We start from the raw sequence: 72,089 nt of genomic DNA, 5'->3' as shown, positions 1-72,089 counted from the left end.
TACCTTTGACCTTGAAGGATGACCTTGACCTTGACCTTTCACCACTCAAAATGTGCAGCTCCATGAGATACACATGCATGCCAAATATCAAGTTGCTATGTTCAATATTTCAAAAGTTATTCCAAAACTTTAATGTAAGGTTAAAGTTTTGATGACAGAATGACAGAATGGCAGAATGACGGAATGACGGAATGACAGACAGACAGGCCAAACAATATACTCTCGATTTTTCGATCCGGGGGCATAAAAATGAAATAAAAACATAGGGTCACCGGCCTTGTTTTGATTTTATTCACCTTAATAGTACATGTACTTTTTCAATAAAACTAAAAAATCACTCATTGCGTAAAAATAACTAATAACTTATGAAATTGGAAACATGTAGATATCATATAAGCTAAGATACATCATAAACCATTTAATTAAACCACACACTACCAATAAAATGGAGTACACAAGTTAAATTTAAAGAAATTTGATTTTTAAAATGTTTATGTCACCAAAAAAACGTCATTTTTTTACTATAGTCACCACATACATGGAAATTTTTTTCTGTCAAATATAATACTTCGAATCTGCTCAAAGATGTTTTGTCATCATAAAACTCAAATAAAAAAGGGGGTCACCGCACTTATAACAGAGATTTTTTGGTTTAACAATCCTTACCCTCTACGTCAAACTTCATAAAATATAGCAATTAGGCAAAACCCAAGTAACGGTACATAGATTGTTAGAAATATGCATAAACATTAGAAATTGTTTACAATCAAAACTCAAAACAGCTTACCAAAAGACATTAATAAAAAAACAATATTTAATCACAAACATAAGCCCATACAGTATCAAACTCGACCTTAATCATTAATAACTTACATGTATTTGTTCACATATTTCGGCATGTTTTGAAGTTTGTGATTTAATGCTTTACATTGATAAATTTAAACAAAAGGACTTAAGAGCTCCAGAATAAAACAAAACTGAAATTAAAGAAAGAAAAGAAAAGTAAAAAAAAAGGTTAACCCCACCTGGGATCGAACTACTGGCAATTGTATTATGAACCAACTCGGTCATTTCTGATGTTACTGATAACAAAAAAAATTGAGTTGTGATAAAAGCATCATCGGTGTTGCTATAAATATATCCTCGGTTAAATAAACTGCCGCAACACCCCTTAATATATACTTTTATTATCACGAGTGAATTAAAATCGGTATTTCCACCGAATCCCACAAATTCAGCACGCCACGGGAGAAAGGGTAACCTTTCGGCGAAAGGGAAACAGCTGTTAATTATTTTCTTGAAAAAAGGGCATAAAAGAAACAGAAAATGTGTTCATGTCAGTGTAAGCTCGTTTGTTTTTTCACTCGTGATAATAGAAAAATAATATTTTTCTGCGCCACTCGTGAACGTATATTTTCTATGATCACTCGTGTTATAACAAACGATCTTACTCTGACATGAATTTATATCCTCTATGTATTTAAAAGTATGTTTTGTATAAAATTACAATCGTGTCATATCAGTTGGTTATGTTATTATTGTGGTGCGGTTCTTAAGCATTGAAATTTACTGTTCGAAAATTATTAAAATGTTTATCGAAACCCTTTTCCATTTAAAATGTGTGTTTTATGCTTATGTTTAATAAACATATTGCCTCTTGTGCACCGTATATGTGAGGGTGATGTTGAACCAGATACTTTGTTTGAGAACGCACTAGAAGACACCGATGTTCGGAATTTTCAAGGATTTTATCAACCAATTACATAGTGTAACATATGTGACACTTAATGCGATATTATACCACATTGTTGTAGAAACTAATCGGTTTTCTTTAACTGGTGTTTTTGCAAATCTTTGATCATAGTATAGGACTGTTTGTACTGTCATTTGCGCCCTGCAGACAATAATGAGGTATCAATACAAAACTGTTTCCATATCTTTTGTCAGAAATTCAAGAGACAAAACATTCTGCTGGCAGATTGTATTATTGCCAATTTTCTTCACCCTATTTTAACAATTTGAACTTGGCATTAGAAATCTTACAAGTAACTAGATGTACTTTACTCGGTTCCTTTTAGTGCATTGAAACAATAGTTGAAATGTCTTTTTGTCATACATATATGCAAAAAGAGGAAACATGTTTGAGTTTATTATGTAAATATGCATATAAATATAATCCAGTAGATAAAATGTTAATTATAAATAAGAACTGTTAATGTGTTTCTTCAACGTTTTTTGTTCATCCGTTCATATTATCGGGGCGTCGCATCTAAAACTCTTGTTTTGCATTGTCTGTTTGCGTTCTCACATTAAAAGCGTCATTCTTCCGAATGACGATGCAAATTTGCGAGATAAAGATTACTACAACCATCGAGCAATTGTGTACTGAGTAAACCAGAGCTTTTTCATAATATAGCAACCCGACATCGCATTCCTGTCTGTCTGTCTGTCTGTCTGTCTGGCTGCCTACCTGCCTGTGCCTGTGCCTGCCTGTATGCTGTCTGCCTGTCTGTGCACGCCTGCCTGTCTGTCTGTCTGTGCCTACCTGTGCCTGCCTGCCTGCTGCCTGCCTGCTGCCTGCCTGCTGCCTGCCTGTGCCTGCCTGCCTGTCTGCCTGCCTGTCTGGATGTCTGTCTGTCTCTTATCTGTATGGTTGTCTCTCCGTCTGTCTGTCTGAACGTCCGTCCGTTTGTCTGTACGTCCGTCCGTTTGTGTGTAGGTCTGTCTGTCTGTCTGTTGTCTGTCTGTTTGTCTATTTGTCGGTCTGTCTGTCTCTCGTTTGTGTGTCTGTCGTTTGTCTGTCTGTCTGTCTGTCTGTCTGTCTGTCTGTCTGTCTGTCTGTCTGTTTGCCTGCCTGCCTGTCTGTCTGTCTGTCTGTCTGTCTGTCTGTCTGTGTGTCTGACTGTCTGTCTGTCTGTCTGTGTGTCTGTGTGTCTGTCTGTCTGTTGTCTGTCTGTCTCTCCGTCTGTCTGTCTGTCTGTCTGTCTGTCCGTCCGTCCGTTCGTCTGTCAGTCTGTTGGTCGGTCGGTCGGTCTTTTTAGCGTCTGTATAAATCAACAAACCTGTTCGAATGCATTTTTCTTCTCATTTCAACATACAACATATAAATATAAATTCATTTTTCCCTCTGATGCATTAAAGGGGCCTTTCACGTTGAGTGTTATTGACAAAATTAAAAAAATATTGTTTCAGAATAGAAAACTTTCGTTTTTGTTATGATATTTGTAAGGAAACAGTTAAACTGAACATTTACCATTCTCTAAAATATCCAATATATGCATCTTTTGACGATTTAAAAACCTATAAATTATAAAGCGTTGAAACGCGAAACGATTGAATAATTTTGAGAAATCCGTTGTTGTCGTTATATGTTGTGACACTGCGATAGTTGGGCATATTAAGTATAAAACGCATCACGATTAGTATGAGCACGGATGGCCGAGTTGCCTAAGCGTTAGACTTTTACTCCAAAAATCAGTGGTTTTCGAACCCAGTTGCGGGTTATATTTTTCTCTTGCTTTAATTTAATTCTTGTTTTTACTGGAGCTTATTGGATCTATTGTTTACATGTATCAATATAAAGAATTTAATGACAAACTTCAATACATGCCAAAATCTGTAAAAAGTTCCCTTTAAACAGGCGATTGGGTTTCTCTTTTCCAACTCGGACACACTATAGCTTCAGAATGATAAATTTACACAATAAGCAAAAGTATCTCACAAGAGATTACAAGGTTCTCTAGTGTTATACTTGTGTTATTTTTTTAAGTTTTCTCAATTAATGTACACATACCACGAACTAACGGTCACAAGGTTTACGTAGACTTATCTAGCACAATTCCTTAAACATATGCTTCTTCTGAAACCGCAATGCAAAGATGTTTTATAGTCCGCACGTAAAACTGAATTGCTTTCTTCAACAAGATTGTTCATATCGTGTCCCTACGGTCAAAATTAGCCACATCCAGGAGGTCATGTATAAAGATTTGTATATACGTGTATATCAAAATAACTTACAGCAAATATTTTTCTCAGTGAAAAACTTGTTGAAATGCAAGCTAAAATATAATCATTAGATTATGACAAACAAAATCTCAAAGACAAGATACAAATTCTAGAAGATAAAACAAGTACCAACGACAAATCAATTCATGAACAAATAGAAAAATCTTATGAACTTGCTGGCCCACATGAAAGCAAATTATAATGAACAATATTCAAGGAAAAATAACATTAAAATATTAAATATACAAGAAAATAGAGAAGAAACTGAAGACTCAATCACAAAATCAGTAACCTCAATCCTGAAGAATCATGCAGGGGTCGACCTCCTGCTTACAGATATAGTTGCCATCCACCGTATCCCTACAAAAATAGGACAAACCAGGCCTGTTCTCGTTAAGATGAGGAACAATTCGGCAAAGTCCACCATAATGCGAAAAAGGGCCCCCATGAAGAACGGCGGCTATAAACTAGTTGATGACGTGACCAAGCCAAACCAGGGGCTGATCAACAGGCTTCATCTACACCCTGACATTAGTAGCGCCTGGTATTTCAATGGATCCGTGTATGGACAAACTGTTGCGGACGAACGAATCAAATTCGACATTTATGATAATGTGAACAATGTCATTGAGAAGTTCAGACGATACAGAAGAACGGGTGTGAGTGGAAAATAGAGAAAATATTAACATTAATTGCTATGAACAATAAACACTGTGATATAGAAACATGGTATGTCCCTATTTACATATGAATCATTCGAGTATATTATACACTTTTATTTTATTAAAATTACGTTATGTCTCCTTATGTTATTTACCAGAGCAATTTGAATGTTTTGAACAATATTTTTGCATACAGAAATTAACCTCTGAAAAAATAAATCTTTGAAAAAAACAACATTTTGGGAGAACTATTCAGTACAGTTTAAACCAAAGCAGTATCCTAAATGTGAACTACCTTATAAACTAACGGTAAATAATGACAAGTATTAACCTTGAAAACAGACTATACAGTTAAAAGTAGGCTTTAGAAAACCAGTATAGATCTAAATTTAGCCTTAAGAAATAATCTTCGGTCAGTCAGAATGATATAGTCCTTATCTTGTTTAACTTAGGTCAATATGTGTAATGAATAATTACATGTGAAGAATACAATTATACCTGTGTACAATTGTCAATAATAGCTAAAAATAATACAGGTAAACTATTTTGCACCTTTTTAGTAACTGGTACGCTGTTGTTTATATACCAGTCTTTCTTGTCATGTATGTCATTCTTACTACTTAAATAGTAAGTCTGTATTTAATTCGGAAGTAGTGAATATAGTCTGTACCTTTTGAGAATGCTCACAACCATCCAAGACCACTATAGTCACTATCTAATCTAATTTAAGCCATCATTTGTTAAGAATTTGTAAATGCGAAGAATGAAAATATACCAATGTCATAAAAACATGAACAATAATTTAAGAAAAAATGCAATCTTGTAAACAATGTTGTAATTAATATGTAAAAATATATCATACATAGCATTGAAAAGATGGTTATATTTATAAAAGTATCACCATAAAACATACTTATTTTTTCTTTACATAATATAAAACATGGACTAATCATTTCCAAGATGTGATAAAGATTAGAAAGTTATTGTTTAAAAAAAAAATATATATCCAAACATTTTAGAAATAAAAAATAAATTTGAAGTCTTTGCATGAATATTTATTCACCTCAGAAAATTCAGGCTGAATAACTGTTTTTCATATACATACATATGTAGGACAATTATCAAGACTGTAGTGCTCTTACTCACTTTATGTTGTTGCACACTATAATTGATATGTACATTACTTTACTGCTGTTCTTATAATATTGAAAACTTATCATCCTTAGTATAATTATGTGATTAAGGAATTTACATACCTGTTGAACTTGTATATTTGACATATGTATGCTTGACAATTAGCCTGTATATATATCTTTTGTTAGGATATGAATATATTTGATAGCCGCAAAACGTGAACATTGATGTAAATTCGTATTGTATATGCGGATGTATTGTTCTTTCTTATTGTATATGTTTGACACATATGTGTTGTAAAAAGCCTGTATGTTTTACATTTTAGAAAAAAATGTTCTGATACATCAAGGCTCCTTATCCAAGATAAGTGAGTAGTGTGTTAAGCACTGAAGTTGACTCGAAAAAACAAACTGTTCGGGGGGTTTTTCGGCTGATATTTCAGTTTTATTTAATAAAGATCTAATACATAGAGAATACTAGGTTAGCGTTGAATACAGAGAAGTTTATGTTGCGAGGCTTAGAACGCCGGAAGCGCGAGCCTTGGCGAGCGCTTTCGGTGTTCGAGCCGAGCAACATAAACTTCTCTGTATTCAACGCTAATCCTAGTATTCTATTTATCCCATTTGATTTTTTCAACGTGACATTTAACATAAATAGATCTAATAATCTTAACAATAATTTTAATTCAGTCATAAAAGCGCTTAAAATCTAACAAATGTAACCATGCGTAGTGATATACATGTATTTGATCTGGTACGCAAAATAGTCTTTAAAAAATTCACACACAAACTGTAAAACAAGTAAAAATATCACAATATGCCTACATTCAATTTTACGCAGTATGCGAATTTTAACACATTACGACCGCGAAAAGAAGATTTTACTTTACTATAATTTATTTTATTTTCGAAAGAAAATGATCAAAATCCAATATGGCGGCGATTGCTCCTGACAAAATGCTGTCGATGTCAACATACATGTAAACCATCGACGACCTAGTTCTGGCTACCATAACTTTAAATGTCGCTTTTTTATGATTTTTGACTGGCGCGACTTTGTACAGGTCTGTCAATACTAAATAAACTGTACGCTGAAGTTTCTTTAGCTATCGAAGACCTTGACAATTTTGACGAGTAAACAGACAATTGCATCGACTGACACTTTATTTGACAAAATATACAGGGCAATACGTTTTCCGACTTCGGACGACGAATTTAAGGACGCGCAGAACGTGTTTTTTATATAATGTTATGGGTATGCCGTGTGTGATCCGATGCATCAATGGCGCCCATGTTATAATCATTTCCCCAAGAACAGGGAACGACAAAAGTACAAACAAAAATCAAAACATTTAAGAACTAGTATCTTACCTTTAATTATCCTTTAAAATCCATCTAAAAACCCATTTCACTCAATAATTGACGATTTTGCATCTAGGGTCTTTAATAATTATTTTAGCATAGTTTAAGAAAGACCCTTATGCCACTCTATCACTTTATTCAAATGAGTTTATGAACGCGATAAACTTTCTTCTCCGTCACACGCTACGTCATGTACTCTACATTACTGCTGTTCAAATGAACCGGAGCAGTTTATCTAATAATAGCCGTTGGTAAACTCGGTTTCATTTGCAGATTTCTGCATACAAACATAATTATGTTTAAACTTGCACAATGTTTTATTTATCTATGGTAAATGCCCTTATTATACGAGAAAATAATTTAATATATAAATACACAAAGAATGGAAAACATTCCAGTACACAACAGATAAATGAGTAGAAAATACCCGTGTACAAAATGGGACGTTCCCAATTCCAGTGTGGTGCTATTTTTACCATCTTATACTTTACACAGCTCTATGCCTAACGTGAATTAAATAGGAAAGCAAACATAGCAGATTATTCATGAACTGTGCGATATGTGTATGGCTTGTTGTACATTCTTAATATTTAAGTTAAATGTCAAAAGTATATGCTTTGGTTATAAACAATGCACATTACACGAAATAAGGAAAATGTGATCAATTGACAATTCAGATATGTCGACATACAATACATGTAGAAAACATGTGAAAAAAGTCGCGTGTATAATAAATCGTCAAAAAAATGGGGAAAATGACGCAATAAGTATGTCATTTTATGACGCCATCAATCAGCTGATTCATTATACGGATGGCGAAAAATTATGTCATATGACTAGATTTATAGGTTGAAGGTCGTATAATTTTAAAGCTTGAGTTTTGTCGACTTTGTTTCTTATGAAAAATCATTCAGTGGCAAAGTAAATATAAATAAAAAATAACAAAACAAAAATCGTGTAATTTTATATTTTATTTCAACATTTCTTTTGGCGAATATGTCATATATATATTTTTCTGCAAAATATGCACATTTTCTTCTAATGGGTGACCTTAAAATTCGATCAATGAACCAAACAATATCGACCTAATTTTAGCGCATATCGCATGACGTCATTTAAAAAGTAGTCCGTGCACGCGACAGGTATATTCCACAGTGTTGAATACAAGCAAGTATATTCCACAACGTGTTATACCGTCAATGTCGCGGTGAAAATGGGATAAAATACCATATACTTATAAGCATTTATATGTTACAATAAAATGGCTTGCCTTGCCTCATGAACTTAATTGTATGTAAACTCTAGTATTTGAGAAATTGATACACCCCAAATTCAATAATATGTAAAATGTATGTTGTAAAGTCACGTATTTAGATGTAAATTAGACTATGTATATGATTGTTGCCACAATCAATCCTCATTTGTTAAAACCCCTTTTGTACATTTTGTTTCTTTTACATTGTAAGTTAATGTTTAGTTTGCTGAATTGCTTGCATCATAACATGCAGATGTTAAAAGATAGAAATATTGTATATTATCTACCTAGATACCTGTTTAGTATTATATATGTTAAAGCACATTTTTCACCATGCCTTTATATAAATGGATAATCTTAAATTCATTTCTTACAACTGTATGGGTCTCAATAACAGTAAAAAACGTAGAGATGTACTTGATTTTTTTAAAGAAAAACAAGGTCATATTTATTGTCTCCAAGACTGTCATTTTACGTCTGATATGAAAACTAAAATATACTCAGAATGGGACGGTGAATGTTACTTTAATTTCGGGCTATCAAATTCAAGAGGTATTTGCATGTTGTTAAGAAAAAACTTACCAATCACAGTAAATAAAATTGAACATGACTCACTTGGTATATATCTTTTATTGCATTTGACATATATGACAAACCAGTTTACATTATGCTCACTATACGGGCCTAATAAAGATACGCCCATCTTTTATACAGACCTATTTAAAAATATAACAGATTTTCAAACTGATGATTTCATTATATGCGGGGACTTTAATTGTGTACTAGATGTTAACTTGGACTATCAAAATTACACATCCATTAATAATAATGAAAATGCAAGAAAAACACTGCAGTCTATTATTAGAGATAATAATATAACTGATACATTTAGATATCTAAATGGCACTACCCAACAATATACATGGAGACGATTAACACCATTGCAAAAGGCTAGACTTGATTTTTTTTCTTAACTCTAATAGTTTGTCATCAAACATTAGAAAATCTACAATTGATTCAAGTTATAAATCAGATCATTCCATTATTGACCTAGAAATAAGTTTTGAGGATATACCACATGGAAAAAGGCTATGGAAATTCAATAATTCCCTGTTAAAGGATATTGAATATTTAAACTGCATAAATACTTTAATTGAAAATGTTAAACAACAATATTGTTTTCCAATATACAACATAGAAAATATTGAAAACATCGACAACAGTAACATACAGTTTGTTATCAATGACCAGTTATTTCTAGAAACACTACTTATGGAAATAAGAGGAAAAACTATTTCATTCTCATCATATAAAACAAAACTAAACAAAAACAATGAATCTAATTTAATTCATGAAATTGATAGACTTCAAAAATCATTAAATGAAACTAATGCAGACCAACTTCTTGCCTTACAAAATGAATTAGAAAATGTTCGGGAAAATAAACTTAAAGGGGCACTTATTCGTTCAAGAGCTAAATGGATCGAAAATGGTGAAAAACCCTCAAAATACTTTTGCTCACTTGAATCAAATCATTATACAAACAAGTCGATACCTTTTATTGAATTAGAAAATGGTGCTAAGTTGAATGAGCAAAATGATATTTTAAATGAAGCTGTTTCATTTTATAAAACACTATACAAAAAAAGTGACAACGAAATTGAATATGATATAAAATCTGATTTATCAAATGTAAATATACCAAAATTGAATAAAGTTCAATCTGATTCATTAGAAGGACTCCTTAATATTGAAGAAATATTAATAACACTTAAAATTATGAAACATGACAAAAGTCCAGGCTCAGATGGATTCACTGCTGAATTCTTTAAGGTGTTTTGGAATAAGTTAGGTCATTTTATAGTAAGAAGTATAAACTATGCTTTTATTACAAACTCCTTGTCCATAACACAAAAGCATGGTATTATAACTTGCATTCCAAAAGAAAACAAACCAAGATGTCATTTAAAAAACCTTCGACTATTAACATTATTAAATTTAGTGTACAAACTAGCATCAGGCTCCATTGCTAATAGATTAAAAACAGTCCTTGATATTTTAATCTCTAAAGATCAAACTGGTTTCATAAAAGATCGATTTATTGGTGAAAACACTAGATTACTTCTTGAATTCATGAATATCGAAATAGAAGTCGGATGTTGCACATTTCGGACGTTGCTATGCAAGTTAGTTCTCGATAGAATATACTGTTTCAGTTGTGCAGCTGTTTTCCATATAATGATGCAATGTTTTACGTCTGGAATACCCCCCTCGATGATTATAAATCATAAACTTCTCAAATCTAAGCATCGTCAACTTGACAAGGTTCTGTCAAGATTTAATTAGCAGAATATGTAAAGCTGAGTAACATTAGTTTCAGACTGATGATGTATTGAAATATGCTGAGGATAATAAATTACCTGGATTACTAATGACAATCGATTTTGAGAATGCATTCGATACCTTGTCTTTTAAGTTTATTGAAACAGCCATTTGCTTTTTTAATTTCGGACCAATGTTTCAAAAATGGATATCTATGTTCTTGCATAATACTATGGCCTAAATACAAATAAACGGTTTTTTTGTCAAACACTTTCTGTATAGAGAGGGGCTGTCGTCAAGGAGACCCAATCAGTGCTTATATTTTCATTATATGTGCAGAAATTCTTGCTATTAAAATAAGAGAAGACAAGGAAATAAAGGGCATAACAATAAAAGACATTGAATATAAAATATCTCAATTTGCAGATGATACATCTCTACTTCTTGACGGGTCAGAATCATCCCTTAAGTGTACGTTAAATATGCTTTATGAATTTTCAAGATATTCTGGACTTAACATTAACTATAAAAAAACTAATTTAGTTTGGATAGGTTCTATGAAATATAGTACTCGATCGATAAAAACCAAATACAAACTCGATCAATAAAAACCAAATACAAACTGACATGGGGAGCTTCTACTTTTAAAGTTCTTGGAATTGTGTTTGATGTTAACATGATAATGATAAATTTCGAGAACAAAATTGAAAGTATTAAAAGAACAATAAGTCATTGGAACCGTAGAAATATAACACCGCTTGGAAAGATAACTATTGTCAAATCATTGCTTCTCCCTTTACTAACTCACTTATTTGTATCACTACCTACTCCAAGAATAGACATCATGAAAACAATTAGTCAACAATTTTATGACTTCATTTGGGCATAACCAAGCAAAATAAAAGCTAGTGTAATTGTTAAGAAATATAACGAAGGTGGGCTTGATATGATAGATATATGTTCTTTTGAAAAATACATGAAAATAACATGGCTTAAAAGATTATTGTCAGGCGACGGAAATTGTTATACACTAGTTAAGTCGATAATAGATTTCAAAACTATGTTTTATACTGGCAAAATTTATGCAGAAAAAATATGTTTACACTTGAAAAATAAATTTTGGCTTTATGTTATTAAAAACTATGTTTTGTATATTGAAAAACTGCCTATAATAAATTGTAATGATATTCTAGATATGCCTCTATTTTACAATCACAATTTCAAAATTAACGATAGCCATATTTATATTAAAAGTCTATATGATCAAGGTATTCGTTTTGTGAGAGATATTATGACAGAAAAAAATTGCTTTATTTCCAAAGAATCTTTGGACCAACATGTTGGAACAAACATAAATTTCTTATTATACCAAGGATTAACTAGTATTATAAGTAAATATATAGAACCTTTTGTAGATATGCCAAATTTTCACAATAAAACTCAAGGGCCTATATTACCTACATACATAAAGAAAATAGTAAGCAGCCCAAAAGAAGAAAAACATATTTATAAAATCTTAATCCAAAACAATGACATTCTAGCTTGTCAAACAAAATGGAATATGGAATTTGATAATATTGACTGGACAAACATACATAAACTCGTGTTCAACCTTACTAAAGATACATATTTTAGATGGTTCCAATGCAGAATAGTCCACAGAATCTTAGGAACAAAATCACTTATGTTCAAAATGAGAATTGCTGCCAATAATCTTTGTACATTTTGTAATAATGAAGTTGAAAATATTATGCACTTGTTCTGGTACTGTCCATATTCCCAAGAAATTGTTAAATTTGTTGTTGAGACTATTCATAGAAGAAGACCAAGCTTAACTATTGATTTAACATGTCAAGATCTAATACTTGGAATCACGACCCCAAAAATGAATGATTTAAACATTGTGTGTTTAGAAATTAAAAGGTATATTTTTCATTGTCAGAAGAAAAAAAGAATCCCTTCAACTTTTGGACTTGTAAATAGCATGAAACACAATTTTGAAATATATAAAACCATATTTAAAACAGATGATGAATTAGGAGACTGGTCCCTTATACAAATATTTGTAGACATCTCCCATAACGACAACACTTATCATATAAACACATAATCTAGATACTATAGATTGTATTTAATCACACAATTGTTTGTGAATTCTGCATTTTAAATGTATTTCTATGCAATTCAGCACTTAAGTTACCTTTCAAATGTGTAATGTATTACAGACAAAAGATACACATATCTACAACTAAAGTTTTATAACATGTACAAGCAAATTAGTTGGTATACTGCTAGGAATATTTAATCATATGAATTGTATATGAATGTATGTTTCATAACAACATGTATGATGTTAGCAAATAGCTGTACTTAAATATTATGTAAATAACATAATTGCATATATGTTTGTTGTGTCTTACGGAAAGAATAGCCTATGTGTTTATGTACCCATCTAATACATGTCTTAAAATATTATGTATAAATATGCTTGTATGTATGTCTGTAATATCTTACGAAGAAAATAAAAAACATGAATTGACAACACAAAAAAAAATATTTAAAAAATTTTCTCTGAAACAACTTCTTGAGTTCGTCAGAAGCTACAAACTCACCCTTGCATTGCTCTGCAGCCAGGCAACCGTCTAGAAACCGCGACATGGCCAGGGCCGGATTAAGCACTAGGCTAACAAGGCTGCAGCCTTGGGCCCCCGATTTTTAAGGGGCCCCAAACGGCAGGCCAGTTTCCCGATGTATGATCTTTCTTTATTTAGCCATTTAACGACTCTATCGGGATTGCATTATAAATTTTCTGTGTGATTTTACCAGTTTCCCGATGTATGTCCCATTATAACCGTTTAGTTCGCTTTAATTAACTATGCTATCAGTTTTCTTTCTGTGTTGTATATCCATTCAGAACCATTATACGTTGCCATCGCTGTACGTATTTACTAAACAATTCCAGTTAATAACTGTCAAAGTGAGAGGTCATTTTCAACATTATCACGCGTGAAAAACTATCTGAGAAACACTATGAATCAGGACAGGTTGACATCATTGGGGCTACTGTCTATTGAATGTCAAGTCCTCTGAGAACTAGATTGAACACAGCTGGTCGATGACTTTGGCCAGTCGAAGTTGTGTAGAAGAGACTTATAGGCTGGAGTCTGTATATATAATGTAATTGTTAACTGTGTATAAATGCAAGTTTTCAGATCTTTGTGGTTGTCGTATCAAGTATGATTTTCAATATGCAGAAGGGGACCAGAGGGACGGGAGCCCCGTAACATGTGAAGCCTTGGTCCCCAAAACAGCTTAATCCGGCCCTGGACACGGCATGCTCCAAACGGGCAAGTACATAAAAAGAACAATATCATACGGTTTCGATTCAAGTCAAGCATCAACACGGCGGACACAAGAACCTTTTTTAAGAGCAGACATCGGCAGCGAACACGAATTAATGCTAACCAACTTCAAGCTGAAGTTAACAAAAAGCTTCACATAAAATCCTTGCATTAGAGTAAACTTGGAGAATCTGAAATATCCTAACATAGCAAAGGCATTTCAAGCACAGATAGGTAGCAAGTTTGTGTTGTCACAACAGACATCACAATGAACGTCGACAAGCTTCAATTTCAAGTACATGGCTTACACTCTGCAATCTAAATTTAAAAACCGTTTAATGAACGTGTTAGTTTCCGTACTGAAAGAACAATACAACTTTACTATCGTGTATTAAGTTTGGTGTGTATAAGCCCCATCTATGTTCACCTGCCTTGCATTGATCTAGACATGCACACCTTGGTGCCGTACCTTAAAGAGGTCATACAGATCCCTAGTTTTCCAAAATAACGCATTTTATTAAGTTTGTTGAAAAGGAAAACAAGAAATACTCGTTGATACATAAATGTTTACACGTTTGAACACAACACACGAGTGAACAAACATTCAGGTAAAACACAGGTAAAATTATTCAGTATATGTGTTTCATTTATTTCATATTACAGAGATGTCCCGGGTACATGCATCATCTATCTTACTCAACCGGAAGTGCTCGCCGTATACAGGTCTTGTATTCCCGGTAGAACCAGCCGATCTCCGATCAGCTCTGTCCGAGGTTTTCCGAACGGTGTGTCGATTTGGATTGGTGCCCGGCTGATGTATGTTGCAGACAGCGTCTTCTCTACTATTTAATAGTCTGCATCGGTCTTGAATCTTATAATTTTTCGGCGTAAGCTGCATAAGCCAGCTTTTCACCTTAGCCTGACCTTTGTAAGTGTCCAATAAAATTCCAATAAAATTTCCCGCGGCTAGGTACGAATGAATACACTTCATTTATTCCATTGGATGATTTGAGTATACCACCAGAACATTGGAAACATATCCGCGTCTTTGTAACACTGTTTTACTGTATGAAACAATTTTATCTCGAATGAAAAGGCTAAATAGATAGAACAGTTTTACACTCAATTCTCGACATCAATACAGTTTGTGCGTACACCTTTTATTTTCAGAGTATTACCAGCGCAAGAGCGTTGATACTTAAAAGGCTATGTTCTCATATTTAGTACTTACTTCCTTATTCCTGTCAACATGTTAACATGTCAAAGTATAAAGAGCAATGGAAGCGAGGCCTCACTTTAAAGCATTGCATTTCAACCCGCGAGGTATATCGGGTCAAGTCGCGGACATTCAGAGTTTATATACAGGTCATCACCGGAGTTGGCGGCCAGTAAAATAATCGTTATATAATAAAGACGCTATCCGTGAACTAGGTGACCTGGAATTTTCTTTAGACCAGAAATATGTTAAATGAAGATATTCAGCAATATAATTATGGTATGTAAATAATAGATTCTTAATGTGTTTTCAACAATACAATGATAAATATTATTGTTGATAAATTTAACAATAATTATTCGTCCATATTGCCTAATGTACTAAAGTGATATTATGAGCATGTAACAGTTTATAGGTGTCTATCGCAACCGTTGATTATTTTTGATGTTTCTACTTCATATACACTTATATTAATTAATGCAGCATCATCATACTAAAACAATATACCAGAAAGAGAAAAATAATGCATTTGAATATCAACCGTACTTTCGTTTGACAACTGATCATGCGTTTACGAGTTGAACCTAAATTTAGTTTTAGTGCAGATTTGTTCATACGACACAAAGACACGAAATTGTTTTACGGATCATTTCAGCTTACAGGACTGGGTGGGTCACGTAAGAATATCGAATATAAAATATATTTTTATAAACAACTGGTAGCAAGGTGAGTTGCAGATAATTAATCAGTAACCACATTTTAACTAACTATTTTGACCTGTTAATTCTTTTCAGCTCAATTCAACAGTGCAAAATGCCCATAATATCACTTTAAGCATTAGCACGATGATAATTGATACTGTTAATAATCGAATCAAATAGCAATGCCCGACAAACCACTAAAACAGTTTTGTTCGAAGAACGCGCCTATAAATACGGATACTTCTCGTGTGGCCGGTTGACTCGTATGTTTAAATTTCACTTCCATTCTTCTTTTGGTTTTCTGTTTTGTATCTATAGGTTTATGACCAGCAATATGTTATAATGTAAAATAAGCCGCGAAAACTCCCCGTAACATCCCGTACTGCGTGTGATGCAGCTAAGAACTGCACAGAAAAAGACATTCGCTATCCTTGATCTCATTCATTAAACTATTTACGCCGTATATCTTTTTTAAAGATATTTCTTGTTCTTAATGAGGATCATCGGAACTAGAAGTTTTCATACCGAAATTTTAAACAAAGGCAGATATCTGATTTTCAATAAAAATGTATACCTCGGCAATATATCTTTCAAAGTTTCGCTAAATAGTATCTCCTATAAACGCTAAAAATCACAAAGTTTACTTCAGATATTAGATGCTGATATAACCTTTAAAAATTGTATTCGAATGAAAACATTCTAAATGTAACGTGATTTTTAGTATCGTAACACAAATGAAATTCAGTCATTTAATTAAGTAAGTAATTTATTTAAATGGTAGCATCGTACATATTACATGTGTATTTACAAACATTTATAAAGGTCTGCATTGATTTTATTTCGATTGCACAAAAAGCCTGATGCTTATATAAACGCTCTTGCGTCCGTTTCTGATGTAAACTCAGTGCTCGGTGTATTTGGGCAAGATCTTGAGTACACGCCCGCAATACTTAATTGAACGTGCCGTTTGGTAAGGAACTTAATATCCCAAACGCAGATGACGCCGTAACACCGATTCACATCTTATATTGGTAACTGATAGAACATTCGTGTGAGTAATGAGTTTATATTTTAACACTGACCTTCATAAATTGTTAAGAAAGTAAAAGTTCATACCTGTTAGATACCTTTATGCCTGTTAAGAGATGCTATCAAAGGCTTTCGTTTAATCAACAAACAGTGTCGTATTACAATTTATAAATACTGGCATGATTTAGTCTTAATTGAATATACGGAGTAAACGTCACCAATTCAGGATTTTGTATACAATGATTTTTATAACTATTCAATATTGAATAAAAACTCACAGTAACAAGTGCTACTTTGTTTCATTGCACATTGATTATTGAAGTGTTCTATCTCTCGTGTTATAATATGGATTTGAGTTTGTGTAAAGCTATATCTGCAATTGTTCATTATGCAATCTTGAAAACATGAAGGGAGGAGCAGTCAATATACTTGTAATCGGAATGGAAAATGTTGTAAAGACCGTTAAATATTATATTATGTATTAATTTCGTGGTTCAGTTTGTGACGATATGCATGCTTTTGCGCATTATGTATGTGCGTAAGGCTCGTAGTGAATCAACCATTAACGTCATGAAGGTTATGATTTTGTTTTGTTCTTTTATTCATAGTGTTAACGTACTGTCCCAGGTGTGCGAGAGTACAAGGACGGGGGTCGCTACCAACTTTCGCACACCTGGGACAGTACGTTAACATCGCTCAACCCGACAATTAGCGGTGTTAACGTTTCCCAACAGCAGAAATCATTCTGCTGATGAAGTTCCTAGTACATGGACGACAGCTCCAGGTATAGCTTTCTATACTCAGTGTGTGTAATTTGACAGTCTAAATCTTATTGGATTATCATGGAAACCACACCGTTAAACTTTCATCGAAGATTACAAACCGATTGTGTAACCAAAATGATGACCAGTCATCGCTCCACACATTTGCATGTTTATGCGCACCCAACAAAATGGCAATGCAAAATATGAGTAATAAATAAAAACGACATTCATGCCTTTATTCATAGGCAAGTAGTAATTATCCGTAAAACGGTTCACTTAAATAAATAAACGTAATTTAATATGACGTAGTGGTAGTAGGATTAACTCGCTAATGTTCATTACAACTAACCAGAACGTGTTTACAACTGTCAAACGTAAACTATGATAGCTACCTCACGTAGCTCAATTTTACATACTTTAACATTCTTATATGATGTATAATGTTTATGTTGATTGATTCCTCCTTATTGTCGATGTTTAAAGTTTAAGTTCGTTCTCTGCAGAGCTTTATTAACCTTTGTACAAAAACAGCAAAAAAAACGCCACATTTTCAAAGGAAGCATACAACAATTTAATGAATTTTAAATGCGGAAGAGATTATTGAACTGGCCTTGAACAGGAAAATGTTTGACATTGGCATTTACATAAATATATACTTTAAACTAAGTGAGAAACCAGTATGTTTGCATCAATATTTCGTAGCATATGTAGTATTTTCCTGCTATAATTTAGAATCCTTAATAAAAGGAAAGAGACTGCTTCTTTATTATGATCCTTACATTGAACACAATTTCCGTTCTATTTTTTAACACAGACATGTTTACAGCAATTTAATAATGATCTGGAAAATTGTCATGACCATTGAATGATATTTTACTTTTTTTAATATTTGCAATTATTTAATGATAGTGTTTATAAGCCATCGATAGAAACCCGCCTATATTTAGCTATCATTTAATTATGTACACATGTTATTAAGCGCAGACTATTTCTTATCCAGGTGATCGTGATCCTGAGCAATGCACATGTTGTGTTTACATCTTCTGTTATTTTGGTATGCACTGCTGCGTAAATGAATGTCATGTTTATATGACACTTACCACAACCTTGTACCGAGTCACACGTTTAAGTGCGAATTGTCAAGTACATTTGCCGAACTGTGATATGAGGATTGTGAGTGGTTTGCATCGCAGTCCTTAAATGAGGTCGTACTGCAGATTGCAAAATGAATTATTTCCAAATGACTTGTATGTAAGCATGTTCGTTATTGCAAAATAGTTTTGTATATATAGACCATTCTATCCATGTGTTTTTTCATTCATACTACTTTGAAACAGACTGAAAAAACGCCAGAATGAAGGTGATTGCGATTTTCACAATATGGCTTATCATAGCAACCGGTTTGTGATATTTTTTACATTTCGAGAAATAAATAGATTCATACCATACTATTTCGTTCAGAATTTTATTTTATTTTATAATGTACGAGCCAAAGTTGTGGACAGTGGAATTTTGATATTATTTCAGCTGTGTACATTTAAGACAATTAAAGTCAAAGTCCAAATGAAACGATAACTAATTAGTGTAATATATATTCTCATGAACGTAAAGGCATTGATTCCATTGAACATATTTCTTTAGGGGTCATATCGAAGCCTAGAACGGTATTTTAGTTTCTGAAATAAATGTATACATTAAATTTACTTAAACACTAGTTTATTTAAACAAATACCTTGTTGGTAAAGATATTCTATAAAATATGTATATGAATATTAAAACAATATTCCCGGGACACTTTACGCGAGCGCGTTAAGATCGTAGTAATAGTAAAATATTTATGAATGAATTGTACAAAAGTATGACGCTATGCGCATGCTCACTGATAATAATCGATTTTTAACGGTAGAAAATATAAATTGAATCTTTTGCATTCTCTGTTGGTTTTTTAACGATTTCATCAATAAAATATTGTTCCTCACGATTTTATATCCATAAAAAATACGTTTGTGTAGTTTTGAAAATTGTCCTTATCTATAAGGAAATATTTCGATATGCCCCTTTGCTGATTAGTCATTACTTTGTATTTGATATTCACATGCGTTGGGTTGATATAGTATGTACAATTAATATTAAGTTGGTCTTTCATCAATTATAAGTATGCAGCTATCAACAAACAGATCATAGAATGTAATCACCATGCTATTATTTTAAGGCGTTTTTTTCTGCATTTGCGTCTGAAAGGTGTTCATACGATAACTAATAAATAATCTTAACGTCATTAGATTTGTACTTACGAAACGCGACGTAAAGCCTTTTTTATATTTACGACATCTGAAGTAAGTAAAATGGGTCAATATATAGAGCTAAATATTCCATTTTCCCAGCAGTTTTGACCCTCCCCCCCCCCCATAAATAAATAAAAAATAAACTAATAAGAGCGAAGGTAGCAAGTGGTTTTGAGGTTGGGATCCCTCAAACCTGTTTAAACCAGGTGCGGCTGATGATATGGATGCTGTGCTGCGGAGGCAGCTGAAGTTTCACCGTTGTATATTTTTCTTCCGAAATCCGAAAATGTTTCTCGAGATTCATAATAACCTGTTTTATGTAGGTTCTATTGAGGCTAGTTTTGACTGGGACTGGTTCGACCCGCCTGTACCCTCCAAACATGGCTATCCGTGTGGCGGAATTGCAGACATCAAGTGTGTGACCGGCCTAGAGTGTGTCTACACTGAACCAGAGTCTATTCTCGTATTTGGCAAATGTCTGCGCCGTACAGATAGTGGTGAGTATTTTAAGCTTGAATGTGATGGCATAATTATATTTGCCAGATGGGCTCTCGTAAGTGTACTTTATATGGCCTTTATAAAGGTCGTTCTTATGTCTTTGAGAATAACAATCGATAGTTTTCCCTGACAAAACATTCGAATTCCATATAAGTATTCAAATGGTACAATCACAACCTCGTAAAATAACAAGATATTTTGTCATGTTGATGAGAATAACAGGTTTTATTGTATAATGCGCCATCGTTAAATTTTCGCTTACATCTAATTAGACACATTGATAGATTCATTGATACATAAAAATATTGATTAATGTACGTGCGACCCTATGACGTGATCGAAATTATAGGTACGGTTAGTAGACTCATTCTTACACGTGTATGAATATTATTTGAATATTCGAATAGCAGTTCGGAATTTCGGTACCATTCCTACTTTTCTTGTTCTGTTTACTATTTCAGGTTTTGAGTAGGATCATTGAATACTGTTAGGCAAAGTTTGCAGATTGACGTCAAATGGCATGCTATTGTATTGTTATTTCTAAAAATAAAAAATATGCTTAATACAATTTAGCCGTCTTATTTATTTGTCTGTCACTATATCCGGAGGCTTTATGCAAATTAGATTCCAAAAAACGTACCTTCATACATCGGTGGAGCGAAGAAAAGAGCGTTTAAATTCTTAAATGCCATGTGCGACATGTACACGGTCGATACTGCGTACTTGAAATGGAGGCGCTTACTTAATTCATGCGTGAATAAATCCCAAATTGCATTGTCTTTTTAGCCAAACCACTGAAAACATATTCACAATTAAAATACTAATTGTAATTATAATATAGTGTACAAAGATGAAACTTCAGCTGCCCCAGCAGCACAGTATTCCCATCATCAACCGCGTCAGATCCTTTATTTACGGCAAGTGACAAATTGCACAGCACAGCACAGCAAAACACAGAGCAAAACAACACACATAACACATGACGTTGAATAAAGCTGGGGTCACCGCAATGGAACGGTCAATGCCAGCCATTGAGGGTTTAAACCGGTTTTAGAGCGCTCAAGAATTTAAATACTGTTTTCTTTGCATCATCGATGCATGAAGGTTAAGGTTTTGGCAGCTACTTTATTTCTTAAGAATTCGGCTTTATGCTAATAAGAGGCCTCAAACTTACCTTCATACATCGATGAATTGAAGAAAAGAGCGTTTCAATTCTTATCATTAGACAGATACGTCGAATACAGCAATTGCTTTATTTTGAAAATTGAAATAATTAAAAAAATTATTTATTGACTTTTAAACTTCTGACAATTTATTATTTTATCGTGTTTTCAATGTCAATATTTATTGACATAATCTTTTTTTAAAAGGAGATAACACGATTTAAATGTTTATCAATATGTAATAGTTTTATCACAAAATATTGAAAGAACACTAACTATTCAAGAACAAAGAACAGGGTGGCGTATCATTTAATAAAATCTCGCTAGAAACATTATGCGCTTCATGCCGACAGGGTAAACAATATTCGTATACATTTTCCAACATCAACCATTACTTTTGTTTTAGCAGAACGGAGCGTTTCGGATGAATTCGGTGTGAATCGTAAATATTCGTAAATGGCGATGTGTTATCATTATGAGCAATAATGATCGGCTCGGTCGTAAATCTAAATTTAGTTTTGCACTGTACATGCATGATATACATGATGCAATAAATGTACATTATCGTATACATTCCGTAATAAATATCCTGCTTAATTCGAATGTTCACATGTTCATCTGAAAGGTTCTCCTACTTTATACTAAACTGTATGTATATCAAATTTTAAGAAGTTTATTTTTGTTCACCAAACATTTGTCAAGACCGTACATACCCGCTTTAAATGTTCCCTTTTGGGGATTCTTATTGCTTAAGCCCCTTTAATCTCTCCATGTGACAGCTACATCGGTGAATACTGCATTCTGGAGTAATTAATCGAAATGTTCATACTTGTTTGGTAAAATGCAACTGTAGAAAATGATCATTTTTAAAAATAAAATTAAGAAACTCCAGAAACATTATGAGGAGAGAAATCCTTATTTTCAACCGAATGTCCATTAAGGATAGTGACTTATTGCCTATCAGCAAACAACAACACAAAACATCACAACATAAGACATAAAATCCGATCTAAGCCTTGGAATCAACACAGAACTCTTTCCCTGTGCGGATGCGGGTTTAATCTTCAATCTTTGAGTGATTTGGGAAATGATGATTTTTAAGCAGTACGATGTCCCAAGGACGAACAATGTATTACTTCGATTCTCTTTAATTTACCGTTGTAACTGATCCCATTATTTATTTTATTTAATTTACACTGCTTTTTTATAACGCTGTGCCAAGAGCGAGGTTTGGGTACCAAAGAACCGTTTTAGACCACCAGAGCGTGTATGAAGCATTGGCAAAGCGGTCATCACAGCTTTATTCAAAGTCATTCGTATCCATTGCTGTATCGTAGTGTTTCTTCGTTTCAACTTATTAGGTCACACTACACGAATTATTTTCCTTTTGTCATATCATGTAAAGGTGGCCATTTTAAGCGACAATAAATGCCACATTTTGCTCATAGGGCCCCCCCCCCCCCCCAAGCATATCTTTTTTTGGAATGAACATTCCACAAGAAGTCGTTTGGTTCAGGCACGGTTGATGATGGGAATGCTTAAAGAAAAATGTATGTCATGTAAATTGCAGTGAAGAACTCGGCACTAAGCAAATGACACTGTTTTTCTTCAACAATTTTGTTCCGTGAACAGCTATTTGAAATGTTCTAAACACGTTTTCTACGAATGGTTGATTAGAATGAAAGTTTGTGTTTTGCAATCAGTTCACAAATACTTCCATAAGGATAATTGCATTGTTGAAAATTTATACTTTTTCGGCAGTCCTCTGTATCTTAACTAGATGTTGATATTTAAACATTGAAACGTTGTTCAACGCGTTTAGAATGCTGTCTTCTATGAATGTCGTTCACGACATTAGTCGAACATAAACTACATGCAGCTAAAGAATTCTGGTAAGATCGATATTGTCAAAACAACTTGAAAGTGCAATCTACAAAACATCAATAAAAGTCTCAATTTTAACGATATTTCACTTTTCATGAGAGTTACTTGGCGGGCATAACTTAGTGCACCGACAAGACCAATTAAGCGACGGCATGTTGATGTGATACTATTACATGTAGTCATAAAAAATAATGTCATACTGCTACACGTACTCATAGAAAATAATGTCATAAAACTGCATGTTGTATGACTCGTTTCATCCAAAGAATACATACTGACGATTACATACAGGATCCTAATAAAAAAGTCGGCTGATGAAAGAAAATATGTACTTACAACCTGGTGCTTGACTTTTCGTCACCTACTATTTAGATCAGGGGTCGAATTCACAACGCTTCTAAGTAAGAACGTAATCAATTTCTCAAAATCCTTAATTTATAAAGTATATACCTGGTTGAAAATGCAGTTAATGGTGTTTGCAGGTTATAATTCGGGTGGCCGTTTCATTAACGATCGTACGACAATTTTAAGTTACGAGAGAACTTTGTAATCTTAATAAGTAGACTAACCAGCTAGCCATGCTCTTCAAATACATACGGCGCTAGAGATGTCAATGTAATTAATTAAGTACGGAAAATGTATAATCATATGGACTTAAGCAATTATGCATCTTCGAAAAATGTATCGTATCGTAAATGTGTACTACGATGTTTATAATCACCATCTGTTCATATCCGTGCACAACATTAGTTGTTCACGGTAGACACGAAATTTGAATCTTTCACTAAAATTTATCTTAAGTTCAGATTTTCCTCTGGAGCTTTATGGATATGGTCCCAGAACAATATTTTGTTGCTCACACGTTTAATTTGAATAGCAATCATCAGACATCTTTAATAATTCGTACATTTTGATGACACTGAACATCTTAAACTATTCCAAAATGTTTTGTTTCCATATGTACTCGTGAGGTAAATAAACTATTACGGACAATAACAGTCTGCTTTGGTCAACACCTACAGAGTATCTTACCTGAATTACGGACATAACATATATCCAAGAATAGTTAGGCATTACTTTTGGAATAAGCAAACGAATGAACATGTGCGACAATCAAATAAAAATTGCTCTTTCGCAAATACCCTGTCGCACACAACGCTATTTAAAAGATATCTTAAAACACCAAGGAGAATAAGTATAAAGGAAACAAATAGAATCACACCTTCTCGAGGAGAAATGAGTCATGTTGTCCCGTTGATATCAAAAAGTTCGTATTTTTATTGGAGCAGATTCCGTGCGTGACGTACATATTGCGTACGTGCAATTGCACGTATTAACGGGTACATTCAACGACAACATTATAATCGATGCTCTATCCAGATCTCGGCGTCGCGCATACATCGCGCATCTACAATGCACACACAGTATATATTTCATATAATGACGTATAAAATCATCGTCAAGGAATAAACGACGATGAGTTGTAATGTGTAATATGGTGTCTATAATATTTGATTTTGTCTGTAAATATTGCCTGTAAATACTGAGGTGTGAACACATCAGCCTCATGATGATATAGATGGTGGACTCAAAAAAGCCAAAGCTGCGCCTACCTACCTCTAATAATCATTGAAATTGTCAATTTACTGATCAAATAACACACACATAAAACTATGGTACCAGAGTCCTGCATATAGATCGATCAATCGATCGATATATTCATATATAGAACAATAGAGGCATAGCCTTTCATATACCACATACATAATTATCCAGATACAACATTATCATATAGTTTAAAGATGGAATTATAAAACAGTTATTTAAATAGACTATTGGGTTAACTGCTATCGCAGACAAAACCAGATCAAACCAAATTTGATATATGCCTGATATATTTGTTAATATCATGGTCAACTGAAAGTTCTTATATCAGTCAATGTTTGGAGTTGCGTGGGATTTGCAATAAAGTCAATAATTTCTAGTAATATGAATTAAATTTAACAAAACAAACAATTTGATACCAAGAACGTACATATTTTATTTAGAGCTTAAATACATAAATCACAAAAACGCTTATTTTTTTATAAATCACCACAGCCCGCACTACAGAAGTTAAATGACGTCATCAATGGAACAATAAATCTTAAATATCGATATAGTCATTGCAGTCGCAAGTGTTGCTAAGAAAGTCAAGACAAATGATAAATGTATGCTAATCCTCAATCATTTAAACAAACGATTTAATACGCGTATGTCAATATTGACACCATCATCAAAATGTCAATTTCAATACACATCTCCAAAATGGCGTCTCCAAACTATTCTGTGAAGTGTGTTCTTCGATTAAATTTGTCGATGCAGTCCTTTCCTGATCTTCAATTCAAGATGTTTATAATTAAAGCGGGCTTACTCTTCCCATTCGTAGTGCAAACATCTTTTTTTCTCTGTACGATGTTTAAAATAAGTGATTAATCGTGTCGTCTTTTCGAACGCCGTTGCTACATGTGCATGTCAACGTGTAAAAGCCGGATCAGCAAAATCAGCGGGGATCCATACATATTAAATATATTAAAAATGGATTGTTTTGCAGATTTTTAGGGAAATGCGGTATGATAAACAGAAAAACAGGTTACTGTCCCATCGTTTTGTAATATATCAGGCTCGGTATGAATAAAATAACGGCTCGGCAAGCCTCGCCGTTATATTATTCTTAGCCTCGCCTGATATATTACAAAACGATGGGATAGTAACCTGTTATTCTCTTTATATCACACCAATCAAATTCTTCTTTTCGAATTGGTTTGAAATGTACACATCTTTAGCGTAGCTATCGCATACAAAGGTCAGCTTATGTCACGAACCGATTGCGCATGCAACATATTTGTGTATTCATTTGTCGAAATTCATTTTCTTTGTTATTTCATAAATTACTTTGAAATTTATTTTTTCGAGACATGTAGGACTAAACATATTATTTGTACGTGTTTCACTACCTACGCAGCCTTAATTTGCTTCTGCGTTGCGTTACTTAACAAAATTATAAAAAGTTATCATTCACATACCTCTATAAAAACTTAATACAGTGAAATATAAGGAAAACAATAAAGCAACCCAGAAAAAAGCTATCAGGAGATAAATTCGTATTATCAACTGAAATTCCTTCATTTAAGGTAAGAGACCAATTGCCTAATAGCACAATTCAACACAAAATAGTTCCATATAAAACAGAATATCACTAAATATACTAATATATGGCCGGCGACTTGCGATCTTTGTGTTCTTGGGCAAAGAGTTATGAAAAATTGCCCGAAGGCCCCAAATCGCAAGTTGCAGGACAAATGTCCAGATGTTTTATTAGAACTTACGTATTCGTTTATTACACGAGTGCACTTCAGACGGATGTACATTATATAGTTTATTCTGAGCAAGTAAGATAACTCCATGGACGAGCAACAAACATCAATTCTGCTTATAAATGCACATGATTCAAGGAGAAACAGCATCATTAGAAATATTTTGCAGAAAAGTGTTTGTGGTAGATGTGTTTGAGGATAAATGTGTTTGATTGTGTATGTGCTTTTTTTCAAATGAAATTTATTATTTTCAACTTCTTTCATCGCCAATGCTGTACTTATTTGAATATACAAGAGTAACACTCGAGTTGCTCCAGTAGTACTGCTCTCTCATTATACACACACGCATATGGTCCTTTATAAAAAACATTGCATTCAACATATTGTGTGCATATTTATATTTTTTTATTTTAGGATTAAACATTCTATGATTGGCCGTTTTATGCAGTACGCTGTTTAAGCAAAATCTATGAGCTGACACATTGCATGTGTTAGGTGTAAGTTATTTATTAGAGACAAATTAGAGACGATTAATGACTTGCTATCAACATATTATTTTGTTCTGTTGTAAATGATGTTCTTTTGCTTTAACATATTATGAGTTATTAGTTCGCGTTTGATCAACTGAAAAGATGCGCAACGTGTCTTGAATTAAGTTTATGATCTCGATTGAGATATTACATTAGATATAATATATACATAAAAAGCCATTCGCAGTAAGTTGTAGTCGTTTGCGTTGATTATACTTGATTAGAGGTAATATACAAGATTTCATGGGATCTATAATTTTAAAGTGCAAGCCTATGTCGTTGCCTTGATGTGCTTTAACGGTCTCTATTTAATACAGAAGCCTTGACACTTTCAAGTGTTTGCTGGCAATATACACCGATTCCAGTTAAACTGTCTGTAATCCATTGCAAGTTAAGTCACGTTGTTTGATTCCTGCGCTTCTTTGTCAGAGAGGACACTATGGCAAAGGTGTTCTAATCGCATTGTATTATTTATTAACATTAGATTGCATTGACTCTTGGCCCCGTGTTCATAAAAGGTCTTTTTTGCAATAATTGAAAATCGATTTAAACTGACATCGATTTTAATTTTTGCCAATTGACTTCAATGGAAATCTCTTTTCAATGATCGATTTTTCGATTGAAAAAAAGTGAACACGGGGCTTGTTTTGCATTGAACAGCACGCACTTAAAGGGCACAATTTTCTCAATCTTAATAAATCGCGAATACGTGTGTTTTCAAGTGGTTAACATTTATTCTTTTCGTTTGTATGAAGGACAGTTATATACATGAGCTTGATAACAAAATATTATTACTATAATTTTAACTGCAATTATGTTTCATAAAATAACATTCAAAATCTCTGCATCGATTAAATATTTCAACGTTGTTTAATAATTGATTGACTGTTTCATCTTTAAGAAGATGGACGTTTGCAGAAGTATTCCGTTCCTTGAATGCAGCATCGCTATGTTGATTTGGCGCACCGTTCCAAGTGGTCTTGTTGTCATGGGTACCATTGGCAACCTACTCAACATTGCGGTCTTACTTCGGCCAAGAATCTGGAAAATCTCCTCAAGCATTGTGTTTGGCTGTTTCGGACTTAATTTACCTCTGGAACACTGTCGTGCCTCGCGTCTACAAAGAGAACTATCGCGTTTATTTAAGTGACGCGTACCCGCGGGTGTTTTGCAAAACGATCTCGTTGATTAACCACGTATTTGGAGGAATTTCCGTTTGGCTTTTGGTGGCTGTGACCATCGCACGGGTGATCTTGAGTAGGTCGGCGGTTCTCGTTAGGAGTACAAGGAGCGTTAATATCGCCCTCATGTAAATATTTTTATCTGCATTCTTTTTCCTCTACATTTCTTCTGCGGTTAGTATAAGGTACAATCTTCGAGAGGCTGTCAATGGAAACTGGGCTATACGGGGACGTTTGGCCGATAATTGTCCTAGTGGTTTTCAATGTTGTTCTTATATTAATAATCATTACTGGCAACATAAACATATCCACTTTTACAGGAGAAAATGTCACAACAAGGCAACGGTGACAGTGTTCGAGTGGATGCTTTCAAAATTCGTCGAGGTGATGACGCTTCTTAGAATTCCGTCAACAGAATGTTGTTGATAATAAGCGTATTCTTCATCCTTACAATTTTATCTTTCACCGTCTACAAGTGCATTTGTTTCAAGCTTGACAAATCCTCACAACGAGCACTTGTACAACGACACATTCACGACGCAATTATGGAAGTCGTCCGAGACCAGTAAACCGTGGGTGACTATGTTAAAGTTTATGTACCTCCTGACATGATTGCTTCGATGTGCAGGCTTCTGAGGAGCTACGCTTGTCGTATATAGCACAATGTATATTTTCTTCCCACGCTGGTTGTATGTTTTACGCATTCTCAGCTGTGAATATATATATCTACAGCTACACTGCGGGGAATCACGTGATCACAAAAGTACATCGTACCCACAAAATGGCGGAAAAAGCTCTCGCTTAATGACGAAAATCAAGGTATTCTCATATTTTATAATATCAAAATAAATGATAACTATGCGCAGAGTACCCGCTTGTCGCCTTATGTACTATGGTAATTGTCGTTTTTCTTAGATTTCTGTAGTTTTCTCAAACATTCAGGAACAATAAACAATGAAAATTGTACATCGTCTGAACATACTTTATTTGGACGTGTTTGCTATTCAAGACGACAAACAACGAACTAAATACAGCATTTTTTGCTTGATAACATGCTTAGAATATTTTGTACAAGGTTTTGCACGTTGTTTAAACGTTTTTTTAGATTTGTGGCGAGTAATTTGGAAAATAGTACATCGTCTGAACGTTTTTTGTTTGAGTACATCGTCTGAACGGTTTTGAGTACATCATCTGAACTGCTTCTGTTTTTACTTTTAATGCGATGTTTATCATAATAAAATTTTAATAACATCTGTGATCACCCAATAACTTTATTTATAACGCTAGTATTCTTTTAATTTTACTACAAAAATTAATAGGCAAAGAAATCCTTCATGCCCATCTGTGAATGTGTGTTTATTCAATGTGTTAAAAAATGTGTTTGCTGTTATATTGTCAACTATAACTAACAGTTATTTAGCTTCAATACAATATTTTATTTCCTGCGTGTGGCCACTTCTAACCACAGTCAAGATTAAATAACACATACATGTATTCGAGGGCCTCTATATGATGTTGCATATAAAATATAACACTAGGTCATAATGACTTCTTTATTAACATTAAATTTTATTTCATGACATAACATTAACATAATTTGTATTTGGCATAAAATAGCACAAAGCATTCGTAAAGCATTCGGAAAGTCTATAACAATTCATAAAATTGGTATTAAAAGGAGGTGGTAGAATCTGATAAGAGTTAATATTTGAGATGTAGATAAACAACTATTTCATATCTTAGATACATTAGTACAATATATTTTACGAATATGTATCTCGTTAAATTATCTGCTTGTGTTGTAGTATTCTCATAGCTTTGAGATTCACACGATATCGATTCTACTTAACTGTTCGCTTTTCGTTTTGACTGATCCATTGTTGATGTTTAGAAGAAAATCTGAATCAGAAGCGTCATGAATGCCACGGCATATTTTTCACAAGATGGCTGCTGCTCAAAAAGAGCTCTTGCAGAAATGCTTTTCTTTGCTCGCTTTTTGGGTGGAGATACTTTATACAATGGTGAACGAAATGGTGACTTAATGGGCGTTAGCACAGGTGTAATTTGTTGCAGACAAACTCCAGTGTGACATGCAGTTGACGAAATGCATTTTGGTGTAACTAATCGTATTGTTTGCGATGTTTTCAAGCGCTTTCTCTTCAAGCGATGAAGCGATAGACTTGACTTTTGGCGCATTCTGAAATAACAAAACAGCTATATATAACAGACATCTAATTATACCAATTTATTTTATGACATCAATATTTTATCTTCACAAAAATAATTATATATCGATTACCACATATATGTAATTCAGACTGACATTTACATTTAATATTATATACTACATATATTATTGAAGCTTGACAAAATCACCGCAAGCTCAGAGCTGCCACTGTTTCGAGCCGATCATTATATTTTAATAAGTTCTCACATGCGCCAAGTATGTAAAAAGAAATTTCACATGCGCCAAGTATGTAAAAAGAAATGTTAAGTTCAGTTTAGTTTTACTGCAAACTACATTTGGTCTTTTTAAATATAAATATGTGAAAAGCCAATGATCTTTCGTCCAAATGAAATACCTCCTATTACATTATTTTCATGCCTTTATATATATATAAATAACAACCTTTTTCGAGCGTGACTTGTATTTAATTTAATAATTTAATTTAATAAAATTTAATAAAATTAAACACTATGTAAACATGTAAAATAACACAGGATTTTGTGTTTTCTGATCATAGAACGGAACGTCATTTGGACGAAAAATCGCTTGGCTTATCACAGATGTTATTACAAATTTATTATGATAAACATCGCAAAAGGAAAAACAGAAGCAGTTCAGACGATGTACTCAAAACCGTTCAGACGATGTTCCCAAACAAAAAACGTTCAGACGATGTACTATTTTCCAAATTACTCGCCACAGATCTAAAAAAGCTTAAACAACGTGCAAAACATTGTACGAAATATTCTACGCATATTATAAAGCAAAAAAAGTTGTATTTTTTTCGTTGTTTGTCATCTTGAATAGCAAACACGTCAACATAAAGTATGTTCGGACGATGTACAATTTTCATTGTTTATTGTTCCTGAATGTTTGAGAAAACTACAGAAATCTGAGAAAAACGACAATTACCATAGTACATAAGGCGACTAAGCGGGTACTCTGCGCATAGTTATCATTTATTTTGATATTATAAAATATGAGAATACCTTGATTTTCGTCATTAAGCGAGAGCTTTTTCCGCCATTTTGTGCGTACGATGTACTTTTGTGATCACGTGATTCCCCGCAGTGAGCTATAAACCGTATAATGGGAAAGGTAATGAGGAGTTGCCATCTGCTCTGGAACATAAATACAGATTGGTGGATGTTGCAGCAAAAGAGATTCGTGTAGTACAAACAATGAAAAATAGCATAACAATAGTTCAATAAACATGTATAGCATGAGTTGCAACGTTCTTTGTAAGTTTGCTTTTAGTTACACAGTCATGATTCATTTAAGGTAGTAAATATGTAATTGCTCGCATTATGTTTTTTACTATGTCAACATATATTGTAATTTATTTTTGAGTTTATTTTGGTGCATACGGCTATTTACTGTTTTCCTTTAAAATATGTTTGTGTTACTTTAAAACCGTATCTGTGATATCACAGTATTAGTTTCTGCTTGACTTCGCACACAATAACTTAATTAATAGCCTAATCAGCCATATATATAATTTTCATTCTGAGTACTCTATTAAGTTATAGTTATATTTTGTAACGATTTGGTTTGCACAATATAAAGGTTTAATATCAAATAACAAAGCCAATAGCAGAAAGTAGCATTTTTAGACGTTATATACTTTCACGTTATATCTCTTCACAAAGAGATATTTGTTTTGGTGTATTTATTATCAATACTATGTATGTTCAAACAAAATACATTTCCCGATATACACAATAATAGCAATAAGTTTTAATCAACAGTTTGCAATACATGCAAGTTTAGGGTACAATTACATTAATTTGACCTCTCTATTGTGGTGTTTTGTTTTCTCTCAAACGGCTGAGATCTTTCAAAACAAAACAATCGCAATAAAAGCATGGTGTTTTTTTACTATTGCTATAGTGTTGTTAAGTGATTTCAGCTACCATGATACTTTCATGATATTACTTTTGGCATTGATAGTCACCTCAACTATTGCACTGACATATATTTAAGTAGGGCAGTTACTGGCATTACTAGTACACTGAGTATTGGTATAACATGTAATTTATGAACAGTGTGAGTGGTTAACTGATCGCCATGATATGTCTGTTATACTGTTGCGAACATTGAAAAATGCAACCAATCAACCAATTTATTATTTGTATTGCCCCCTAGTGTTTTTTTTTAACAAAACGGAATATCACGGATATCTGGCTCATTTATTTATATACCGTAATCGTAGAAAACATAGAATGAAAATTAATTTGGACAGAAATTTCACAGCTGAAGAATCATTGTCAAATTTCATACCTGAACACTGCGCAAGTCATCAATCAATTTACATGTATAAGCGCAGGGGGTTGGCAACTAGATGGCTAAGTGGTCTTTCTTTGTTATTGAAACATTGTCAACATACTCTGACATTTACAGCCCTATCAAGTAGCAGGACTTCTCTTTGCTGCATAAATTAAGGCTTGCCAACACAGTCATGTATTTATATGACTGTTATATTTATGTCCGTCCGTAGTCTATTGAGCACAGCACCTTAAATATGTTTCATAAAAAAAACAAAGATTTTTCAAATATTTTAGGTTACATTGTATTGCTGTGCCTAACAAAATTGTTTACATAATGCCCTTAGGGACAAAGCTGACTACATCCGGAGGTCACTTGATTTCTATAGACTTTTAGATCACAATAACTTTAATAAAATCTGTTTCTCTGAAACCATTTCTCGAGTTTGCCAGAAGCCAACAACTCATTTTGGCCAGGCGCTGTACCCACACAAACCGTCCTGAACCGAAACCTGCCATCTCCAAACGGGAAAGTACACAACCAGATCGAATTCATTCATGCGCCGGAACGGTTAAAGTCAATCATCAAAATGAAGAACGTTTCCTGACACCAACATCGGCAGTGAGCACGAATTAGTGCTCATTAACCTCATGTTAACGTTAAAAAAGCGCGTCAAAAGCTTTCGCATTAGATTTAATTTGGAGAAACTGAAAGCAGAGCAGAGGCATATCAAGCACACAAAGATGGCAGCCCTTGAACAGCGACACCGTTGCAAACAACAAGAAGGAGGTCCTGTTAACATCGGTAGAAGAAGTTCTTGAAAGAGACGAAGAAAACAAGAAACTGGTTAAAACCTAAATCGCGGAATGTTGCGACATACGAAGAAAGCTGAGGCATGAGAAATACACAAACCGTGAGTCTATGAGAGAGTACCAGAAAGCGAACAGGAAGTTGAGCAAGAGGATTTATGAGGCCAAGAATGAGTGGACTGAATAGCAATGCAACAAAATTGATACAGATATGAGCATCGGCGAAGTTAGAAGACCTACAGCTCTCTCGCGAACCTCACGAAGACCAGTAAGCCCAATGGACAATTCTATAGCAGACGCAGACTGGAACCTCCAGACTGAGAATGCTGCAGTCCTGAACAGATGGACTATATACTACAGCGACTTGAGTATTCCGTCCGTCTGTCCGACATCCGTTTCCGGAGTTTTTTGCTAAACGCTTGCAGATATTTACCTGATTGTTGGTGTATGAGTCCACCTGCATGACTTACAGAACAAATTCGAGTTTCGTTCCGGTCAATGTATTTTTTGCGAAGTTACTAGCCTTGGGAAATTCTCTGAAATAACAGTTTTCCGGAATGTTTTTCTTGGTTTCTTTCAATATTGGATTCACCAAAGCGGGCAGAATATAGCAGTCATTGTGTCTGTGCGTATGTGCGACATTTTCTGTCTTGACTATAACTTTGCTATTTATTGATGCATTTTGAATGACTTAGTACAAGTGTAAACCATCCTGATACGAGTTGTCGCATGTAAAAACCGTCTACTACCTAAATTTTAAGGTCACACTATTAAGGTCAACGATCAAAATTAACCATAAATCGGCGTGTCTTTACATTAGCTGAGTTTTGAGACACTAGTGGAATACTATGGCATCTTCGCCTTTCGGACACATGTCTTGCTATTACATTTGTATTCTTATTCACAAACACAATTGTCTTTTACTGCTTTATTTTTTATGTTATGTTTGTGGAAAAACTTGCACTAACTTACAGTATCGAGGTTTGTAAGTATTGGTTCATGGTTTACTACTTTTGTTATGTTTCATTTTGTATATTTCCGCATACACATGTAGGCATTTACTTATAAATAAAAGTTATAAAACGTTTCGTAAAATCAAATCAAATAAAATATTTTTGACAAGTTTACAAAAATATCAAGTTTAGGAAAAAAACCAGAGAGATCACTATAAAATTCAAGCCTCATTGTCACAATCCGTTGGCATATGTGTCCAGTAAAAATGAAACTGAAAAACAAACCCAGCCCGATATTAGGAAGTACTGTATGTTTCCTTAGATACCACTTTATTCACTTCTGATATATCAATAATATACTCCAGTAAACAAAACAAGACTTATACAATTTTCAATACATTATCTGTATTTGGTAAAGCATCTGGACAGTGTACTGTCTGCATAAAACACGACACAAATCAATAATGATATAATAATTCAACAAATGCATATGAACAAAATCAATATTATCTACGTGAAAAAAACATTTCATGCATATACATATACAATATCCACCTATTTTGTTTTTCATCAAAAACAAACATAAACTTTAACTTTGTCTTTACAGTTCGACTGTCCAAAGCTGACTGACGAAAAACCACCAAACACACTCAATTTCCTCGGGCACACTTTCAGTGCGACCAAGCGTGCATTACATTGCATTATTGGAAAATAATTTTCTTCTAATTCGTAAACTCAAACGACACAAATTTTATTTCCTTAAATACCACTTCATTCACTTCTGATATATCAACGATATACTACCATAAACAAAACAAGACTTATGTAATTTTCAATACATTTTCTGTATTTGGACAGTCTACTGAACAAAAAGAACGGGACATTGTAATAATAATAATAATCAAAGCGCTGAAGGCACTGAAGATGTTCGCTATTGCATAATTTAACACGCAATTCATTTTTCAAAATCAATCGCAAGTTTGAAATGAACACACGCCATTCAACTTTAAAAAGTGTGTGTCATAGCGCACGGGTCGAGTTTTGTGTGCACTTTTTATCATCCTTATTATTTCATAGAAATAACTAAGACAAAATAAAAACAGCATGCTTTTTTGGAAGTTCTGAAAGCAAAGAAAGTATGATGAAAATGGTAATGAGAACTTAATATAAAGAAAATTTGCAGTCACCATCATATTAAAGGAATATTTTTTCTAATATCAAATGACTATCTCACCAAGAATATAAATTCATAATGAAAGTTCCGTGTACAAAACTTTTGATTTTTGACACCATATACAAATTCAAAATATACAATAATCTTCGTTTCTTGTATATGGAGGAATAAAAGTATATAAACATTGCTGTTTATGCTTTACTTGTTACCCGAGCAGTTCACACGGTGTCAACAACGCTAACATAAACATAGGTATAGAGCAGTAATGCGCTTTTAGGCGAAGCTGTTTCAGTTTTCATCTTAGTGACTTTAACATAACGCCAACAGACACGCATGAATATTTTCGAATATTTAATAACATGATTCGAGATACAACCTCTGAATTTTTGCTACATCACTGCGTATGTGCTCAATTCAAAGGATGTAGCACTGTTCAGTGTAAGGAATTCCGGACTACTTTCTGTATGCTCAAACGACACAATTTGTTGCCCTGTTACAATTACGCGTTACAATCCATCTCGCAGAATTTCAATTTCGCCTCCAAGATGAGAAAACAATCATTAGCGAAATAGTATAGTGTCACGATAAGAGAAAATCGTTTAATTATCATAACACAATGTTTGCCGTACTTGGTCAGCACGTCTGGAAATCATTCCTTAATGCGTCGATAGGCTGCCATTATTAACAAGTTTGCTATTTTGAATTCAATTTTGTATCAAAAAGCATTGTTTTTAAATGTGGGATTTTCAATTCGCAATGAGATTTGTAATGACCCTCGTCATGCGAAAATGGGTCTTATTCCATATGCGCCCATCATATAAATAGCCCACTCAGCTATCCCTCCTTCTGGTAAGGAGAAACATAACATATTGAGTGATTTTAAAGCGAACAGCGTCGCCTATGGCCTGACTGCGCAAGAGCACATGTTGGGTTTAACAAACGCTTGCCGAAACGCATAAGACCCATTTTCGCATGACGGCGCTATTGACGTGTGATTTAAATGTGACGAAAGAAAACTGCGTTTAAATCAAATATAAACATACGATATATTTCGATAATGAAGAAAGATACTCATAACAAGGCATATGAGGACACATATGAAGTGCTCTCCCGTAGTATATTTTTTATTTACTCACACTAATGTGTGGTTTGACAATGCTAACACACATTTCATGCGGTGAATATGCAGCTTACAAGTGAAAAACACAACACAATAGTTTAACTTTTGTTTAATGGTATTCAATTATTTAGAAAAGTAAATTGCTAACTTTATTTCAAAGTCGACTACATTTTTAAAAGACATGTATTGTTATAAATATATTTAATATAATATATTTAGTTGTTTTCGGTTTTAGCGATTATAAAGCATTTTCGAGGTTGCCTATAGTATGCCTGAGTAATTGATGAACTCATATCCAACTGTCAATGTATTGAGAACTGTGAATATAAACAAGCTAACCCTTCTACTAAGCTTCTACTATTGCGTTGCTAGCACCCGTAAATACAAAAGATCGCCGCTATGTGTTGAGAACCAAGAACGCTTTCCAGAAATACCCGATGTAGTAGCTTCAACGAGGTTATGAAACAGGTCATTCGTATTATTATTATAAATTATTTGTTATATTCGGGTTAAGCGATTATGATTTTTTTTAGTCTATCGTATCGCTGAAGTTATTGTTGAACTTATGTTCAACGTTTTATAAATTGAGAATATAAATAAGCGTCAACTTTTTCCCAAATCTCTCAATTTACGACCTGTACTACGTCATTGAGTTGTATGTGAGAGCGTAACCTATTGCGTTGTTATCGCCCGTAAACTTTCCTTTGTTTATCGACAGGCGCATCTATTAATAGCCTCATATCATGAATGCCAAAACACCCGCGAAAAAGAACCACGTGACCAAATAGGACGCTAAACGCAAATACCATGCGACTACGACTTTAATTATGTAAGAACGCTCCGCAATTCCTCTGAAGCCGGGGCCTTGTGATTGCTTTTACGTAAAGAATTGACCTGTAACTGAAGTAAGCCAAGGAAACGCAGCACCTAATTGACCCATTCCTTCTATGTGCGAAGGCAGATTGAATTTTACTAATGTACGGTTTGCCTATTATAACACACATTATAATGCGGTAAATATGCGACTAAAAGTAAAAAACACTATAATTAAACTTTTGTTTTTAATTAAGTTATTTAGAAACCAAAATTCCAAACCTTATTTCAAAACAGCAAGACTACATTTTTTAGAGAATATTCTTGTTATATTTAAATGTTTTTTAACAGTTTCAGCGATAATGAATCATTTTTATGTTGTCTATCGTATCCCGGTAATAATTGTTGAACTCGTGGTCAACGTGTTATTAATTGAGACCTGTGAATATAAACAAGCGTAACCTTATACTAGTGCGTAATTCTCACCCGGACTCCCCTTTGTTTATCGCTTGCCTCAGATTTATGAATGAGATGAGCGAAAATACTACGTCACGCAGACGCAGCAGAAAGTGGACTATTTTAATCATTCATAAACAATCTCCTCCGCGACACGTGCAATACGATCATTGTTTTTTTTATTCTTTTCTATAAAACACCATTCGAAACTATTGCATTTAACACGATATTAATATAATGTTTCCATTTGTGAAGAAACATAATTGGAGAACTCAAACCTCTTGCATAAATTATACAACTCTTTCTTCGCGCGTAGTGTAAGCGGGAATTGGGCTAATCATACCCAGGCCGTATCGACCTGAATTTTACATCAAGCACATTAGACGGTCGCTAAAGCGACCATCTAAAAATGTATTCGTCTTTACAATACTTAGTCAAAAAATTAATTAATAAAACATCTATATATGCCAATACATAACTAAATCATGGTAAATATACGTATAATACTAACACGACAGCCGATTAGGCACGTCGACCCACGCATAAACGAACGTTCCCACTTTGCAGGTGTGTAATAATCAACTATTGCTTCTACTAATGCAAGCGCCATAACCGCTGAACACTTCAGCGCATACTCATTCACGAGTAATCTCCCTATTTTACACCGATGGCTTAAAAACAGCATGATTTATTTAGGCAAGCGCCTTAACCATGACAGTGTTATTATTATAACCGAAATTACCTCCCTCGGTAAATAACACTTGACCATTAAATAGCTCTTGATTTTTTTAGTAACTCCGGCAGCAAGGAAACCCCTCCCACCAAGACGTTGACGGTAGCGCGTTTATATCATCTGCATGCCTCTGCAAGAACCTATTATAACACACAAAATCATGTTCATAAAAAGTTCAATTTTTGAACCTACATTAAAAAAACTAACAAATATATTCTAATATATATTACTAACACGACAGCCGATACAAGCATGTCGATCCGCGCTTAACGGCACGTTTGTTAACCTCTCTTAAATCCAATATCAGACGTTTTTTGCCGTTACTATTAACCGAAACGGTTAACTGATTAACTACAAATGGGGCCTCGATGCATTTTTCAATTAAACACCTACCTATCAAATCACTTAAAGCTTCACAAACAAAATCAGATTATAAAAGAGCAGACTTATTATACTTATAAAATATTTTGATTGGCTTTGTGGAATTGTATAACCATTTTGTATAACGTCTATAACAAAATGGTTTGCACCAATTTCACGCCAAATTTCCAGATGATTCTTTAGTCTACCCTTGACTATTATTGCTATTTGACCTTCCTCATATTCATGAAAGTCATGAGTTACCAATGTATAATTATACTTATCTTTGATGGATTCTTCGCCTAGCAACGAGCATTCACTTTCGCGAAATTGAAGTTTTTGCGACGCTGCTAACGGCTCTGACATGTGGGCAGTTTCGCCGGAAGTGGGTTATATCTCCGCATGTAAAGCAGGGGCCTGTGGCAACTGCTCTGGTAAACTCGGTGGAAATCCCGTATCCGAAACCGGATGCAGGTCCATTTCCAACCATGGACGTTTTCCCGAAATACTCATATGGACGAAAACGACCTATTCCAGAAATACAGACTGCGTAGAAAAACGATTCCCAACGTTGTCGCGCACCTTGCTCTTAGTAGACCGCCCGATTTGCTGTTGTCTATCGCCCATGAAGATTGATTTACTATCTCCAACAGCTCATTATTAAAACTGAACTGAACTCTATTCTCTTCAAATCGTCATTTTATGTCATTATGAGACTTCAGTTGTTTTTTTTTCTGAAGAAATTGAACGAGAATCACCATGCATTTCATACATCAAACTGGTTAGTTCCTTCATATACTTCAATTGTGATTGTATGGGATTGAAATCCCCACAAATGATGTTGTCTGTACTTAGTGAGTCCATTTTTTTTAACAAGCCAAAAAGGCACCACGTGGCCGTACACCTCAAGAACACACTTTCACTTTGTACTGTCCAAAGCTGAATGACGAAAAACCGCCAAACACACGCAATTTCCTCGTGCAAACTTTCAGTGCGACCAAGCGTTCATTGCATTGCATTATGGGAAAATAATTTTCTTCTAATTCGTAAACTTAAACGACGAAAATTATAGTTCCAATAAATATTTTAAAATGTACCCAACAACATAAATTTAGCATGTGAACGTCAAGTTTCATATGTTTTTTGTATTATCTCTTCTCCAAAATCATTATGTGTACGTAAAATGCGAAACGTTCAACTTAAGCATATATGTTAATTATGTTAATATGTTAATTGAAAGTTGTTGACCATATGGATCATATGTGGGACAGTGCTCAATTGATAGGATGCTGGTTTAGGAATCTGAATGTCGCTGATGCAATTCCCGCTGAGAACGGAAATGTTTCTGAGCAAATAAATGATCCAACGCTTGCTCCTTTTCACACAGGAGTATAAATGTGTATATGTGATCCATGTGATAGGAGGGAACTATGAAAGTCATCTAGTACATATATAATTCCATGTATGCGGTTTTATCAGATTTGATTTTTATATTGAAATTAACTCAAGTTTATTGTAATACAAATACAATACTGATTGGATATAATATGAACATGACATGGGTACTTTTTTTTCATCGAGTGTTAATTATAAATAGTATTCCTGCGTGAATAACATATTTATGAAAACGCGAGTGTGATCATTTGAGCCTCATACCCACTTGTTGCAAATAAATCAGGAAAACTGATTAAATTGTAGAATCAAAGGGAAAAGTTAATGGGATTTTGATAAAAGCCTTAGCATTTGGTATTTAGTTACACTGAAATAAAACGATATGTTTTATTTTAATAAAATCTCATTCTATTGGTCACCATTCAGCTTAAGAATTTCATCGCATATATAAAATAAGAAAACATTCGTTAAATAATCTCTCTCGTGTAGCTGCGGATAAAAAAATGGCTGCGACAAAAAAATCACTACAACAAGAATTTTGTTCATAATGCTTTCAGGCGTGAATTTGTTTAGACTGTCGGTGGCACGATTCCGGCCATAATAATATGGTTAAGTTCTGGAGTAAACACAACCAGTTGGTAATCATTTTACTTTCATCAGACAGACAAGCAAGCAGACAGTTTATTTCGACGTGTACAATGTACATCGTCAACAACACTTAATGAAAACAGTACCATGTCGATTGTGATAGGAACAAAGTTGTACACATATTAACAAATCATTTACTTGGCTAACAAAGTTGCGTGAGCACAAATTTAATATAACACCAACAAAACAGCAAAAAAAAAAGAAGAGGATGAACATTTAAAGCATTCTTGCATTAACAATAGATGTTCGTTCTTTAAGTGATTATTTTACAAAACATGCATACTTTTATAAGTTCTATGTTATTATTCGATTGCAGTAAACTTAAATAGTTATACATAGATGACCTTTTGTAATAACATGTTTTATGTATTTTTGTCTAATGTTTCTAAATGCCGGGTAAATGCAAATAAATTATAATTCATCTTTAATATCGGTCGAATCGCAACAAATGCAGTATCGTTGATTTCTAGAAACTGCTCTTGCATAAAGGTCGGTTTGAATTTGTAGTGGATGGGCTGAAAATCTTAATCTATTGAAAAGTTATCTCAAACTTCTTGGTAGAATGTCTAAGTATGACTCGTATTCAAAATTGATTTTAAAATTTCAATAAATATTTAACATGGAACTGTTATTTAACGTTCTATACCAGTCATGTGTTAAGTTATCATATACTATGCGTTTAAATTCCTCTGCAAATGTGTTAATCTCAACATTAATAGCATTTGTATCCTCAAATTCACAACTAAAACCATAGTCATCAAACATTTGTGCAACATGATATATCCAATAATGACCGCCTTTTTGATAATCTGACAGGGCCAAGTTATTTATGAGTTTAATAATGATATTTTCAGATCTACATATCTTAAACAAATATTTAATGACACTGACATATCTATGTATATAGCCTTCTTTCCTATACATTCGACCATTCCTATACATTCGTTATTTTTTTATTCGTGTTAATTTGCATATCATCCGAGCAACGCGCGTGACCGAATTCTTTGCAAGTTAGACAGAAACTTTGTTGCTCGTGTGAAAACTGAAAAATGCGTACTGAAACGGTATGTACTGTTATTTAAACCACATCCTACATGTAAATCTTACCTTTAAATCAATAGTTCAAGCTATAGTATGCTTTAAACTCCAATGTTTACATTGTTTGACCCACATTTGTGTCGACTTGTTTTGTAAGTCACGTGAACAAGTTGATGCAAAAGCTGATGACGTATTTGGGGCCGCACACGGGGTATTTGTATTTTGCGCATTGCCTTTAACAGCGACACATTTAATTAAAATCCAATTTAAGCGCTATGAAAGCGTCAATTCATTTCATCTTACAATATTATTTGAAATCATTTTTTATTTTTAGTAATAGAGCTCAAGGAAATTCCATTCCAAATACAAGAATTATTTGCCAGAAAAAGTACTCAAAGCAGAGGTTGAGGTAAATAATAAACAACTATCGATCCGTCGGGCTGCCCAAGAATATGGCATTCCATACAACACCCTGCGAGATAGGGTCAATGGTCGAATTGACAGTGACAATTATGAAAAGGAGACGCTGTTCTCATCGGAGGAAGAGTTGGGGTTAGTTGAGCATGCTGAAAATTCTGCTAGACTAGGGTACGGCTACTCAAACACCAGCATGCAAAGATAAGCCGGCGAACTTGCCTACACGTTGGGAAAGCGGCCGTCGGATAAGCCGCTCAGCAACTACTGGCTCTACAGCTTCTTGAAGCGATGGGATGACAGAGTGTCTTCATTAAAACCTTCATCCCTCGAGACAACCAGGGCAAAAGCCACCACTCCCGAACATATTGGGGCATATTTTGAAAACTGTGAGAAGGCGGTAGCTCTGCACATGCTCCAAGATAGGCCAGAACTCATTTACAACATGGACGAAACAGGCATAAGCCCCGAACACCCCCCCCCCCCCCTAATATTATAGCACCGACAAAAGAAAAGGCCCATGCTGTGACCTCACCACGTTCCGCTACATTAACAGTGATTGCTGCTGCTAATGCTGCATGAGCCTGTATACCCCCATATTTCGTGTTTAAAGGTTTACTTTAAACATATTTATTTTAGTAAGGATCGAATCCACAAGCTCGCGATCGCAAGGCGGACACCATATCCACTACACCACCGCGACCTCAGATGTTTGCGATCAAAGCATGCACACTTTATTAAATAATGCACAGTAAACATACAAAAGCCTTTAAGCGTCTTGAAATTACACTGAGTAATTCATTTACTAACATTCGTATTAATTGTTTCATTTGTATACAATATTCTAATATTCTTAAGGAGTATGTAAATAATTTGGGTTGATAAGTAGTTGAACATAAAACTTAATAACACCATCTAACAACGCTATTATATATAAATTAAAAAAATAAGCCGCGTTGTCATCCGCAGGTAAGAGATACAACGAAGAGCTAATGGAAGGCGCGACACCGGGCGCACGGGCTACAATGTCGGATTCCGGATGGTCAACGACAAACGTTTTTAAGGACAACCTTGAAAACCATTTCCTTTCCAAGTACGCAGCCAGAACAGACAAAAACCAGCCAATATTACTTCTTTTAGACGGCCACACTACCCATACGACACCAGAACTGACCAGATGGGCGAGGTCTAAAAACCTGCACCTGTTTTGCCTACCCGCGCACTCATCCCACTTGCTGCAACCTCTTGATGTCACTGTCTTTGGGCCATTTAAGAGGTATTATAACAGCGAGTGTGCAAACTTCATGAAAGAAAATATAGGAAAAGCTGTCACAAGGTATGACATGGCCCGCATTGCATGTAAGGCCTACTTGAAGGCAATGAGCCCACGGAACATTGTTTCGGCCTTCAAGAAAACTGGCGTCGTTCCGTTGAACAAGCAGGCCATCTCCGATGTTCAACTCATGATATGCGAGGCCTTTCATTGAGACACCTGTCTTGAAGTGCAGGGCCATCCAGAGCGGAAAACATGCGGTGGATGCATATCTAGAAAGGAAGCTAACCGTCAAAGCAACTTGTTCCTGCTCCTGCAACTGCCAGAAGAAAAAGTCGCCTCCCTCCATTAAGAAGCCTAACCTCTCTGGCAAAGAAATCACCAGTAACCAATTCCTGGAATAAATGGAGGTTTATGCTTCGCAGAAGGAAAACCTGCCACCGAGCTCCGTCATGTCTACGGCAGGCACTAAAAAGCAAAAGCCGACACCCGTGGCCTCTCACATAAGCCCCAAACCAAGCACTAGTGGCCTTCAGCAAGAAATGATGGACTTTTCCGAGTCTGACGAATGGTCTGATGTTGAAGACACAGAAGTTTGTTGCGTCTGTGAAAGGTTTTCGCCAGAAGGATTGAATGATCGCACACACTTGAAAATTGTAAATTGGGGGCAGTGCGATAAATGCGGTCACTGGGTACACCTTTCTCTCTGTCATGAGAAGGCTGTGTTACGAAGGGGAGACACTTCCATCTGCCCCCACTGTTAAAAATGTTTTTTACAAAATGTTTGTATTTTTTTCAAGTTGACCAAGTTATTTACTGGGTGTGTGGTGTGAAAACTACTACCCGAATTGTTTTGTTATTATTGTTAAACTTAGACTATATCCACGAGAAGATTGTTTGAATACTGAAAGTGTGAAATCTGCTAGCTTCTGCTGGTCATGTTCATTACGCATTATCGTTAGATTATTAAAATTATCATGATTGTCGATAATTTATATTCATATTTTGTTTACTTGTAGAATGCCATTTGTTTGGGAACAGTGTGGTAGAGAGGTCAAGACACAGTCGGGGATCTCCAAACACCAAGCCACCCACGCGCGGGAAGGAAAATATTTCTGTTGCGGCAAACCTTTTCTCGTGAGTTTCTATAAAATTGATTGTTACAAAATGTTGAATTTTCAGTGAATTGTTACTGCCAACTAATGCACTTGTTTAATACACAAAATCGTAAGGATCGTTTGTGCAAGGTGTCATGTGAATAAAATTGTAACAAAATTACAAAAACTATTATTGATGATATATTATGATGAAATATATGATGCTGAATAAATATATTTATTTAAAAGTATGTTTTGTATAAAATTACAATCGTGTCATGCCAGTTGGTTATGTTATTGTTGTGGTGCGGTTATTAAGCATTGGATTTTACTGTTTGAAAATTATTAAGTTGTTTATGAAAACCCTTTTCCCGTAAAAAATTTGTGTTTAATGCTTATCTTTAATAAACATATTGCCTCTTATGTACCGTATATGTGAGAGTGATGTTGAGCAATATACTTTGTTTGAGAACGCACTAGAAGACACAGATGTTCGGAATTTTCAAGGATTTCATCAACCAAGTACATAGTGTAACATATGTGACACTTAATGCGATATTATACCACATTGTTGTAGAAACTAATAGGTTTTCTTTAACTGGTGTTTTTGCAAATCTTTGATCATATTATAGGACTGTTTGTACTGTCATTTGCGCCTTCCAAACAATAATAAAGCAGGCCTTTTCCGCTCCATTTTGGGAAAACGTAACACTGGGATTTTAGGAATTTCTCGTCGTGAAAAATCTCATTTTGGGAAAACAATAATCACAAAAATGGCTCAATTGTGAAAACTAATCGCATGCAAATAGTGTTTCTTATATTTCAAAGAAGCCGTTAACTTGTAAATAACGACTTTTTTGTAACTATATTATTAAAATTTTACAAAATATTATGAACATTTGTGATAAGTGTACATCACCAGTTATCAAAAAAAAATCTTATGTCTCATCTTGTTGTTGAATTTCGGAAATCATTTATAACGATCTTCGTATATTACTAGAAATATTTCATTGCATTCTTATACTTACATCACCTGATGTTCTTTGTTTTTCTTTTTGAAAAGAGATAAAATTGTTGTCATTTTTTAAATCTTTTTTTCTTAATTTGGCGACGTAATATTTGCTATTGTGCGACGCCATTTTGATGATTAAGGATTACCTGCACAGTGTGCGCAGCATTGATCGATATAAAGCCGGCCTCAAAACATGAGGGTTTTCCCCAATGTTTAGTTTGCGGACTAAGGTAACGTTATTTTTCGCATTTTTAGCTGCCGAAAAATAAATGAACTTTACAATCTTTGGAAGTTGGAATTTGGATTTTTTTTTCAGTTGAGAAAAAACAACCAGATTTGCATTGGGAATGGGGCCCATATTCGGACCCGTGGCATAGGGCGGAAAAGGTATCAATACACAACTGTTCCCATAACTTTTGTCAGATATACAAGAGACAAAGAACATTTTGCTTGCAGATTGTATTATTGCCGAATTTCTTCACCCTATTTTAACAATTTGAACTTGGCATTAGAAATCTTACGAGTAACTAGATGTACTTTGTTCGGTTCCTTTCAGTGCATTGAAAAAATAATTTAAATGTCTTTTTGTCATACACATATGCAATAAGAGGAAAACTGTCTGAGTTTATTATGTTAATATGCATATACATATAACCCAGTACATAAAATGCTAAGTATAAATAAAAACTGTTAATGTGTTTCTTCAACGCTTAAAAGCGCCATTCTTCCCATGACGATGCGAATTTGCGAGATAAAGATTACTACAACCATCGAGCAATTGTGTATTGAGTAAACTAGAGATTTTTTATAACATAGCAACCCGAAGCCGCCTGCCTGCCTGCCTGCCTGCCTGCCTGCCTGCCTGCCTGCCTGCCTGCCTGCCTGCCTGCCTGTCTGTCTGTCTGTCTGTCTGTCTGTCTGTCTGTCTGTCTGTCTGTCTGTCTGTCTGTCTGTCTGTCTGTCTGTCTGTCTGTCTGTCTGTCTGTCTGTCTGTCTGTCTGTCTGTCTGTCTGTCTGTCTGTCTGTCTGTCTGTCTGTCTGTCTGTCTGTCTGTCTGTCTGTCTGTCTGTCTGTCTGTCTGTCTGTCTGTCTGTCTGTCTGTCTGTCTGTCTGTCTGTCTGTCTGTCTGTCTGTCTGTCTGTCTGTCTGTCTGTCTGTCTGTCTGTCTGTCTGTCTGTCTGTCTGTCTGTCTGTCTGTCTGTCTGTCTGTCTGTCTGTCTGTCTGTCTGTCTGTCTGTCTGTCTGTCTGTCTGTCTGTCTGTCTGTCTGTCTGTCTGTCTGTCTGTCTGTCTGTCTGTCTGTCTGTCTGTCTGTCTGTCTGTCTGTCTGTCTGTCTGTCTGTCTGTCTGTCTGTCTGTCTGTCTGTCTGTCTGTCTTTCGGTCGGTCGGTCTTTTGAGCGACTGTATAAAGCAACAAGCCTGTTCGAATGTATTTTTCTTCTCATTTCAAAATACATGTTCAACATTTAAATATACATTTATTTTTCCTTCCGATGCACTAAAGGGGCCTTTTCACGTTTGAGTTAATTGACAAAATTAAAAAAATGTTTTAGTTTCGCAAACATTTGTTTTATATATGATATTTGTGAGGAAACAGTAATGCTTTAAAGTATCCATTATATGCATTTTTTAACGATTTAAAATCTTGGAAATTATAAAGCGTTGTAACGCGAAACGATTGAATAATTTGGAGAGTTTTGTTGGTGCCGTTATATTTTGTGACACTAAGAGGATTGCGTATATTAAGTATAAAAAACATCACGAGTAGTATGAGCAGAGATGGCCGAACGGCCTAAGCGTTAGACTTTTACTCTAGAGATCAGTGGTTCGCGCCCAGTTGAGGGTTTAAAAAAATTCTTTCTTTAATCGTATTCTTGTTTTGTTTTTTTACTGGAGCTTGTTAGATCTAATGCTTACATGTATCAATATAAGGAATTCAATAACAAACTCCAATACATGCCAACATCTGTGAAAAGGTCGATTTAAAGAGTCGATTTTGGGTATTCCCCTTTTCCAACTCGGACACACTAGAACTTCAGGAATATAAATTTACACAATAAGCAAAAGTATCTCACAGGAGATTACAAGGTCCCCTAGTGTTAAACTTGGTATTTTAAAGTTTTTTCAAATTAATGTACAAACAGACAACGAACTTACGGTCGCAAGGTTTACAAAGACTTATCTAGCACAATTCCTTAAACATATGCTCCTTCTGAAACCGCATTGTCAATATGTTTTATAGTCCGTACGTAAAACTGTATTGCTTTCTTCAACAAGATTAGTCATATCGTGTCACTACGGTTAAAATTAGCCACACCCCGGAGGTCATGTGTAAAGATTTATATATACGTGTATATCAAAATCACTTTCGGGAAATATTTTTCTCTGGAACAACTTCTTGAGTTCGTCAGAAGCTACAAGCTCACCATTGCATGGCGCTGCAGCCAGGCGACCAGTCTAGTCACCGCGACACGGCATGCTCCAAACGGGCAAGTACATAAAAAGAACAATACCATACTGTTTTGATTCAAGTCAAGCATCAACACGGCGAACACAAGAACCTTTTCTAGAGCAGAAATCGGCAGTGAACACGAATTAATGCTAACCAACTTCAAGCTGAAGTAAACAAAAAACTTCACATAGAACCCTTGCATTAGAATTTACTTGGAGAATCTGAAATATCCAAACATAGCAAAGGCATTTCAAGCACAGATAGGTAGCACGTTTGCAGACATCACATTGAACGTCGACAAGCTAGTAGAGGTGTCTTACATGAGTACATGGAGAACAGTCTGCAATCTAAATTAAATAACCGTTTAAAGAACGTGTTAGTTTCCGTACTGAAAGAACAATACAACTTTACTGACGTTTATATAGTTTGGTGTGTATTACTACCATCTATAATCACCTGCATTTTATTGATCTAGACATGCATACCTTGGTGCCGTACCTTAAAGAGGTCATACAGATCCCTAGTTTTCCAAAATTGTATTAAGTTTGTTGAAAAGGAAAACCAAGAAATACTCATTGATACATAAATGTTAACACGTTTTAACACAACACACGAGTGAACAAACAATCAGGTTAAAGACAGCTAAAATTATTCAGTATATGTCTTTCATATATCTCAAATTACAGAGATGTCCCGGGTACATGCATCATCTATCTAACTCAGCCGGAAATGCTCGCCGTATACAGGTCTTGTATTCCCGGTAGAACCAGCCGATCTCTCCGATCAGCTCTGTCCTAGGTTTTCCGAACGGTGTGTCGATTGGTGCCCGGCTGATGTATGTGGCAGACAGCGTCTTCTCTGGGGAATCCGCGCCGATACCCAGTAGTTGCCAGTCTTTGAACAGCCTCGGTCTGTAGTCACGGGATCCTTCGGGGCCTACAAATTAGGTCTGTATAAAATGTAACATTGTGACCCAGGTCGAGATCCGAAGACTATTCAAGATTAAAAACAGTCATACTAATATTAACCTGTAAATGTCTATAAAAATTTCCAAAAGATTCATTTGCGTGATTATTAGGCACATGATGAATATTGTTAAAATTATTAGCATGGATCTCGAAGCTAATCTCATGCTAGTCGAGATAATGTGTATTGTGAGCCCGAAGATGGGTTGGCCGACAGGTAATTTACATTTCCTACCTTGTTAACATAGATATATGATCGGGGAAAATACGAAAAAACTATGTTTACTTGATAATAACAGTCGACATACCACTCAAACGTCAAGCAGCCATCATAGATTAGAGCACGTTTTCAAAACTGATATGGATCGTAGTACCGACAGTTTCTCTGCATTATTGGCATATGCGTTGTGCAAACATTTAGCGATGACAACCATTTCAATATAGACCCTTAATACAAATAATTGTATATAACCAGACCAGATAGAACCCTAGTAAACACTCCTGTACCTGTCCAGATGACAGGCCCGGCATACGGTGTCCACTGGTGGTGAGGTGGTACCTCCTTTTCCTTCACTTCCGGTACTGTGCGCGCCCCGGCCGCCAAGAGGTGGTTCCGGTCAGGCTTCATCCGCTCGTATCTGCTGTATTTCAGCCGGTCCCAATGCGCAAGGGACATTCTGGGGCTTAATGTCATACAAGAAGGGAGTATGGAGTTAGCATAATAATGTGATATCAAACATGATGGGGGTACGGCATTAACATTAGAATATGAGTAATATTGTTCATCAAACTCTTTGAGAGATGTAGTTTTAATTTTGAACTCAATAAATACTGGTGTTTCATTCATGAGACTCAAGTAAAAATTAACTAAATTTGTGTTGTATTGCGTTTATGTTTTCAATTTTAAATTAAAGTGACCTTCATTTTGTCAATATGCTTATGTTGATCTGACAAAGGTGATCATAACATAAAAAGTTGTTTGTACCTATGGATAAGTTAAGCTCATTAAAATTCATATTATTCATCTACAAAAATTAAATACCATAATAACTGTTTGATTCTTTAATGAGATATTCGTGATAATATTTCCGAAACATGTTATTTTTGCATAAAGTATTTGCGTTAAATTTAACATAATAATGCACCCACTTTTTACATCATTAATTCACATTAAGATTTGTTCTTAGATAAATTGTAACACAACAAAACTTAAATTTACCTTTAGCTTAATTGTAATGTAACACTAACAAAACATATTATAATGTACTTACTTCTTTCAAAGCGTTCCACGATCGTTACATTTCAACAAAAAATATTAACTGTAAAAGCAATACGATTTCTCTTATTTGAAAACAAAAGCTTTATAATTCATAATTAGTATCAAATAACAGAGCGTAGTTGGCCACTTTAGAATAGCTCAACGCTCTGTTAAACACAAAAGTCAAATACGTACCGGTAAAATACTCATTTTTACTTAGGCGTTAATGCTAACCACAGTTAATATACTTATGGCGTTTAAATTAGAATCGTTTTTTGTAAAATACATTTTGATTCCTAAAAATAATAATAATTATAATCATCATCATCATTATCATGATCATCATCATGATCATCATCATGATCATCATCATGATCATCATCATCATCATCATCATCATCATCCTCATCATCATCATAATAATAATAATAACAATAATAATAATAATAATAATAATAATAAGTATCATTATTATTATTATTATTATAAAATATTATATAATAGTATTCTGGACTTTTTGGACAATGCCCAAAACCGTTGTAAATCCCTCAGTTGTTGATGGCTTGAAGAAGGGAAATACAGCTAAGTCATTTAAACATTGAACATTGTATTATATAATTGATGACATATAGGCAAACAAATGCTTAGCCCTCTTGTGACGTCCGGTAAATTTATTGATTAAATGCAATAAATGTATTTACTTTAAAAGAGATACGTATATTTATTACTTACTTACTTACTTAGTCCTCTTCGCCCCGGTCGGAGCATAGGGCCTTTACCACAGCTCTCCATCTGGTTCGGTCCATGGCGCAGGTTTTCGCTTTTCCCCATGACACCCTTATCTTGCGAAGCTCAATGTCCAGTGTTTAGCGCCATGAGTTTGTAGGCCTACCTCTTCTTCTTTGTCCTTGAGGGTTCCAATCCAGGGCTTGCCTTGCTATGTTGGGCTGGGTTCTTCGCAGCGTGTGTCCGATCCATCTCCACTTCTTCTATAGTATGGAGTTCGTAACCGCTTGCTGCCCTGTTGTTGCTTATATGTCCTGGTTTGAAAACTTCTCTGGCCTTCCTTAGGATCTGCCTGAAACATTTGTTCATAAATACTTCCAGACTCTGGTCCAGGCGTCTAGTCCTTTTCCAGGTTTCAGCGCCATAAAGGAGGACTATCTTGACATTGGTATTAAAGAGCCTGATCTTTGTTTTCCAGTAGATGTTCCGATTGTTCCACACTGGTCTCAGTGTCACAAATGTGTGGTGTGCTTTCCCTATTCTGGCCTTGATGTCCTCTTCTGCACCTCCTGTCTTGCTGACAATGCTGCCCAGGTATGTGAAGCGGTCAAATTCTTCGATGGCTTGCCCTTCTATGTGGATGACTTTTCTGGGGCGTGAATTGATCCTGAATTTTGTTTTGCTGATTTTGACCTCTAGCCCTGTTGATCTGGCTATTTCCTGCAGTTTCTCTGTTTTCTGCTGCATGTGGGAGCAAATGTGGGACAGGAGCCCGATTTCATCGGCGTAATCAAGGTCGTCCAGCTTCCAGCTTGCTCTGAAGGGTCCACTGTATTCCTCTTGGTGTATCCAGTGTTGTTTTCATTACCAAGTCAATGAATAGCGAGAAAATCATTGGAGAGAGAAGGCAGCCCTGTCTGACCCCAGTGCATACTTTGAAAGGTTCCGAGAGGTCCATGCCGTTGATGACTTGGCAGAGATTGTTGTTGTACAGGCTCCGAATTATGTTTACAATCTTGCTTGGGATGCCGTAGTGCATCAGTATTTTCCAGATCGTGTCTATGTCCACTGTGTCGAATGCCCTCTTGAAGTCGATGAAGTTGACATACAGCGGACAGTTCCATTCAATGGATTGCTCGATGATGATTCGGAGCGTTGCAATCTGGTCTGCATATGATCTTCCTGCTCTGAAGCCTGCTTGCTCTTCTCTAAGAAGATTGTTGACTGCGGCTTTCATTCTCTCTAGAATGATTCTCGATAGTACTTTGCTGGGCATGGATAGCAGCTGAATACCTCGCCAAGTGTTGCAGTCACTCAGGTTGCCTTTCTTTGGAAGCTTCACAAGATATCCTGTCTGCCACTCCACATGAATTTCTTCTGTGTCCCAGATCTGTTGGATGAGGTAAGACATGATGTCAGCAGTGACGTCTGTTGATTCCTTAATCGCTTCTGGTGGGATTTTGTCAGGCCCTGGCGCTTTCCTAATTTTTATCTTGTTGATGGTTTGTGTGATTTCCTGTTTGGTTATTCGCCCTGTGTTAATTGCCAGGTTAAGACCCTCTTCTATGGTGGGGGGTTGCGAAACTGGTGTCCCGTTCAGGAGTTCATCAAAGTGCTCCTACTTAGAGTTGAACCTGGCTCTCATGATCCTGTCAATAATTGGTTCCCATTTAAGAAGGCTCTTGTGAGCAATTTTTGTTAGAAGATGTCCAACCCCGTTGTAGTGATTGTCTTCTTCGTTTTGTGGTCCAGAGAACAGGAGGGTGTGACCAGTGGCTAGCATGACTTTTCCAGCTGGTGTCCATCCAACTTCACTCACGCGCATGATGTCTAGGCGGACCTTCTCCATTTCCAATTGAGCTGCCCTTCCTGATTCATATAATGTTCGCACATTCAGAAATCATATCCGTGAGACGATCTTGGAGGAGAGTAAGTTTGTCCGCAGATTTCTCTGTTGCATGCGTTTTCCCCCGGGTCGATACCGTAAATCCTCATGTTTTGTTGCTGTGGTTCGGGTTCTTGTAGCGTAGTTTGTTTTTCATGGTCGGGGTGCTGGCCCTACGCACAACCGTCCTCTTTTTTCAACCGGGCATGGGACCGGCATTGGCGGAGTTCGTATATTTATTGTTCATTTTAAATTATAATGAAATGAGACATAGAGAATAATAGGTTAGTGTTGATTATAGATCAGGTTTATCATGCGAGGCTTAGAAAACAAAAAGCACGAGCCTTGGTTAGTATAATCAACACTAACATAATATTCTATTTATCCCACTGATTTATTCAGTAAACCTTTTTATTTTAACAACATTAGTTTTCATGAGTGTTTGTCGTACTTTGATAATGATTGTAGTGTAACCAATGTCAGTGTATTACTCCGCGTTCCAAAAATAATCGCTGATCAAATAATCATTTTTTAAATCAGAATATCGTTCTGTGACAATAAGTCATGCATTATTAATTACAATTTTATTCATATTGAATTGCAAATCTAAAAGTTGTATAACATCAATATAACATTTAGTTGTTATATACAAGGAACTACATGTGTAGCCTAACACCACACACAATTCACTTTCGAAATTCAACTCGATCACGAGGTGCAAAGTATTTGTTTCTTTGTTATAATATGTGGTTTTTTCGTGACGAAATAACAATGATAACTTGGATTTAGGCTAATTATATATGTACATTACAATTTTGAATGTTGAAAGTGGCACCAAAGAATTGTGAGGCAAAGTTGTTCGACCGAGAGAAAGACATTTGCTGGTGAAGTGACAGGGTGGGGCGAACATCAAGATCAACTTGCTCAACGGTAGACAGTGGTTGTCTAGGCTGCATTTCGGCCATAGTATCAGTGCATAAAGGAGAACAAGAGCAAGCTGTTGGGTTGTTACATTTACTGGACTGAGCAAGAATGTTCTAACACTTTTGCTGCTGTTCAACAGATATGGTGGGATAATTGATTATGGACGGGACATTTTTGTGCCCTGTTATGGCCATGGTTTCAGTGGGTGAAATGTTTGCATTTGGAAGTTTTTGGACCAGGAATTTGCGAACTGAGTGGCTCGTTATTCTCATGTGCTCGGGAAAGCCGGCGTCTTTTGCCATGGCCTTCAGCATCTGACCTAGCTTGTTGACACCCAATTGTTGACGCAAGAACCACTGGGATGCAGTGTCAACTGTGCGTATTGCCAGGTAGAAAGGGTGCTGATCTGTAGAAAAATCAGATGGACGCATATTCGAGTACAGCTTGTAAATTAACACAGGATTTCTTGGTCCAGAAGTGCCGAACATCTTGGGAGACACTTTTCTTATGTCAGCGATGTTCTATCCTGTGCGTGTTTTCGTTTGGCGCTCGTTTAACTCGAGATTGTCCACACCATTCGGGTCCACACAGAGGCGAACGTCTCCCCACCTAACAAGATACAAGAATCTGTATTTTATGTCGGATATGAACAACAATAAAAAACAATATCTAAGTTGAAGTGGATGTACTTTGTGAAATGGGGTGCAAAATAATGAGAATAATTGATACATATTTTGTGTGTTTGTGTGTTAAAAAGGTTTCTTACCGCAAATTGTATTGCTCTGTGGTTTATCGCAAGCCGAAATGAAGGCAGTTGTTCAACCATATTGTATTTAACAAGGCCTTCGGAGACTCGTTGCCTTGGATTCCCTTATCCCAGAGCAGATCGATGTCGCTATCACTCAGCGGATGGGCCTTCCTAGGACGGTTTCCCTGACCCTAAATTGGTGATGTATATTTCTTATACTGTTTCATTTAACTTTTCGACTATATTTTTTCATTCAAATTATTTTTTTTTAATATTCTATCTTTCGTAGGCTTACGTTATTACTGTTTAATGTGACTATTCAACTTTTATTTATTGATTGCAAATTTATGTCAGCGTAATAATTTCGTACAGACTACACTTGGGATTTTTTTCCAATGTTGTCATAAATGATACATTTTCTGTTCAATATCTTCTATTTTTGACAATGTCTTATAGTTATAACCGTTAATCTTAATTTTACCTGTTTTTTGCATTGTAGGTGTCCCTTGTGAGTGCACTTTGGGCTGCAGTCCCTGTCATGACTGAACATTCCTAGCGATGTCGTTTCAGGTACCTGTCAACACTAGCGATGATGCCACGGTAGGATCTTGGTTCGAAATCTGTGCCATTTGACTTTTTAAGGGACAACAGGAAAGTGGCCAGATACTCATCAAGAAGAGTTGGTTCTATGTGGTGGATTTCTTTTGTTTCAGCTTTTGACATTAGAAACCTTTTAAATTTGTTTATGTCAGGCAAGGTCTTCGCTAAAGTCTTTTTAGTTTCATTTTGGACAATGAAATCACCGACATCAGTGAGGTTAACATCTAAGAACGATATATTGTCAGGCTTGTCTGGAATATGATTTGAAGTTGGGGGAATGGCATTGCTACTGGGTGGTACATCAGAACCAAAGTTAGTACTGGGGCTGGTTTCATTTCATTTGTAAACATAATAGATGGATCAAACCCATATTGTTTCTGGAACTGGCTTAGTGTTAATTTCATTGTTTCAGTTGCTTGTTGCTCATTTTCATCATTTAACCCATCCCAAATTAAGGAGAAATTGGCTTTGTTAAATTCGTCAGACATTTTGAGGTAATACAATTTAGCAGACGTTTGTTTTCTACGGTCAAACGGGAGCAACTCGAACTGACTCCGTCAAAGGGGAGCAACAACAACAGAACCTATTTGCAACATAGTGTTGGATTTACCTAATACTAGATGTTTAATGACAATAAATAAATGACAACAAACACGTTTTCTTTATACTTTTATTTGTTGTAAGGTCATTATCCTCACGCTTTTTGGAAAGCGTGGGGATATTGTGGTTATCTCCGCCGTCTGTCTGTCTGTCTGTCCGTCCTGGCCACTATCTCCTCCTACACTATTAGCACTACAACCTTGAAACTTACACACATGGTAGCTATGAGCATATGTGCGACCCTGCACTATTTGGAATTTTGATCTGACCCCTGGGTCAAAAGTTAAAGGGGTTGGGGTTGGGCCGGGTCAGAGATTTTCACTCATTTTTTAATGTTATTTTACATTTACTTCTTCATTTCTACACCGACTCACTTCAAATTGATAGTGAACCTCTCTTATGACAATACGGTCAATCTCAACTATGCATGGCCCCATAACCAACCCTAGCGCCCCGCCCACATAGACCACGCCCACCCAAAATTGCCTTTTTACTATAATTTCTTCATTTCTACACCGATTCACTTCAAATTAATACTGAACCTCTCTTATGACAATACGGTCAATCTCAACTATGCATGGCCCCATTACCAACCCTGGGGCGCCCCGCCCACATAGACCACACCCACCCCAATTGCCTTTTACTATAATTTCTTCATTTCTACACCGATTCACTTCAAATTGATACTGAACCTCTCTTGTGACAATACGGTCAATCTCAACTATGCTTCAAATTGATAGTGAACCTCTCTTATGACAATACGGTCAATCTCAACTATGCATGGCCCCATAACCAACCCTAGCGCCCCGCCCACATAGACCACGCCCACCCAAAATTGCCTTTTTACTATAATTTCTTCATTTCTACACCGATTCACTTCAAATTAATACTGAACCTCTCTTATGACAATACGGTCAATCTCAACTATGCATGGCCCCATTACCAACCCTGGGGCGCCCCGCCCACATAGACCACACCCACCCCAATTGCCTTTTACTATAATTTCTTCATTTCTACACCGATTCACTTCAAATTGATACTGAACCTCTCTTGTGACAATACGGTCAATCTCAACTATGCTTCAAATTGATAGTGAACCTCTCTTATGACAATACGGTCAATCTCAACTATGCATGGCCCCATAACCAACCCTAGCGCCCCGCCCACATAGACCACGCCCACCCAAAATTGCCTTTTTACTATAATTTCTTCATTTCTACACCGATTCACTTCAAATTAATACTGAACCTCTCTTATGACAATACGGTCAATCTCAACTATGCATGGCCCCATTACCAACCCTGGGGCGCCCCGCCCACATAGACCACACCCACCCCAATTGCCTTTTACTATAATTTCTTCATTTCTACACCGATTCACTTCAAATTGATACTGAACCTCTCTTGTGACAATACGGTCAATCTCAACTATGCACGGCCCTATTACCAACCCTTGGGCGCCCCGCCCACATAGACCACACCCACCCAAAATTGCCTTTTACTATAATTTCTTCATTTCTACACCGATTCACTTCAAATTGATACTGAACCTCTCTTATGACAATACGGTCAATCTCAGCTATGCATGGCCCCATTACCAACCCTGGGGCGCCCCGCCCATATAGACCACACCCATCCAAAATTGCCTTTTACTATAATTTATTCCTTTCTACACCGATTCACTTCAAATTGATACTGAACTTCTTTTATGACAATACGGTCGATCTCAACTATGCAGGGCCCCATTACCAACCCTGGGGCGCCCCGCCCAAATAGGCCACACCCACCAAAAATTGCCTTTTACTATAATTTCTTCATTTCTACACCGATTCACTTTTATTGATACTGAACTTCTCTTATGACAATACGGTCAATCTCAACTATGCATGGCCCCATTACCAACCCTGGGGCGCCCCGCCCACATAGGCCACACCCACCCAAAATTGCCTTTTGCTATAACTTCTTCATTTTTACACCGATTAACTTCTTATTGATACTGAACTTCTCTCATGACAATACGGTCAATCTCAACTATGCATGGCCCCATTACCAACCCTGGGGCGCCCCTGGGTCAAACATGCGGCGTGGGGATACGCGTCGGCCTCTGCCGCGCAATTTCTAGTTAAAATTGACAACCAGTTGAGATTGTTTTTATTATTGATGCATTTGGCTAATACAGGTCACAATGGTCGTGGGGAAAAAGTAGTCCCGATTCGGCAGTTGATGACGTCATTTCGTACCGTTGATTATAGCCGAAATTTAATAAACATGGCTTTAATCAGCCGAATTCGCTGTTAAGTGGGATAAAATGCGTTTTATTGTTCCGGTAAAATAATATTTTCTATAAATAGACACATTTTAAACCAGAATGAATTATAAAGATTTTGTAGAGAACCAACCAAGCATAATTTCTGTTAGGTCTCGGTAATATCTAGCAAGTTGTTTAGGGGATGTCGCTCAAATCAATGACAAAATTTCAGCAAGAAATTTATAAGATGTTTATCAAATCTGTGGCTTAAATTACGCCAGGAGTATAGGAGATGTCACTCAAATATGTGGCAAAAGTTTAGCCACTACCGGTAGTTTAGGGGATATCATTCAAATAAATATTCAACCAGAAGTTGAGGGGATGTCGCTCAAATATATGGCAAATATTCAACCAATAGTTGATGGGATGTCGCTCAAATCTAGGGCAAATATCAGAGCAGAACAGAACTTTATTACGACGTGTACATAGTACATCGTTTGTCTTAGCCATGTTATATTATGAATTTTAAAAGGCAACGTGAAAAGAACCTGAGAATACAATAATAATTAGTGTACATAACGTATTGCATAATACATGACAGTGGTTGGAAACAATCGCATTGTTAAAACATATTATTGTGACAGGTGGCAATATGATTTATATTTATGTAAAATAAACCAAAATGGATAGTGGATTATCTTACGCATATAATGTGGATGAATATGCTTATAATACTAATAGATAGTGCACATTTTTGTTAATGTCAACTATGGCAACAAATTAAACAATCAGACACGTATTTTTCACATCTGTATAAGAGTAGATATTAATTATTTCTCTAGTCGTAATGTTTCTTTACAAAATGTGTTTGTCCTTTAAATTGGGAATTCGAATTCTTAATTTAATATTATATATTTGAATCAAATACTCAGTCATTTCCGAAAGTCATTTCCGACATTTTTTACAGGTTACAGTATACTAAATACTTTTGGTGTTCAATGCTATACCCTCTAAAAAATGGAACATCATTTATTTGAAGACACAATTCTTTGTATGGGCACTTGCCATGGCTTTATTTTTTAATATTTATGTGTGCATGTGGTAGGGAAAACGTTATTGCATACTACAAATTCACTGTTTTGCTTTTAGGTTGGAGACTAGATGAGACTTTGACAGTTTGCGGGAAACCATCATCAATTAGAGAGAAGCCGGTAAAAAGATGGCCTTAAAACAGTGACCGTTGATTCGCCTTGAGTTCTTTCTTACATTTCACATTACCTATCTTTTTTATTGTTTAAATAAATTCGGCTTGGAATTCTCTTTAAGAAAAGATTTTGTTATGAGGGTGTCTACGCGCAAAACTTTGACTTTATTTTTTGTTCAAGTACATTTAATTTGTGAAAAAAATCTTTTAGTACATGTATATTGTGACCTACATGCTTGTCAGTCAACTGTGATATTTCGTTGTAATATTACCTTCATGCCATTTATACAAAATTGTTGTTCTACATTTTGATAAATAAAACCTAGTGCAGAATTTGAATTGTGTTGTATTTTATTAAAACTCTGTCACGTAATTACACATTGTGAACACACAGTTACAAACAAAGTTCATTTCTGTTTTCATCGCGATGTATTTCTGTTGAATATTTCTTAATACAACGCTTGCTAATATTCATGAAATACAATTTTACAGCGCAGCGGCCAGCATGGCCGCCACGTGAAGAAAACGTGACAAATCTCTAACCGCAGACCCCTTCTACTAACTAAAACACTGCATTTTATCACCAGGTTAATTTACATAAAATCTACTTGTAATTCCCATTGGTCACCAAGGTCCGGGCTTATTACGGGTTGGTTACATTGCACCTTGGGAATTGACCGCCCGAAATGTTCGAGTTCTTACATGCTCATAGAATATTCTAAAACCCCATTATTCGGTGTGACATAAAACTTTATGTTGTGTTTGCCTGTGAATGCCTGTGAGTTAACTTATATGGCCTGTACAAATAAGATTTTCTGTTGACCCCTTTCATGTGTACCGTTACAACGATAAATGAGGTAATAACAATCCTATATTTCAATAAGTTGACCTGTTCCGTTAATCAAATGTCTGTCAGTTATATAATCCCTCAATTGTCTAATCTTTACATATGGTATTAAACTTTTCAATTTATTTACCCCACACAATATCATGTTTACTTGCTTATTGACAAACCTTCCAATATTTTAACTAGTCTTTACATGCACGAGATGAACTCTCAAATAGTTTGACCACTTTAACTTTTAACTTCTGCTTATGTATAAGATAGAAATATTGATGTAAATTATCTTTTAACATTTCCTTACATATTAGTAATTACAATAGTTACTAATCAATTACTCAAACATATTATTAAATATTTCCCTATTATTAAATCTATCTGTACTTATTGTTATGTCACAACTCATTATCCTTTGAGAATTACGTGCATTAACAGTTTGCTGATTAAAAGCAATTGTCAATTAGCGTAAATATATTTTGCAATGGGCATAGTGGTTTCAAAACCTCTGTTGTTATGTACGGTTTGTACGGAATCCGGATAGTGCAATCTATAATCTCGCCCTTCTTTTATCAAGGGCGACACACAATACACGATATTTTGCGCGACAGTCGCGGCGACGCACGGTATTTTTCGCGACAGTCGCGGCGACGCACTATATATTTAACACGATACATCGCCCTTGTGTAGCTAGCCCAAAAAGCGATATATCGTGTTAAATATATCGTGCGTCGCCGCGACTGTCGCGCAAAATATCGTGCGTCGCCGCGACTGTCGCGTAAAATATCGTGCGTTGCCGCGACTGTCGCGCAAAATATCGAGCGTCGCCGCGACTGTCGCGCAAAATATCGTGTATCGCTTCGTGTGTCGCGTCTCGCGGTCATAGGGCGACGTACGAAACACGAAGCGACGCACGATATTTTGCGAGGCGACGCAGGATATTTTATTATTCAAATATCGCTCATATTATCCGAATCTCGTGTATCGCGGTCTAATATCTGACCGCGACACACGACGCATACTCGATATTTTGCGCGACATTTGCGGCGAGACGCGATATCTGCACTGTACAAATATCGCTGTAATAATATCGCCTGTCGACTGTCGCGTTTTCAAAAAATTAGAATGCCCTTTTATATGCGATAGCTCGCCCTTTGAACACGACCGTCGAACTTTACGAACGCAACCGTCGCCCTTTGCGAACGCGAAGATCGCCCTTTTATAGGCGATATCTCTTTGCGTTCAGAAACGGTCACTTTTCTGTAGTATATTTAACTTTTTCGTGAATATTATGATTGATTACGAAACCTGGTTGTCCGCTAGAGTTTGGTAGGACCGTTTAATGGGTCATACATTCTAATTATCTTATTCTGTCCAACATTTATTCGATTGCCGCTGAATCAAGATGTACATATTTTGCCTGGGAAATTGTCGATTAACTCACGAAAATAATTTTGTGTATTTAGTACTTTGCAAACATGTTGATTTTTTGTACATCGTTTGAAAGTGTTAACTGAACCTAAGAGTACTGTTTAAAAAACAAAAGCACGACAACGCAACAAAACAAAAACAAAAAATTAACACAATTCAGTTTTAGCAATAATTTATTTTCTATAATCTATTATCACCAACTTAAATTTTATAAATAAATATAACTATAATAAAAACATCTAAATTCAACAGCTAATTTGCAACTATAAAATATCTAAATCAACAACATGCAACTAAGACAAGTTTAATTATACTGAAATATCAACCAACAATCTAATACTAAGTAATACACTCGACAAGATAGATGAAATCTAATATAACACATATTGAAAAGATTTTATGCAACTTACAATAAACCCCCATTTTGTCAACGCTCCATAAATCGACGATATTAAAATAATCCTATATGTTTAGTTCACATTCACGCCTTCAACGCAACAGTGGAGCAACTCATACAACAATTTCAATATCAATCAGCATATCATATTTTCCATTATGTAATTATGCAAGCCAAATTAACAAAATAAATGATGTTTTATCTAGGGATATATAATAGGAGTCACACAATAATATTTTTTTGTATATAAATCATTCTTAATCTGTGCCGCGTGTGTGTGTAGATTGTTGCCTTGTAAACATTAATTACCAAATAAAATGTCTGGCGAGAAACATCTTATTGGGTGTTCTGAAATAATGAAACATTAACAGAAATAATGTCGATAGCAGACGCAATATATACCGGTACCGCTGTCCAAAATTCCATATACAAAGACAGTTTCTAGCGCTGTTCAAGAGAGCCATATTTCCAGGTTGAAGCCACCACCAACACACATCACAGCACACGTCTAGTACTATAATCTACTTCTACATATTCTACAACTACATATGCTACAACTACTGTCTACTACTACTGCACTGCAAGCCATCTACTCTACGACTATGAACTACTTTTCTAAGCTACGCCACCGCATGCCTGGTTGGCCACAGCAAAGCGGACTATGCTAATGATCTAGGGACTATTTTCTAGCTACGGGTTGTCTACAGCTACAGTCTAAACTAATTGCACAGCAACTCTACAACTACATCTCGTTGTCTGTGTTCTACAGTCACTGCATAATCCGTTACTTTCACAGAAAGTGATATGTGAAATGTGGCCCTCTTGAAGTAAATGCATTTACAACAAATGATAACTCGCACCAGATTTGACAAATTTAAAATTGTTTGACGTTTTCATATTGGTATTTTCAACAGAGTCGATAAGTTATACTTAAACCGTTAATTATTGTTAAAGAAAACTTGAATTGACAAATGTAAGGCGATTTCATCAACGTTTTTTTTTGCAGCAACAAACATGTAGTAATTTACAATAGGTACACTTGCTTTATTATATTTTAAATAAGCAATAAAGAAATATAATTTCGTTTGCTTCAACGACTTTCAAATCTATTAATGTGTCAATAAATTTCTGTATATCATTCATTTATCATGAAAGTCAATGATATCAATTATTTATATATATCAATTGAAACCAACCGACACGCGCGTATGGATATTTGTCGTGATAATGGCACAAAAAAGAATGGAAACCAAGCAAGCTACATTTTTGTACATAGTTTTCAAAGACATCTAGTGAGAAAAAGACATTTATTAATTGTTTCATCACTGCAAAGTTGTAAATATGTATAAATATGTATATACTAATTTGGAACACAAAGAAACTTCAAAATACAAAAACCGCGTTATATTCATAAAAGCTTTCGTACAATTACACATTCATTATTTTAAACGTGCATGATGAAATATACATTTGAAGCGAAGATCAGCAAATGAATTAGGAAATTAAAATTAAAGGCAAACATACATTCACATTTCATTTATGAAATATACAATTGAGCAATTTGTTCAGGAATGTTTATACCCACCCATCCAACCATCATTCCAAACGCAGACAATTTATATCATTTACATTGATTAGTGTGCACCGGCTTTTATCTTATGGGTTTTCCTGGGTAACTAAGTTTAAATGTAAGTTGATAAAACAGCAACCGCATATTTCAATGACCGAAAATGGGCGAATAGATGCACTGATTATAGCTCTTTGTTCGTTTCTGCATTTTTTTCCCAGTATTGCATATGACAGGTTACATCTGTGTCGTGTGTTTCATATTTGAAAGATTGTTACCTATGCCTAACTGATGTTTCCAAATCCAAACCTGTATATGGAATATCTTTTGTTCTAGCGAATTCGTTCGTTATTTGATATACAGGTTATACGGTTTTTCGAAGAGCTCAATGAGCAAATATTTTAATAAATAATTTATAACTATTGGCGTGAAATGGCACTGTGTTGCTTGTGACTGTATACCGCAAGTGCCTGATATAGTTTTAAAACTTATTTGTCCAAGATGACATAGTAAAGCACAAGGTTCAGATCGCCATTGTGTATGGTTGGTAACAGATAATGAACTCTCGGTAACCAATGACAATATATTTCGTAAATGGATGGGTGACGCTTTTAGATGCCCTTGACGAGGTGCAGCGCGTCGTACACCCAGCCTATCTCGCCGACCTGTCCGTTCTTGGCCTTCGGGAACTGCGCCCCGGGAGCGGCCCTGTTCAGATAGGCCATCTGGCTTGTGATCTCCGTGCTCGCCTCGTTCTCGCCGACCGATATGAACTCGTGCTGAAGCGTTTTGACGCGCTGGTCTCGGAGACCGCTCGGGCCTGAAAACAATTAAACGCGGGTATGCCTAATCTGAATAAATTAAGTTGGATTTTACTTGAAGAAGGGCACCTTCAGTCGTCCAATTATGACCTTGATTTCAGTGTTAGTGAACGTAACAAATGCTTTTATGTAAAAGTGTTTGTTTGTTTAATGGCTCACATGGAAACCGATATGTCGAGAGAGAAAACAATCTAAACTTAAATACTAAATAGCATTTCTAAAATAATGCTGTTAACTTTGTTCCAGATTTTGCCATAGTTATTAATACTCCCCCCTCCCCCCCCCCTGCCCCCCCCCCCTGCCCCCCCCCCTGCCCCCCCCCTGCCCCCCCCCCTGCCCCCCCCCCCCCCGAATGTGTACGGCGTAATATGTAGCAAATTATAACAAGAAAACCAACATGGCACGTGATCAGTTTCGACCTAAGGTGTATGTTATAACAAATGTTGTTGAGAATCACAACACACTGTTACAATCCAAGTATAAAACCCGTAGGTTTGGTGGTTTTTTGAGGTAAATATTTTTTATTTAGTTTGCTTTATGGCTTAACACTTATTTTTAACTTGAATGTGGCCAATTGGACACTTGGGCCAAGCTTGTATGAACCTTATTAGATGAACACTATAAGTTGTTTAATACAAATAATACCTCGGAACACTGTTGCTTTATGTGCGAAGTTTTTAAATTGCAAATGAAGTGTTTATTATTATTAGTCATGTTTACGAAATTCTAATAAAAAAATTCAAATAATTTTTTTAATTAAAACGTAGCGTGATTAAATTGCAATCGAGCAACGTCTTAGCACAAAAAACAATTGATGCAGGTTTGAATAACCAACGTGTAGAGTTTAAGAGTTTTGGGTCCATGGACAGTCAGACAGACACATATTCTTATAAGCGGGGTGAGTATAAATATATCACTTTGTCTTATATATGTCACTAACAATTGAGTCGTGTTCTGAGAAAACTGGGCCTAATGCATATGCGTAAAGTGTCGTCCCAGATTAGCCTGTGCAGTTCGCACAGGCTAAATAGGGACGACACTTTCCGCTTTTCTGACGATTTTCGTTTAAATGAAGTCTCTTCTTAGCAAAAATCCAATTTAGGCGGAAAGTGTCGTCCCTGATTAGCCTGTGCGGACTGCACAGGCTAATCTGGGACGACACTTTACGCACATGCATTATGCCCAGTTTTCTCAGACCACGACTCAATTTGGCCCCGAACATACCAGTGAAGAGAACGGGTCCCTTGTATGCCGTCCAGGACTGGTGAGCGGGAGTGACGGGCGTGGTCCGGGCGCTCACTACGGTCGTGGCGTGCGTGCGATCTGTGCGCTCCGTCAGATGGGTCAGATTGCTCTGCGTGGACATCGGCCGATCTGCCATTCTGAAACGAAAAAAGTTTCGCGTAAGAGCAATGATCGATTACTTTCCAAGATGCATGGGTTGTCCATATTCAAGACCCATTTCCTGCATGTCAGTATAAAGTATTATGACTATATTTGACCCCCCCCCCCCCCCCGTAATGCCAAAATGATCAAGAATATCTGCAATTGGGTGCGTATTTGTTTGAAATGGAACAAGAAGAAGCATATAAGTAATTATTTCAGAGACGATCGTTACGTACAGTGAAAATAAGATATAACATTTTATATATCCATTATTTGCTCAATTTAATATGAATGCCTTTGGGGAAACAATTTATTTGATGGCTTTGTCACATTTTTTTGCTATTTCAAAACAGTACAAAACAATAATTTATTTAAAATATATGTTTTATCAAATTGACAGTGCATAAAAAACAGATTGAAACAATATAAATCGTATAACGTATATTTTATGAAATGCATTTCTATATGGATAATACACGTTTCCGAGGGCATAATCATCTGAGGGCGCTCGAAAAATGCGCCCTCAGTTGACCATGTCCGAGAAAAATGTGTATTTTCGCTATTATTGCATAAACAAATCACACATACCAAAATAAATTAAAATAACATTGAAATGAAAATGTCTTGTTCATTCGACATCGACAAAATAATTCGATTATTTCATATGACGTCATACAGATCAAGGTTGTGTTTTACATATGCCTTACTTGGTCATCATCAGAAATGACGAGGCTTTACCTTCGGATAGGCAGTTTTCGATTTAAAATGTGTTTAAACAGTGGATTAATGCAAAGTTCAAATGCAGCCGCGCAAAGTAAGAAAATAGGAATTATTTTGGAATTTACTGGTCTTGACGGATAAATATATCGTCAGAATAAGTCATTGTTTTCATAGATGTTTCTTTTTTACAGGTCTATCTTATTTCGTTCCAAATTTTCTATAAAAAAATAATACGGCCAACATTTTGTTACTGAAGTATTTCAAGCAGTCAGCAGGAACGTTGAAGGTATATAAACACTTACATTTACAGCACAGTCTTTTGAAAGTGTTGAGTAAATAACCTTAATTGCATTGACGTTGCCAATAAATAAAGCTGTTGACTGTTGTCAAGAAAGTGCAGATGGTATAATTTAAAAAGTGGATTGAAATATGTATTGCCTTTATCCCTGCATGCATGAGGAAACGGATGCTTATTGAGTTCCCCATTTATGATTGGAAAGTCGTCGAAGGCTTGAGTTATTAACAAAGTTCATAATAACTTCATTGAATCCAATGAAAAATGGGAAGTAACTGCGCGTGGACCAGTTTATGGATATGAAAAACACAGGGCTTGAACGGCACGCGAATCGCCTTGTTAACACGCGATTTCTCTCGTTCAAGCCCTTCTTTTGCCAAGTTTCTGCACCCCGCCAGAGGGCATTATAGATAAATTTCATGCAATAATATAGTAAAATAGTCCATAAAATATTGTTCTGTCTATTTCTGGCATAACCAACAAATTGGGAATATAATTTTTATTTTTATTTTATTGTCTTAATGTATTACTTTAAGTAATAAAAATCATTGTAATATTTAATATCAAATGCGTTTTAACCCTTGTTTCTAGTATTCGTCCACTGCTGCGAATATGCACGTTGCTCATATCAAGTTATCGCCAAGATAAATATAACATTATAGCGTAGAAATATCATAGCGATCTCGTGTAATATCGTGGTGCGAATTTGCGCATATATAATTAAACTGCCTTTATTAATTTTAAAAACTCCGCTGCCCTAAAATATTTACTTAAAATACTCAAAAAGAATAAATAGTACAAATATTTGTCTTACCCTGATTTTAGTAGTGAGATTGTATTCGGTTTACGGCAAATAAGAAACTAACACAAATTGTACACTATATTTCCTCTCATAAGCCTTTGTTAAAGTGTAGAATGACACCCGATCTCCACGGAATTATTTTAATAATGATCGCGATTAAAGGCGTAACAATGCGGTAAAACATTTAAATCCCTCTACCGAAACCCTACCCCATTGTTGGGTCGTTAAGCTCGTATTAATATCAACCGATGAAACCCCCGATAGAAAATCATTTACACGGTGCGCTGACTTTGAATGCGAGTGGATTATTGCATTTTACCACATTCAATAAGTCAGCAAAATATTGACTTTGTGCTGTTTAACCTTCATTTGGTTTTTATAAAAAAATATACATTTCTAACTGTATATAAACGCATTGTTGGGGTAAGCTGTTTACTACAACACTGAATTCTTGTTTGATCCAATTATTTTGTAAAGTGCTAACAGTGTGTAAAATAAAAAAATATCAACTTTAAAAAGAGCATACATGTATTTAAATGACCGTTTTGACATCCGAGATAACACGTGTGCCAATCTCGATCTCCCAGCTAAAAATCGCCGGCCGTTGTTGTTATGAGCGTTTTAGCATCAAAATTAAGAATTTTGAAAGTTTTGGAATGTCAAACAAGACCAGAAATGACTTTTTTTACTATAAAAGTACTCCTAATTATTTCGACCGTTTAATATAGTCTTGAAATGAAGAAGTATCATACGTGTGAAATTTATTGGTAAAATGAACATATCTGAAATAATGTACAATCATATCAATATTTAAAATTAAAAGCATCAACTTTTATTCAAGTTGTGCATTCAACGGTATGTAATGTAGCATACGTTATGATTAGTAAGAAAACGGAATTGTTATGTGAAATGGAAAATAAACAATCCAAGTAATTTCAATGTTGCGTTGCTGCTCTTTTTATTTCCTTTATAACCATACCATGGCCTACGTGTTTGTACATTAAGAATTGAACAAGGTGTACCGAATTGTTTGGTTGGGCAAACAAACAAATCAATTCAGAAAAAAAACACGAACCTCTTCCCAGCGGGTGCATACATTTATCTCAAACGTTTTGCACCGAAATATCGATTTACAAAACTGAGAACGTATTAAAAACTAAAAAGCAAATCATAAATGAAACATAAGAATGTCTATAGATGATTTATATCGTTCTTTGTTAAAACAGTCACAAACGAATTTATGTGTGTATCGATAAACCGACGAGTGGAGCGGCAAACAAACGGGAACGATTGCACGCAAACAAGTATTCAAATGAAATGAAATTTTAAATGGACCATCGATTATCAATTTTTTATTCTTTTAACTAATTTCAATTTTTGTTTTGTGCCACCGGCTGGCTTTCTGACACTATGGGTAAGGTTGATCGTTCATTTTTTATGAAACAAAAAAACAACTGTTCACAATTCAATCAAAATCTATCTGTACAAACAGAATGAATTAATATCAAATGCTTATTATAAACGAAATAACACATCTGTCTGTCTGTCTGTCTGTCTGTCTGTCTGTCTGTCTGTCTGTCTGTCTGTCTGTCTGTCTGTCTGTCTGTCTGTCTGTCTGTCTGTCTGTCTGTCTGTCTGTCTGTCTGTCTGTCTGTCTGTCTGTCTGTCTGTCTGTCTGTCTGTCTGTCTGTCTGTCTGTCTGTCTGTCTGTCTGTCTGTCTGTCTGTCTGTCTGTCTGTCTGTCTGTCTGTCTGTCTGTCTGTCTGTCTGTCTGTCTGTCTGTCTGTCTGTCTGTCTGTCTGTCTGTCTGTCTGTCTGTCTGTCTGTCTGTCTGTCTGTCTGTCTGTCTGTCTGTCTGTCTGTCTGTCTGTCTGTCTGTCTGTCTGTCTGTCTGTCTGTCTGTCTGTCTGTCTGTCTGTCTGTCTGTCTGTCTGTCCGTCCGTCCGTCCGTCCGTCCGTCCGTCCGTCCGTTGGCTTGCGATGGTGGATATATAGATATATGGATGGTGGATATATCATTCATTAACTAAGAGGGCCTATTGATTAATAATTGGTTAATAGTTGATAAAAAAATAAAAAATGAATACATATTTTAAACATAAACATATACGTATTTTAATATTTAGTTTGATACAATAAAATAGTTGTAACAGGGTACACTTTTTAGCTGGCGCGAAAAAATAGACAGTAATATAACAAGAGCTGTGTTTTTGAAACACGATGCCCCCTACAGCGCCGTTTTGAAGCTATATATTTGACCTTTGACCTTGAATGATGACCTTCACCTTGACCTTTCACCACTCAAAATGTGCAGCTCCATGAGATACACATGCATGTCAAATATCAAGTTGTTATCGTCGGTATTGCAAAAGTTATGACCTAGATTAAATTTTGTGACAGACACACACATACAATGACAGACAGACACATACAATGACAGACAGACAGGCCAAAAACAATATACCCTCGATCGTTCGATCCGGAGGCATAATTATGAATGAAATGTACATGATAAACCGCCATACATAGGCGTGAGTTTGAGTCCCCCAAAAGGCGTGTATCGAAAAAAAAAATGGCGGCGGGTTGCGCTAATTTATTTTTATAATTTCATCAATATAAATTGTTTCTAAATGAATATCTACTTTAATAATAGCGAATCATCAATGTTTCAACGCATGTCTGTATTAAGGGGGATAAAGCGTCAATTTACCCCTTTAAAAAAATGATTAATTAACTACCCGAACATGCCATTAAATATAAACATACTCGTTATATCTAACGTAAATTTGGGCATAAACACTTAACATGAATAACGCCGCTCAAACATGTGACATGACAACAGATACCGGTAATTTAACCCATTTATGCCTAGTGGACTCTCCTATCATTCTCAATTGGATCAATTTATTTTCAAAATTAGGGATGTCTAGTATATTTATTTCACTACTTTTAATATTTCTTACAGAAATTCCTTTAAGCAAACAGCGCAGACCCTGATGAGAAGCCGCATCATGCGTCGTCTCATTAGGGTCTACGCTGTTTAATTGCCGAAGCCCTTTTTCTAGACGCTAGGCATAAATGGGTTAATTAACCCTTACATTGCGAACATCTAAATTGAAAACAAAACTTGAATTTCTACAAGGCAAATGCCGGAAAGTTAAAAATAAAAATGTAAATAGAACATACCGAACTGCGCCATATTTGTCCACCCCACCCACCAGCCCCGGACGGTAACTTTATCGTTGAACTGACTGGTAAAGTTTTAACTCGCAAATGAAACGAAATATTAACTATTCACTGATCATCATTTTGTTGAGACCTTATTGTGTGGTGTGTTGAAGCAAAAGAGTTCGGAATGCTATTAAAAATGCTAGAAGATCGACCACTTTGCGTCTCATCTGTCGTAATGTAATTTATTGTCGAATAAACATATTTACAAGACAATGACCTGGTATGGAATTTTAATGGTCGTTTTTCTCACAGCCAATTGACAAGCGTAATCAAAGCACGGAATATGATATATGGCCACATAACCATATCTCACCAGACCAACAGACAAACCGACAAAGGCCAGCGAACGGATATGATAATGCAATATTGAATTATTGTGTTAATGAATGGGTGACTTTGATCTAGATTGCACGCTCTGTTTTTTTTAAAGACATACCGACGAGTCGATAAGACTATTTAAACACGAGTTTTAAATTAATTAAATGGCGCCCATGGCCGCCGGATCGGGTGTGAGATAACTA

General features: G+C 35.5%; 3 protein-coding genes across 4 annotated transcripts; all 3 read right to left on the bottom strand.

Moving 5' to 3' along the window:
* Positions 1-49,237: 49,237 nt before the first annotated feature.
* LOC127840994 (uncharacterized) lies at positions 49,238-50,576 on the bottom strand. The gene is made up of 2 exons (XM_052369471.1): positions 50,396-50,576; positions 49,238-49,859 (listed from the first exon to the last, which is right to left on the bottom strand). The coding sequence occupies exons 1-2, from the start codon at positions 50,562-50,564 to the stop codon at positions 49,630-49,632; spliced, it is 399 nt and encodes a 132-aa protein (XP_052225431.1). The 5' UTR covers positions 50,565-50,576; the 3' UTR covers positions 49,238-49,629.
* Positions 50,577-52,034: 1,458 nt separating this feature from the next.
* On the bottom strand, positions 52,035-52,619 carry LOC127837240 (uncharacterized). Its single transcript, XM_052364195.1, has one exon. The coding sequence runs from the start codon at positions 52,617-52,619 to the stop codon at positions 52,035-52,037; it is 585 nt and encodes a 194-aa protein (XP_052220155.1).
* A 9,885-nt stretch (positions 52,620-62,504) lies between these two features.
* On the bottom strand, positions 62,505-71,668 carry LOC127840999 (uncharacterized). Of its 2 annotated transcripts, none has more exons than XM_052369489.1 (3): positions 71,524-71,668; positions 66,359-66,516; positions 62,505-65,133 (listed from the first exon to the last, which is right to left on the bottom strand). In XM_052369489.1, exons 2-3 carry the CDS (start codon positions 66,513-66,515, stop codon positions 64,925-64,927), a joined length of 366 nt encoding a protein of 121 aa, XP_052225449.1. In that variant the 5' UTR covers position 66,516; positions 71,524-71,668; the 3' UTR covers positions 62,505-64,924. The 2 variants fall into 2 exon arrangements, with proteins under 2 accessions (XP_052225449.1, XP_052225442.1); XM_052369482.1 differs by lacking the exon at positions 71,524-71,668 and adding an exon at positions 68,350-68,554.
* Between the last annotated feature and the right edge of the window lie 421 nt (positions 71,669-72,089).

The sequence above is a fragment of the Dreissena polymorpha genome, chromosome 1, assembly GCF_020536995.1.
Source record: "Dreissena polymorpha isolate Duluth1 chromosome 1, UMN_Dpol_1.0, whole genome shotgun sequence".
Lineage (NCBI taxonomy): Eukaryota > Metazoa > Mollusca > Bivalvia > Myida > Dreissenidae > Dreissena > Dreissena polymorpha.
The sequence above is the reverse complement of the archived record's forward strand: the minus strand, read 5'-3'. Positions and strand labels throughout refer to the sequence as shown.

What these genes read in the sequence shown, in the direction of transcription:
- LOC127840999 (XM_052369489.1), bottom strand. Translation starts at nt 66,515, where the DNA reads ATGGCAGATCGGCCGATGTCCACGCAGAGCAATCTGACCCATCTGACG. An exon ending in GGGACCCGTTCTCTTCACTG is followed by an intron (nt 65,134 to 66,358) that starts GTATGTTCGGGG and finishes AATTGTTTTCAG; the next exon opens with GCCCGAGCGGTCTCCGAGAC.
- LOC127837240 (XM_052364195.1), bottom strand. Translation starts at nt 52,619, where the DNA reads ATGCAGCAGAAAACAGAGAAACTGCAGGAAATAGCCAGATCAACAGGG.
- LOC127840994 (XM_052369471.1), bottom strand. Translation starts at nt 50,564, where the DNA reads ATGTCCCTTGCGCATTGGGACCGGCTGAAATACAGCAGATACGAGCGG. An exon ending in CGGGCCTGTCATCTGGACAG is followed by an intron (nt 49,860 to 50,395) that starts GTACAGGAGTGT and finishes CCTAATTTGTAG; the next exon opens with GCCCCGAAGGATCCCGTGAC.